Below are 72,089 nucleotides of genomic sequence, written 5' to 3'. Positions count from 1 at the left end.
AGCAGGAGCCCAGGGCGGCAAACAGAAATGCTAAAAACAGTTTAAAACATCAAAAAAAGACCTTAAAATACATTAAAACAAAATAATGTTAAAAATATTTTTTAAAAAGGGTTAAAAACATCTTTAAAAAGGGTTAAAACATATTATTAAAGAAAACATATTAAAAGCAATTTGAACACAGATGCAGACTGGGATAGGTCTCAACTTAAAAGGCTTGTTGTAAGAGGAAAGTCTTCATAAGGCACTGAAAAGATAGCAGAGATGGCGCCTGCCTAATATTTAAGGGGAGGGAATTCCACAGTGTAGGTGATGCCACACTAAAGGTCTGTTTCTTATATTGTGCAAATGAACCACCTAATAAGATGGTATCTGCAGGAGGCCCTCACCTGCAGAGGGCAATGATCGACTGGATATATAAGGGGTAAGACAGTCTTTCAGGTATCTTGGTCCTGAGCTGTATAGGGCTTTCTACACCAAAACTAAAACCTTGAACTTGGCCCGGTAGCAAATGGGCAGCCGGTGCAATTCTTTCAGCAGCAGGGTGACATGTTGGCAATACCCTGCCCCAGTGAGCAGTCTCGCCGCTGCATTTTTCATCAGCTGCAGCTTCTGGACCAACCTCAAGGGCAGCCCCACATACAGTGCATTACAGTAATCCAGCCTGAAGGTTACCAGTGCATGGACAACAGTGGTCAGACTAGCCCGGTCCAGAAATGGCCGCAGCTGTCTTAACAGCCAAAGCTGGTAAAAGGTATTCCTAGCCACGGAGGTCACCTGGGTCTCTAGCAACAAAGATGGATCCAGGAGCACCCCCAGACTACGGACCTGCTCTTTCAGAGGAAGCACGACCCCATCCAAAGCAGGCAACTGACCAATTATCCAAACTTGAGAACCACCAACCCACAGCGCCTCCGTCTTGCTAGGATTCAGACTCAGTTTATTGGCCCTCATCCAGCCCACCACCGAGTCTAGGCAGCGCTCCAGGGCTTGCACGGCCTCTCCAGATTCAGATGTTATGGAGAAATAGAGCTGGGTATCATCAGCATACTGCTGACACCTTGCTCCAAATCTCCTGATGACTGCTCCCAAGGGCTTCATATAGATGTTAAACAGCATAGGGGACGAGATGGTACCCTGCAGCACCCCACAACACAACTGCCAGGGGGGCAAAAGACAGTCACCCAATGCTATTCTCTGAGAGTGACCTTGGAGATAAGATAGGAACCACTGTAAAACAGTCCCTCCAATACCTATCTCACCAAGTCGGTCCAGAAGGATACCATGGTCAATGGTATCAAAAGCAGCTGAGAGATCAAGTAAGAATAACAGGGTCATACTCCCCCTGTCCTTTTCCCGATAAAGGTCATCCATCAGGGCGATCAAGGCCAATTCAGTCCCATGACCAGGCCTGAACCCAGACTGGAATGGGTCAAGATAATCTGTTTCATCCAAGGGTACTTGCAATTGCTGTGCCACAACCCTCTCAATCACCTTCCCTAAAAAGGGGGTATTTGCAATCAGTTGGTAGTTGTCACAAACCAATGGGTCCAGGGTGGGCTTTTTCAGGAGTGGTCGGGTCACTGCCTCTTTCAAGGCACCTGGAACCACTCCCTCCCACAATGATGCATTGACCACACTCTGGATCCACTCAGTCAAACCCCCTCAGCAAGCTTTAATAAGCCAAGAAAGGCAAGGCTCAAGAGGACACGTTGCTGGCCGCATCATCACAAGCACCTTGTCTAAGTCATCAGGCTGCATCAACTGAAACTGTTCCCAAGGAGTTGCAGCAGATGTTGCACAGGACACCTCATTGGGGACTACAGCAGATGTAGAGAGGGCATCAAGACTACTATGGAGGCAATCAACTCTACCTTCAAAGTGCCTTGCAAACAATTCACAGTGGGCCTCTGAAGGGTCTAAAACTCCATTTTCTGGAGTTGATGTCAACAGACTCCTGACAATACGGAAAAGCTCCACCAGACGGCTACTTAAGGATGCAATGGAGGTAGAGAAGTGGGCCTTCTTTGCCTCCCCCACCGCCACACAGTAGGCATGGTTATGATGTTTTACTCATGCCCAATCAGCCTCACAATATGTCTTTCACCAACAACACTCTAGCCATCATTCAGACTGTTTCATTGCTCTTTGTTCACTGGTGTACCAAGGTGCAGACTGGGTTCCACAATGCCGGAGAGGGCACTCAGGGGAAACCGTTTCAAGAGCCTGATGTGCCTCACTGTTCCACAGCATGACAAGGGCTTCAACAGGGTCACCTGCTCTATCTACTGGGAACTCCCCCAGGGCATTCAGGAATCCAGTGGATTCAATTAGGCTCTGGGGGCGGACCATCTTAATCTGTCCACCATCCATGCAGGGAAGAATCGGAGCCATAAGTCTAAACTTCACCAGGAAGTGGTCTGACCATGACAATGGGATGACATCTACCCCCCATCTCCAGACTACCCCTCCCTCCATCTAGAGCGAAAACCAAGTCGAGGGTGTGCCCTGCCCTATGCATCAGGCCAGTGACAACTTGAGACTACCCCATGGTAGTCATAGAGGCCATGAAGTCCTGAGCCAAAACACTAGAGGCAGTCTCAGCATGGACATTGAAATCACCCAGCACTATCGTACTAGCCTCCTCCAACACCACAGCTGAGACGGCCTCCGCCAGCTCAGTCAGAGAAGCTGCTGGGCAGTAGGGTGGACAGTACACCAGCAGCAACCCTAGTTTACTGTCTCCTTGGCCTGACACCAGGTGTAGGCCCTCACAGCCAGCTCCAAGACAGAGTGGTTTCCTGGTGACAGAGATGGAAGTTCTTAGACCACAGCAACTCTTCCCCCCCGTCCCTGCAGCCTGTGCTGGTGTTGCACCGAGTATCCAGGTGGGCAAAGCTGGGTCAGATCAAATCATGGATGACAGTGGTCTTATTATGTACCAATCTGGCATTAAAAAACAACACACACATTCCAGTGGGCACAGCAGATGAGCAACGAGGAACCCATCCATGAGACGAGTGGCAGCAAGGAACAAGGCACAGATGGCCTTGCCCTTGTCTTATATGGTAGTTCACCACATCCCCATGGCTATATTTTCCTTTAGCCATGATCACTGAAATTGGGGTGGCACCACCCATCTTCCTCTGTACTAAGACTCCTCCTAAACACCTAATATGGTCCCAACGCAAGCCCACCAACAAATTCTGTCAGAGCCAATTATTCCAGTAGGCCTCTCTGAGAATTGGAAACAGTCATACCCATTCAAACTTTTGCACACAGGGCCCATATACTCCCCCTCCTGTCTCACACCCAGGGAGGGCCAGCCTTCTGCCAATTACAGATTCTCACACTGAAGGCATCTGGCAACATTCTCCTGTCATTCAGTTCACTGCACAGGCTCTCACCCTGTGCAGGAACTACACATGCCCCACACACCCTACCCACCACCAATCTCCTCAAGATTGGTTTACCAGAAAATTAAAATAAACAAAAAAGAAAGGTAATAGAAGAGGTGTAGAGCCCACGCCCTCGGGACTCCCTAAGGGGCAACACCCTTTGGTGTCTCCCCTTTGGTGGTGACCCCGCCTGCGGCAGACCAGTCGCCCAAGGGCAGCTGGGCTTTTATGCCTCCTGATCCAGCTAGCAGCTGATGCAAGAGGCTGCAAGATTAACTGCAGCCTCTCTCTGGAGCCAGGGTCAGGCAGTGGATCCCAGTCCTTGGAGCACTTACCAGGGACTTCAGCTGTCTTGAGAGACAGCACCCCAAAGGAGCAAGCGCCCAGATGCTCAGATACTCACTCCCAGGGCAGGTCTTCTTCAGTCCTCTAGTGCTGCAGCTGTTCCCCATTATGAGGAAAACGGAGCAAAGAGACACCAAGTGGTGGCAACTTGATATGTCTTATAGTCTCTGCTTTCCTTCTGACATAGCACAGACAGTGTTATAAAATTTTGCTAGCCTTATCAAAACTTTTATGATGGCTCTCAACATTTTTTACATCTTTTGTCTGAGGAACCTCCAAATCTGGTTTGAATTTCACTTTGGATATAATGCAGTGACAACTTAGGAAGGAATCCCTGTATATTGTCCTGTGGGGAAATAGTGTCTCTCTACAGAGACACACATTTTCCCATCCCAATACCTTTTGGTAAGGGCCAGGTGGACCAGTGTCAGGGAGTCCTTATCACACCAGAGTCCCCACATGCAGTACTTTTCTCTCCATAGATATAAGTGACAACCATTCATTTCTATAGAAAAACGTGAAGGGGTGCACTTAGAGACGCTACTGGGGTGAGAATGATTCAAATGAGCCACAAAGATTTGAATGGGGGCCTCACATCTTCAAGTTTATCCACTGTGTTGTAAGAATCAAATTTACCCTTCAGGAATAAAGGGAGGTGTCAACAGTGTAGTAGAGCAATGTTCCTGCTCGGTTGTCACATTTACAAGATACTGTTTTTCACATACAGGGAGGCAGCTATCATTTTCTAAGCCAATGGCTGGTTGAAATTTATGCATGAGAGAGTGATTTATGCAATTTGCCTGGCTTCTGTAAACTGTGTTGCTGGTTTCCATTATACTTTTCAATACTGCTGGGGTGGAGAGCAAAAACAGTTTCTTCTGCAGTTTCATTTCCATCCCCATCCCCATTATTAAAGTTTTATAGAACTAGCAAATTTAGTGAGCTATAATTCCTGAGGATATGTAGAATTATTCACTAATAGGCAAAAAACCCTTGCAGTTTAAGAATGTACCTATAGCCCACAGATATTTCTATCAAACTTTAAAAAGCAGGGAAACTGGGCGGCTATAGTGAATGCACCAGGGGAGCAGGAGACCTGACTTCCTCTCTGAGATATTGGACTGCCCTACAAATTTGTGAAAATGCAAACACAATTTGGGTTGGTCTTTCACAGTCCAATACACTTTCTGTGTAGCTTGAAATAATTTGATAAGAAGTGCCCCTGAGCATATGAGTGGTGGCAACACCTGCCATCTCCAAAGATGGAGAAATACATTTTTGTATGTTTGTTGGTGTTCTTACTTTGCTTCTTCCTGGGTTACTACTGTTTCTATAGCTAATCTAACCTAGAAAATTTTATTTCCCTCATTATTCATCCCAGAAATCTGTGTCAAATTTGTTTTTATTAATTTCAAAGCCTTTTTATTGGTCAATGTCATATGACGGTGAAGATGTGTTACAAACTGGAGGTTATGTTCTATTTCTATTTTGTGTGCATTAACAGTTGAATCTGCAACTGCAGTCTGATGTAAAATTTGACTGATTACAATGTGTTTATACTTACTTTGTAAGGTTTTGTTTTGAAATGAGCTTATGGGAAGAATCAGAATGGCATGGGGGGTATTTTCAATTTAACATTGCGGAATGCGAGAAATCCATGTTGGCTATAGTATACAGCCACTCTTGTGGCTGTAAAATAATTGCACTTAAAAAGGTGACAACCTTGAGCTTAGTGCTCCTGTTCCAACATTGATGTTGCTGATTTCAGGTTTGTTACTGATTTTCTAGTAGACACATCCCGTGGTGTATAGAGTGGAAAACCCTGAAAATATATGAAAATATATATTTATCTTTCCCTTTAGGGTTGATCAAACCAAGGTTCAGGATTTAAGTCCCCTTGATTTAAAGCACATGTTTAACACTCCCTTAATCTCTCCCCCTCCCTCTGTCCGTTCCTCCCTCTCTGTCTCTCAGATAGCAGCAAGGCTTAAAAGGGCTCAGTGTTGGGTAGTTCATGTCCATTTAAGTCCTAGTATTAACGAGCCTTTTAACACAATCAGTATATCAGTTGGCCCAGGCCTCCCCCCCGGCTCACATAGTCTCCTTCCTCCTTCACCATGGAAGCAAGAAGCTGCTTGGAAGCTTTTGCTTCCTTTTTGTTTGATCACAGTTTAATGTGTGGTCCAAAAAACCTGGGGTTATTAGAAGCAACTGATCTTCAACCCATGGATTACGACATACAAAATAGCTTCAGGCCTGCATCTGAAAGATAGCTTCTGTCTCTGTGACCCATAATGATTTATTTATTTAATTACGCTTTTAAACCGCCCTATAGCAACAAGCTCTCAGGGCGGTGTACAGCAAAATAATGATATCTACAGTCAGCCAAGCATGGCCTCAATATGGTAGTATACTCTTTGTACTGAGTCTAAACAAGAAATCCACAAATCTTAGAACTCATTACCTCTGTATTATTATTGTTGTTATATTTTTAAAGGACACATTTTGTTGCAGGAATTGATCTGCTTATTCTTTTAGTGCAGGGTTGGAGAAACTACAGCCTTCCAAATGACGTTGAATTACAATTCCCAGCATTCCTGGCCATTGGCAATGCTGGATGGGGCTGATGAGATTATAGTCCAGCATCATCTGAAGGTCCATAGTTTCTGCAGCCCTATTTAAGAGATTATTTAAATCTACATTTTATTTATTTTATTTGTTTCATTTATAGACCGCCCATAGCGAGTGGCTCTCTGGGCGGTGTACAAAAAGGTTAAAATACAAAATATCAACAATAAAATCAGACAACAAACAATAAACACAAGCAGCAACTAAAGAAAAAAATAAAAAATAAAAAAATTAAATTACAACATAAACGCTTAAAATGCCTGGGAGCATAGCCAGGTCTTAACCTGGCGCCGAAAAGATAGAAGCGTAGGCACCAGGCGTACTTCTTCTCACACACACACACACTCGCACACGTATGCTGCTATACTTTGTAGATAGGGAGAACTAACATCCCCACCAAATAAATTAGAAAATAAGTGTCATCCTTCCTATGAATTTACAAGTTTGTTTTTGCTGTCTGCACTGTTGAGAGGGCTATTCTCAGCTGGCTAGTTTTCATTTTTCTCTGTCTCCTGTCTGACACTTGAAAGGAGCCCTAAATCTTTTGATTTGCTATAGTTAGAACTATATTCTCCCTGCTCCAAGTATGCTTGGATCTTTCCTAGGCTGCTGAATGAAATACTTCATTTCTGGACTTAGTGGTTTATGAGATGTTAGACTTCCCATCTATCACAAAATCCCCTTGTATGTCATGGACTGGCTGAGCTCCTTGGTCTGATTGAAAATCTGCAGGCAGAGAACTAAGGGGGCTGTGTCACTTTCAACTAATGGGGGCGGGGAAGAAATCTGTAGCAGCACCAAGTATTATGCTGTTTTTATACTTGCAGGAAATGTACATGGTAGGTTCTGCACTGTTTGGTATTCTGGGCCTTTCCTCTCCTGACGAAAATAAAACATTTTTTTTCACTGACCCTAGCATCTGAAATGTCAGCATAATGTGATCTTTAAAGTTGAGAATACACAGCTAGCTCAGAAATATCAAGCTAATAGTTCAGAACTCCAAAATTAGATCATAACAGAATGGTTGCAAAGAGCTTGTATGGTACCATGATCAGGCTACCGTTAACATCCGAACTCTAAATGAGAATGTCCTGTGGCATATATGTCAGAGACCAGAGCAGACCAAGCCCAATGTGACATATCAATATATTGAACTAAACTTAAACACATTGGTTCACCAAGAGGCTGAATTGCAAATGTTTTGTGTCCATATTGTAAAGAAAACTGTGTGTGTGTGTGTGTTTTACATAGACTGAACAAAAGTTTATCATGAAACTTGCATCAGCAGCTAGGGATGCATTAGAATTCTGTCTAATTCAGATTTGGTACCCGAATTTTTAATGGATTTTCTTGTTGTTGCAGTCCTTTTGGCACCAGGTTAAGATTTTTGTTCTTCTTTTTCGAGACCTTTTAAGATCTGGTTTTAATGTATGTCTTTGATGATGATTTAGTTCTGTGTTGAATATACTCTTTTATTGTGTGGATTTTCAGCTATACTCAGCTAGTCCCACTCACAATAGACCTATTTAAATAAATGACCATGACTTACTCACATCCATTAATTTCAATGAGTCTGCATTGAGTAGCATGAAGATGGGTTTCAACCCTTTCTATTTGGGTTTTTATTTTGGCTGTCTCTTCAGCTTGTTGTGTTTTAAATGTAGTATGGGTTTTTTGTTACATTTTTATTCTCTTTTCAAATGAACAATGCTTAGAGGATTTTATAATAAATAAAATGTATGTTTTGAATGTACCAGACTGCAGGTAAGGACTCACATACTGAATGCTCCTCCATACAAAACAGTTCCCTGAACACAGAAAACTAGTATTTCTTAGAAAGACTCTGCTTGACCCCATCTCCATAGCTGGAAGTACCTTAAAGACATGGTTCTCTGCTTTTTATCTGGCTCATTTACATCTGGCCTGGGTAAATGAGGCTCTGACTGACTAGGGTTAAAAAGGCTGTTGTTGACCAACAAGCTGCCATTCAGGGATTTCTTACATGACTGACACTGGGGTTTTTTTTGGTAGTTATAATTGGATGAATTATTCTGTTGTTGCATTGGTTTATATATTCATGTACTGTGAATTAATTGTTTGCACTATTACATTCTGTACTACCGTCAGTGGAGGCTAGTCCATTATGGCTACAGGGGCACAGTCCTCTCAAGGAAAATGCCAATCAATTTAAGCCCCCCCATCTCAAAGCTACACACTCTTTCCTACTGCCACATTTTATACTTACCCCCATTTTATACTTCTATTTTAACTCAGAGAAGCTCTGCAAACAGTTCTGTCAATCTACTGTCATCTGGACAATCAGGTCTCTGCAGCACTCAGCCAATCCAAATCCAAAACGATAGCTATGGAAAAGAGCAATGGTCCACTGGGGCTATAGGGGCACAGCCCTCCCAAGGAGAATATCAAGCAATCTCAAAGCTACATACTCTTTCCTACCTCCCCCCCAATATTTTATACTTCTACTTGAACTCAGAGAAGTGCTGCAAACATTTCTGTCAATCTACTGTTCTCTGGACAATCAGGTCTCTGAAGCACACAGCAAACCCAAATCCAAAATGATAGCTATGGTAAAGAGCAATGGTCCACTGGGGCTATAGGGGCACAGCCCTCCCAAGGAGAATATCAAGCAATCTCAAAGCTACATACTCTTTCCTACCTCTCCCCCACATTTTATACTTTTATTTGAACTCAGAGAAGCCCTGCTAACATTTCTGTCAACCTACTGTTCTCTGGACAGCACTCAACCAATCCTAATCCAAAAGTAATACAGTAATACCTTGCATTAACGTACTCAATGGGACCAGAGCGAGTATGTAAACCGAAAATGTCCTTAAAGTGAAGCACTACCTTTTAAAACTTTTTTTTACCTCTCCTTCATGCGGAGCCTCAAAGCCCTGCGCTAAAGCCTCCGCTGCTGCGCTGTCCCGCCTCTCAGCTGATCGCGATTGTGCCTCCCAGCTGATTTGCAGTGGTGCGATCATGTCTATTTCCACCCCACACGCTAAAGCCTCTGCTGCTGCGCTGCATTTCTGGAGAAATACAGGCATATGGAGCATGTACGTTACAGCGAGGCAATGTTAAGTGAAGTGATGTTAAGTGGGGTATGCCTGTAAATAGCTATGGTAAAGAGGTCCCTCCCATGTGTTTCTAGTAGGGATGGAAAGATCTGTCAATTTCAGTTTTTCATTTTTCCAATCTTAAATTTGGTTCACCACGTTCCTGCAGCAATTTGTGATTTTTTTAAAAAAAATTCCTCATGAAAATATTGTTATATATAGAAAAGAATGATAATTTTAATCAATATTTCCTTTCAAAATAACAAAATAATATTTCCTTTCAAAATATTGTTATTAATATCAATATTTTTGTGAGAAAAAATAGAATGGTAAAAGCAGTGGCTATTATTTATTCATTAAATTTATATTCCACTCTTCCTCCCAGTAGGAGCCCAGGGCGGCAAACAAAAACACTAAAAACGCTCTCAAGCATCATAAAAACAGACTTTAAAATATATTAAAATAAAACATCTTTAAAAATATATTAAAACAAAACATCTTTTTTAAAATCTTTAAAAACACATTTAAAAGCTATTCCAACGCAGATGCAGACTGGGATACAGTCTCTACTTAAAAGGCTTGCTGAAAGATTAAGGTCTTCAGTAGAAGCCGAAAAGATAACAGAGATGGTTCCTGCCTAATACTTAAGTGGAGGGAATTCCAATGGGTAGGTGCCACCACACTAAAGATCCTATAGCCGACAAAGAACAAACTCAAATTGATATTGGCCTGTTAGGTTGACAGAATCTTCAGACTGACACCAGCCAATGGATACCATCCCTAAGTAGCCCTTTAGAGGCTAGCAAGTATATTATTCCATAAATGTTCATGTACAAAACATGATTTTGTTAAATAGACTTTATCAAAAGCTGATACCATAATAAAGTTGTTGGTATTTAAGGTGCAAGTGCTCTTCTTTTTATTGTTTTGCTAAAATTGCACTATCTGCTTTTCAGGGCTGTTCTGAAGATAAAAAGACTATAAAATACTTTGGAAAACTTAAATGTTATTACAAAAAGTAGGATGCTGCAGTGGATAGTTCAGAGGAGAACTTTGTGTGTAGAGCCTTTATGTAGATCATGGGCTGCACCCTGCCTATACATCCTACCCAGGAAAGCTTGTCCTAGCAGACAACCACACATTGGATTTGCCAAGGATAGGGTTGTCAGAACTCCATATTTCACATGGAGACTCTTTATTTTTGTGTACTCTCTGGGTCTCCAGGCTAGTTACCCCAATCTCCGGACTTTCTTTCTTTCTTTCTTTCTTTCTTTCTTTCTTTCTTTCTTTCTTTCTTTCTTTCTTTCTTTCTTTCTTTCTTTCTTTCTTTCTTTCTTTCTTTCTTTCTTTCTTTCTTTAAAAAATAAGTTTCTAGGTGGTCTGGTTCAAGAGATATACACCAAAATGTCAGGCACCCCCTGCAATTTCTGTTAGAAGCCAGCTGCTCTAATCCCTGACCTTTCAGGTTTTTAGTGTTAATAATAAGTGAAGGTTGTGATTGACAAGAGATTTGCTGACCTCCAGGCAATAGCTAGAATCCATTGCAAACCCTGAAAACAGTTTTGTTTTCCTGTTTGTCTGCACATGAGAAGGTGAGTGTATAACTGTCAGCAGCAGCAATATTGCCTTTCTACAATAATATACCAGGAAATCTAAAATTGGAGATCACAGCAGGATCTTGGTAGGCATGCACACACAGTAAACAATTTCAATTATAATAAAAGTGTACATGCTGGGTTTTTTTAATTTAGCATATTATATATTTTATTTTTCAAATAATTTTTGAACAGAAATTAGAAAAAGTGTACATGCTGCAGCTCATGATGCCATTACATGATGCAATGTTACACTTTTCTAATTATAAGGACTCAAACAAGTTTAAATTTTACTGGGCTATTGAAGAGGGCAGTTTATTGGCCTACTTCATAGCCTGTTTTCAAAACCTTCCCAATATGCACCTTTAATCAGATACTCACTTTTCAGGGAGTAAATGCTAACCCTACATACTGGGAGTAAAACCCATTGAATTCAATAGGACTTACTTTTGAGTAGACATGGTTAGGATTGTGCTGTAAATCAATGCTCCATGAGCTAGAGGGAGCCCCAGCTGACGAAGCATCAAGGCCCCAGCTGACAAAGCGTCAAGGTGAGTTAAGCAGCAGAGCGAGTTTGGCAGCAGGGCAAAGAGGCCAGGTCCCCCCACTCTGCCCATCTGTTCCCTGACCTCAACTAAACCGCAGTTTCCAACCCATTGACGTAATAAACCTTAAACAAAACTATGCAGGTAAGAAGTCAGCAGGGGTGTGGGGGCTTTCCAGTGTTTTGCACTGCCTGCAGCATGTACGACTATTTGCCTGTTGGACAGAAGTCATGGGTGTGCTCTCAGTGCAATGAGCTCCTGGCTGTCCAGAAACGACTTCAGGAGGCTGACCTGGAAAAGCTGAGAGATGCAGAGAGGTGTGTGGAGGAGGCCTTCAGGGATGTTACAGCTGTGTCCCACTCCAACGATGATAGCTCTTCTGCTATCATGGAGAAAGATGGTCTTGGGAAAGGAAAGCATCCAGCCGAGGAAGAGGGAAACGATCCCTTAGAAGGGACCCATTCCTTGGGGGATGAGCAGCTATCCTCTCGTGCCGAGGATATAACTCCAGGGGGTGGAGGGATCCTTGTAGTGGGTGATTCGATCATTAGGAACATAGACAGTGGGGTGTGTGATGGGCGTGCAGACTGCAAGGTGTTTTGCCTGCCTCGTGCGAAGGTTGCGGATATCGCCCGTCATTTAGATAGTTTGGTAGACAGTGCTGGGGAGGAGTCAGTGGTCTTGGTGCATGTTGGCACCAACGACATGGGGAAATGCAGCCGTGAGGTCCTGGAAGCTAAATTTAGGTTGCTAGGTAGGATGCTGAAAGCCAGGACCTCCAAGGTGACTTTCTCTGAAATGCTACCGGTTCCATGCGCAGGACCAGCCAGACAGGCACAGCTTTGCAGTCTCAATGCGTGGATGAGACGATGGTGTCGGGTGGAAAGGTTTGGATTTGTTAGGCACTGGGGAACATTTTGGGACAAGCTGGGCCTGTACAAAAGGGATGGGCTCCACTTGAACCAGAATGGAACCAGACTGCTGGCACTTAAAATTAAAAAGGTAGCAGAGCAGCTTTTAAACTGACTGAGGGGGGAAACCCGACAGGAGCTGAGGAAGATCCGGTTTGGAATAAACCTCCCCCATGGGATAAAGACCAAAGAAATGATGAAATTTTAAAAGGGGTAGGCCTAGAAGTAGGCATTGTGAGAGCAGGGGCACAGGATATAAATTCAGAAGGGCAAAATTACCACAGGCCAAACCACAAGTGCCAAAGACAATTGAAGAGAGACACTGCTTACAAGTGCCTGTACGCTAATGCTAGAAGCCTCCAAACCAAGATGGGAGAACTGGAGTGCTTGGTCTTAGAGAAGAGCATTGATACAGTGAACATAACGGAGACCTGGTGGAATGGAGAAAACCAGTGGGATACAGTTATCACTGGATATAAACTATATCAGAAGGACAGGGAAGGACATATTGGTGGCGGAGTCGCTCTATACGTGAAAGAAGGCATTGAATCCAGCAAGCTCAAAACCCCAAAAGAGGCGGACTCCTCCACAGAATCGTTGTGGGTGGTGATACCATGCCCCAGGAGGGATTTAATACTGGGAACGATCTATCATCTCCCTGATCAAAATGCTCAGGGAGACCTGGAGATTAGATATGAAATTGAGGAAGCATCCAAACTGGGAAATGTGGTAGTAATGGGTAACTTCAACTACCCAGACATAGACTGGCCGCATATGCATTCCAGTCATGACAAAGAAGCAAAATGTCTAGATATTCTAAATGACTATTCCCTAGACCAGTTGGTCATGGAACCGACCAGAGGGATGGCAACCCTGGACTTAATCCTCAATGGGGACTGGGACCTGGTGCAAGATGTAAGTGTTGTTGAACCGATTGGGAGCAGTGACCACAGTGCTATTAAATTAAACTTACATGTAAATGGCCAATTGCCAAGAAAATCCAACACGGTCACATTTGAGTTCAAAAATGAGGGGATTGGTAAAAAGAAAGCTGAAAAACAAAGTCCAGGGGATCATATCACTCGAAAATGCTTGGAAGTTGTTTAAAAACACTATATTAGAAGCTCAACTAGAGTGCATACCGCAGATCAGAAAAGGTACCGCCAGGGTCAAGAAGATGCCAGCATGGTTAACGAGCAAAGTCAAGGAAGCTCTTAGAGGCAAAAAGTCTTCCTTCAGAAAATGGAAGTCTTGTCCGAATGAAGAAAATAAAAAAGAACACAAACTCTGGCAAAAGAAATGCAAGAAGACAATAAGGGATGCTAAAAAAGAATTTGAGGAGCACATTGCTAAGAACATAAAAACCAACAACAAAAAATTCTATAAATACATTCAAAGCAGGAAACCATCTAGGGAGGCGAATGGACCCTTGGATGATAAGGGAGTCACAGGTGTACTAAAGAACGATAAGGAGATTGCAGAGAAGCTGAATGAATTCCTTGCATCTGTCTTCACAGTGGAAGATATAGGGCAGATCCCTGAACCTGAACTAACATTTGCAGGAAGGGATTCTGAGGAACTGAGACAAATAGTGGTAACGAGAGAGGAAGTTCTAGGCTTAATGGACAATATAAAAACTGACAAATCACCAGGCCTGGATGGCATCCACCCGAGAGTTCTCAAAGAACTCGAATGTGAAATTGCTGATCTGCTAACTAAAATATGTAACTTGTCCTTCAGGTCCTCCTCTGTGCCTGAGGACTGGAAAGTGGCAAATGTAACGCCAATATTCAAAAAGGGATCCAGAGGGGATCCTGGAAATTACAGGCCAGTTAGCTTAACTTCTGTCCCTGGAAAACTGGTAGAAAGTATTATTAAAGCTAGATTAACTAAGCACATAGAAGAACAAGCTTTGCTGAAGCAGAGCCAGCATGGCTTCTGCAAGGGAAAGTCCTGTCTCAGTAACCTATTAGAATTCTTTGAGAGTGTCAACAAGCATATAGATAGAGGTGATCCAGTGGACATAGTGTACTTAGACTTTCAAAAAGTGTTTGACAAGGTACCTCACCAAAGGCTTCTGAGGAAGCTAGCAGTCATGGAATAAGAGGAGAGGTCCTTTTGTGGATAAGGAATTGGTTAAGAAGCAGAAAGCAGAGAGTAGGAATCAACGGACAGTTCTCCCAATGGAGGGCTGTAGAAAGTGGAGTCCCTCAAGGATCGGTATTGGGACCTGTACTTTTCAACTTGTTCATTAATGACCTAGAATTAGGAGTGAGCAGTGAAGTGGCCAAGTTTGCTGATGACACTAAATTGTTCAGGGTTGTTAAAACAAAAAGGGATTGCGAAGAGCTCCAAAAAGACCTCTCCAAACTGAGTGAATGGGCAGAAAAATGGCAAATGCAATTCAATATAAACAAGTGTAAAATTATGCATATTGGAGCAAAACATCTGAATTTCACATATACGCTCATGGGGTCTGAACTGGCGGTGACCGACCAGGAGAGAGACCTCAGGGTTGTAGTAAACAGCACAATGAAAATGTCGACCCAGTGTGTGGCAGCTGTGAAAAAGGCAAATTCCATGCTAGCAATAATTAGGAAAGGTATTGAAAATCAAACAGCCGATATCGTAATGCTGTTGTATAAATCTATGGTGCAGCCGCATTTGGAATACTGTGTACAGTTCTGGTCGCCTCATCTCAGAAAGGATATTCTAGAGTTGGAAAAGGTTCAGAAGAGGGCAACCAGAATGATCAAGGGGATGGAGCGACTCCCTTATGAGGAAAGGTTGCAGTATTTGGGGCTTTTTAGTTTAGAGAAAAGGCGGGTCAGAGGAGACATGATAGAAGTTTATAAAATTATGCATGGCATTGAGAAAGTGGATAGAGAAAAGTTCTTCTCCCTCTCTCATAATACTAGAACTTGTGGACATTCAAAGAAGCTGAATGTTGGAAGATTCAGGACAGACAAAAGGAAGTACTTCTTTACTCAGCGCATAGTTGAACCATGGAATTTGCTCCCACAAGATGCAGTAATGGCCACCAGCTTGGATGGCTTTAAAAGAAGATTAGACAAATTCATGGAGGACAGGGATATCAATGGCTACTGGCCATAATGGCTGTGCTCTGCCACCCTAGTCAGAGGCAGCATGCTTCTGAAAACCAGTTGCCGGAAGCCTCAGGAGGGGAGAGTGTTCTTGCACTCGGGTCCTGTGTGCAGGCTTCCCCAGGCACCTGGTTGGCCACTGTGAGAACAGGATGCTGGACTAGATGGGCCACTGGCCTGATCCTGCAGGCTCTTCTTATGTTCTTAATGGGACTTTTGAGTGAACATAGCAAAGGATTTTGTTGTAAATCTTTCTCCTTCCAAACCTTTTTTAAAAATTATAATTTATTACCTGCCCTTCACCCAAAGGTCAATGCTTTTATTTGGTAGGAAACTAATACTATTTTTTTTTAAAAAAAATCTGCAATGACCAACTGGTTTTGACAATAAACTATTATATAGGGTGCATGTATTTTTACATCTCCAGTGTGCATGTATATGGAATATTTCCAACAATCCTTTGAGGTAGGGTTGGAATCCAAGGCGGCTCACAACAAGAAATAAATCCACTTAAAATCCAATTAGCATAAAACAAATATAAAACAGTTGCAAAACAGCTTAAAGTGGCATGATTCTGAATTTTGGGTTGAGTGAGTGAAGTTCCTTATCATTTGAGGTGGCAGTCCTGTACACACTTCCCTGTGAGTAAGCCCCATTGAATAAAATGGGACTTGCTTCTAAGGAAACATACATAGGATTGCACCATAAATATCTTTACAGTTTGTGTAAATAATAAACATCTTTGACAGTCATGCTTATATAAATATTTCTTCATACTATGTCTTGATATGTATCTGTTTTCACACTATGGTTGTACATTATTATTTCCTCTACATTTTAAGTGTGCCCTTCTTGCTTGGGGTGGTCATGGTCCCTGTCTATTGTTTTCACCCTGAGGGGCAGATTAGGCTGAGAGATGGTGAGTAGCCCATGGTTACCCAGTAATCCTTGTTGCTGATTTCCATTTTTTAAAAATAATTAAAATGATTTATATGCAGTCAAAGTTTATGTAGTAATGCGGATCCACATATTACATTTAAAGCACATCCAACTCACATTTAAAGTGCATGACATCGCCTAAAGAATCCTGGAAAGTGTATTTCCCCCCTCATAGTTATAGTTCTGACCACTCTTAACAAACTACAGTTCCCATGATTCTGTGGTGGGATTCATGTGTTTCAAATGTGTGTTGAATGTGCTTTAAACGCGTGGTGTGGATCTACCCTATGTTCTGCATTTATTAATGAATTGTAAAGATACTTTTAAAATATAATTTTTAAACAGGGGAAGGGCTGTAGCTCAGTGGTAGGGTACATGTTTCTATGCAAAGGTCCAAAATCTAATTTCTGGAAGAGACTATTGCCTGGAAGCCTGGCGAGCCAATGCTAGTCAATGTCATCAGTACTGAGTTAGATGGTATCAAATGGCCTGAGCCGGTATAAGGCAGATTCCTTTGTTTCAAAAAGAGGAAAGAGAGCCAAGGGCCACAGTGACTCTGAAATTTATTTATACATTTTACTTACAACATTTATATACCACTTTATTGTAAAACTCAAAGCGGTTTACAGAAGGAATTAAAACAATAAAATTATTGGCAAAAACAGTTAAAAACAGGCATTCAAAAACATTCAAAATAATAAAACCAACAATGAGTTAAAACAAATAAAAAGCATAATAGGTTCTACATGCCTGGGTAGGCTTGCCTAAACAAAAAATGTTTTTAGCAGGTGTCAAAAAGAGTACAATGAAGGTGCCTGCCTAATATCAATAAGCAGGGAGTTCCAAAGTGTAGGTGCTGCCACACTAAAGAACTGATTTCTTGTAAGAGCAGAACAAATACTGTGTGGCACCCATAGCACAGAAAATACAGCTTGAACTTGGCCTGGCAGCAAATCAACAACCAGTGCAGATTTCAGAGCAGAGGTTATGTGCTGACAGGGTCTCACTCATGTCAGCAGTTGTGCTGCAGCATTCTGCGCTAACTACAACCCCTGGGTCAGGTTGTGCTGCTTGGAGATTTCTGTGACCTTGGCTGACTGGATGCCAGGATTTTTTAGTTTTGATTTTTCGTTAGGAATCCTGTCTGGTTGTGGGATGCTGAGTTTTTAGTCTTACTCATAGAAATCTTGTTGTGGTTGGTATAGTATTGCATTTAGGAAATCATTACTTTCTTTTGTTTTTTGTTTTCTATTTGCACTTCATTTACTTCTAACTTTACTCCCTTACATTTCTAAAAGCAATAACAGTGGTTCCATATGCTCAGTTCTCCCCCCTTAAACCTACTGATGATGCACCTTGTTTTCATGATGGTTTGTTTCTTGTCCAATAGTGGTAAAAGAGAATTCATTCTGGGAAGTGTGGCTTCAATTGCTTTTGTTCCCAAGCTACTGCCTGTGAAGGTAGACCAAACCATGTGTGTTTTCTCTCCTTCAATTAATACTCACTGGAATTGGATTGGCTGTCAACGTGAGTTTATAGCAGCCCACAGGTTAGGCAGGACTCTTACTTATTTTTCAAACTTCTCTCTGCAGTGCAGAGCAAGTCTGTAAATAGGTTAGGAGCAGCCACATTAAAAGGCAGGCAGGGCATTACAGACTGAAAGTTGCCAACCCTGCTTGGATATGGATACTTTTGCAGAAGACCCCTAGCCAAGCCTTACCAGCAGTACAGTCCTAACCATATCTACTCAGAAGTAAGTCCTGTTGGGTTCTATGGGGCTTATTAAGGGACTAAGTGTGTTTAGAATTACAGCCGTCAGGGGCATCCATCTTTACTCCTGAGTGCTCCCATCTAACATCTCCCCAACACTAGGCTCCCTTCTTCCAATAATGGCCTTCTGGTGACTGGCCTGACCTGAGGGCACTTAAACCCTTCTTGCCAGAAGCAAGTAGGCTAGATTAAATATTCCCTACCCAGGCTCCCTAAGCAGGTAAGAAGAAATGATTCCATTACTTCAGCTGGGCCTGGGAACACCCTCATTTAGCTAAGATTTCTATTTTAATGTCCAAACAGAGATTTTCTTTTTAGTGGTATGCTCCAAGCAACTGTGGTTGATGCTTAACATATCATGCTTAATTACATCACTAGGGCCCCACCCTATGACATTACTAGGTCCTGCCCCTGAAATCTCAGGGTTTGGGATGCTTCTGACTTGGCAATCCTAGCCAAGGACCTACAACAACCAATGTATGCAGGCCTGAATACCCTGGTTGTGTTCCAGATTCTATTTTCTTTGATTTTTAGGTTAATCTTTTTTTCTTGATTCCAAACCTGGGTTCCCTCCTCCAATTCAAAATCTGGAGGCTGGAGAGAAACTGATTTTGTTAATTCCTTATTTATCAGTATTATGTTTATATCCATTTCACCTTTCTTCTAAGTAGCTCAAGGTGACATCCATGGGTCTCTTTTTCCCCATGTTATCCTCAGAGCAACCCTGTGAGGTAGGTTAAGGTCAGAGACAATGACTGCCGAAAAAGCACACACTGAGATTGATGGCTGATTTTAACCCCTGATCTACCAGACCCTAGGCCATTTAACATCCCTCTAACCTTATTCCACATTCTGGGGGAAAATGTAGATGTTAATAATCTGTGGGAAGGGAATAATCTTTTCCCAAAGGCCTGGGAATTTATGGGGGCTCTTATTAACAGTCCTGTGTGCCACCTTTATGATTAACCAGTTCAGGCTGCAATTCTGTTCATACTTATCAGGGAGCAACCCTCGTGGAATTCAGTGGGGCTTACTTCTGAATAATATAGTTTATTTGACATGAATCCACACTAGAAATTATGACAGCAGGGACTCCTTCTGAGCTAATATAAGATACTTCAGTGCTAAATATTAATAAAACTGCAATGTTTAAGTGCCCACTATTTCTTTACAAAGGAGGGAGATAGGGAGAGAACCAGAACAACTTGGCCATGCCCTGGTGACTTACTAGCAGCTTTAGCAGGTCTAATCAGCACCAGCTACCACTGACTACCATTATATTTTGTCAACTCTGTTGTAAACCACCTTGAATATTATGTAGAAAGGCAATAGCTAAACAAAATTAAGACTGAACTGGATCCAGAGTGAGGAAGTTGCTTTAGTTCCCATTGATAGCAATTGGAAATGTAAGTCATGACTAAGTGAAGTCACACTGATTTCAACAGCATGACTATAGACTATAGTTCTACCCACTCCTATAGTTCTACCCACTCTTACCTGGGAGTAAGTCCTACTGAAGGCAATCGGACTTACTTCTGAATATACATAGGATTTAACTGTAAGTTTGGATGCAGTATTAATCCATTGACAATGCCATTCTCCCTGATACTTACTTTTCTTTGTGGAGGAATTCTTATTTTTTATTTTATTTTTTTGTATGAAGCAATAAGTAAAATCTTCAGAATATCAACAGGCTGTAACCACGTTGAGCACATAAGAAGAGCTTGCTGGATCAGGCAAGTGGTCCATCAAGTCCAGCATCCTCTTCTCACCATGGCCAACCAGATGCCTATGGGGAGCCTGAAAGCAAAATTCAGCACCCTCCCCACTTGCGATTCCTATAACTGGTATTCAGAGGCATACTGCCTCTAATGGTGGAGGCAGAGCGTAGCCATTGTGGCTATTACCCTATGATGGTCTTATCCTCCATGGATTTGTCTAATCCTCTTTTAAAACCATCCAAGTTGGTGGCCATCACTACTTCTTGTGAGAGCAAATTCCATCATTTAACTATGAACTCTGTACCTTTGTCTGTCCTAAATCTTCCAGCATTCAGGTTCATTGGATGTTCCCCAAGTTATGATGAGAGAAACTTTTCTCCATTCACTTTCTCCATACCATACCTACTTTGATACATTTAACAATGCTTTTTCACAGCTCCTTGATTCATGATCAGTTTATGAGGACCAAACCAACAGGGTTTAATGCAAATAACCTTTCCAGATGTAACAATCTTTAATAACGGTGGTACTTGCACCACTTTTACAAGCACAAGCACAAGAATGTATCATATTGGTTTTTTATGGAAAGAGCAACATACTCTGTTTATCTTATCCAGATCTGTGTGGCTCACCTCACCTTAAATGCCTTAAAACATTGGCAAACTGATCTGGTAATTTCCACATCAGAAGGAATTTATGCATTCAAAGAGTAAACTATCAATCAACCTTTACTTCATTTAAGTAAACTGGCTCATTTTATGTGAGTTCTCTGCATTTTAAGCAGTGCCAAAAGAGAGTGCTTTCATACCACATTTTCATCAGTACCAAACTATTTTATTAACAGCTGTGCACTTCAACTTGGCATAATTCTAGTTGCTTTTCTCTTTTCATATACAAAAAAAATATTGTTTCATGTCAAACAGAACTATTTACTAACCAACCTTTTAAGCCTTCATTTAATTTTCCTTTATCTTAAGCCACAAAATTTCTCATTAAACATGCAGGATTTAATATGACTAATTCATATAATATCTGATGGTTTTTCCCTTCTAATATTTTTACCATATTAATTAGCTAATTACCGTAAGGTTGCCAGTAGTAATAAAGTAGAAGCAATACTGTAGCTACTATTGTTGGCAAAACTTGTTTTGCTTACAGCTGAAATGTATATGGAATATAAAGATGAGGCAGGCAACTTATCTAACCCCGAAGCAAGTCCTCTGAGGGTACTGTAAACTCCTACATTTAAAAACAACAACAACAGAGAGGCACTGAATCTGATACTGTGCTTCATCCAAAACACAATAAGCAATTCTAGTGATGCTGGTGAAGGTTGCAGCAACAATGTGTAGTTTGCTAAAGATATAGTATTCTAGACTAGGCCCTCACAATGACCAACACACCAAACCTAGCCAGCCAGACACATATGGGGCTCATAAACCTCCTGGTTTTGCTGTATTTTAGTGGCTGCAGAAAAGAAGAGTAGACAAGCAGTTGGTAGATTCTCAATATATGACTGGTGGCCTGTGCTGTAGAAGCCAGCCTGACACACCTGATCTGGCAATGTCTTCTGGGAGATGTGGCAAGGCACAGTGACTGCAAGCTGGGTGGAGGCTTGTAGTTCTCATCGTTGTTGTTTAAACTGGACAAATCGGCAGCACTATGACCTGTAGCTTTGAAAGCTTTAGAGGGGGTTTAGAAAAATGTGGAACAGATTAGTCTGTAAGTAGAGCAATGTAGAGCAATAATGGCATAGAGCTATTGCTTTCATGTCCTGCTTGTGGTCATACCAGAAGCATGGCCACTGAGGCATCGGTTTGGCCACTGTGGGAAACAGGCTGTTGAGTTAGATGGACCATTAGGTGGTTTGGTTCCATCTAATATACACTTGAGCAAAACTTCACTCATACTTGGATGGAGTCTAAATTGCCTGCAATGTAGTTAGAGAGGGAGATCATCAGGGCAAGGGCCATGTCAGTGGCAGAGCTTCTGTTTTGCATGCAGAAGGTCCCAGTTTCAATCTTGAGCATCTCCAGCCAGGAAGGGCTGGGAGAGATCCCTGTCCAAAACCCTGGAAAGCTATTGCCAGTCAGTGTAGACAATACTGAGTTAGATGGACCAATGGTTTGTCTCAGAATAAGGCATCTTCCTATGCTCCTATGTAATGCTTGCTGAAAATTTCAGTTCATTTCAGCTGTAGCAAAACAGTAGAAGATATACTGTTGGGAATGATTAGGACAGGGCTTATGAATAGAACTGAAAGTATCACAGTGTATAAAATACTGTATATATTACGGTTAGGATCCTAGCTTCCTTTCAGGAACTGAACCTCCGCATTTCCTCTATACCCTCCCAGCACTTCCACACAAATATCAATTGCTGGGGGTTGGAGGAGCTTCTCGTTGGTGTAGGAAGGGGAGGAGGACTTCCGTCCCGGGGCCCAAAAAGTGATCCTCCAGTCTTCTCTATCTGGCCCTTGGAGCTCTCCCAGGCCACATCTCCTCTTCATAGGCCACACACCTCACTGGCCTTGTTTCACATCCCAAGTGTTTTTGCGTAGCTGGAATGGGTCCATGAACTCTGGTGATACCTCTTGATTATCTAGCTGGAGGATACAGAGGAGTGTGTGAGTGTGTCTAGTAACTCGCCACCTGTACAAAGGTGCAATTTATATTCTTTGTTCTAACCATATTTGCCTGTGGCCCTGCCTGCCACTAGCATGTGGCCCTACAAAGCATGTCCAGTAAGGGATGTGGCCCTCAGACTGAAAAAGGTTCCCCACCCCTGGTGTATGATATGGTGGAGGGCTGCATATGAAGGGGAAAGTTGACATAAATCACCCCTGCCCTTCTATGTCAACAGAGGAGCAACTTGGGATCTAAGAAAATGTCCTCACATTTATATTGGTATAAATGGTTAAGCCTGGAGACAGTGGGGGGTGCAACTGACACCAAATTAATTTTTTTCTGTTGTCAGTTTCATTTCTTCTATACAAAGTCCTTTTTGTGAAGAAGGAATGAAATGTTTATAGTGCACAGTGTGTATATTTTTCTGTTTGTCTGTGTGTGTGCACACAACCTCTTTGTGAACAAGACCTTAGTTGCAACAGGGCTTCTGCAGGAGCTTTCCCTGGGCTGTGTCCCGGCTGGAAAGTGTTAGATGAGGGGTCGGGTCAATCCCCTCTCCTTCCCCTCCAGAAAACCAAGCAGGGCTGCCTGGCACATCCCACAGCAAATCCTGCTGTTTGGGCTGTATCTCTTCATCCTCCTTGGGCTTTCATGCTGACAGTAGGAAAGGCAGCCTTCGCTGGCCAGCAGGACTGCTTGCTGCTGCCGCCACCACCACCTCAAAGGGGAGGGGAGGAGAGGCTGCTCACCAACCTGCACCCCAAGCACCGGCCCTAAATTCCCGCCTGGTCTCTTCCCCACAAACTGGCACTGAGCAAAGCGGCTCCTCCTCCTCCTCCCCCCCAACAAAGAGAGACGCAGGGGAGAGTGGCAGCACAGTGCCCCTTCTCTTCCCTCACTGCCCCCGCCCAGCTCGTAAAGCAAAATAGCAAGTAAACGGAGTGCATAGCTGGTTTAATGGACAGAGGGAGGGAACTTGCTGGGGGGAAAGGGGGGGAAAGAAAGGCTAGAGTGACCAGAAGTTTGTTCATCAGCGGCAGGAAACAATGATGTCCATAGACAGTGTAGGGGGGCGGAGAAAGGGAGGTGAACAACCCATGCAGCAGAAAACAGGAGAGGAAAAAAACACACAGCAGATTGGCACCGAGGTGAGGATTTTCAAACCAACTTTGGATTTTTATCACATTGATTTAATCAGGATTTAAAGGCAATAGCAGCTGAATGCACTCGCATTGGCATGACTGGAACACATATGTGGCCAGTCTATGTCTGGGTAGTTGAAGTCACCCATTACTACCACATTTCCTAGTTTGGATACTTCCTCAATTTCATATCTCATCTCAAGGTCTCCCTGAGCATTTTGATCAGGGGGACGATAGATCGTTCCCAGTATCAAATCCCTCCTGGGGCATGGTATCACCACCCACAATGATTCTGTGGAGGAGTCTGCCTCTTTTGGGGTTTCAAGCTTGCTGGATTCAATGCCTTCTTTCACATATAGAGAGACTCCGCCACCAATATGTCCTTCCCTGTCCTTCTGATATAGTTTATATCCAGGGATAACCGTATCCCACTGGTTTTCTCCATTCCACCAGGTCTCCGTTATGCTCACTATATTAATGCTCTCCTCTAAGACCAAGCACTCCAGTTCTCCCATCTTGGTTTGGAGGCTTCTAGCATTAGCGTACAGGCACTTGTAAGCAGTGTCTCTCTTCAATTGTCTTTGGCACTTGTGGTTTGGCCTGTGGTAATTTTGCCCTTCTGAATTTATATCCTGTGCCCCTGCTGTCACAATGCCTACTCTTGTTGGTGTGTGTGGAAATTGCGTGTCCGGCTCTTTACAGGTGAAAAGCAAGACGTTCAAGGAATCCAAACACAGGCAGAGAACTTGATTAAGAGTCCTTTACTTGGACATTAAAGGCAGCAACATAAACAGTACAGCTAGCAAGACTTTCGCTTTCCCTCACGGCCTCAATAGCACACTTGCAAGATCACTGGAACTGCTTTCCTCACAGAGCTTCTTCCCCCCACAGCTTCTCCTTTTCCCCCACACTAGGCTGGCAGAGCTGTCCAGCCTATATCTCTCTCGGTTGCCTTGGAAGCACCAGGTGCTGGCCTTGACAGCCGTGCCAAGGCTCTGCAAGGCTCTGCGAGCAGTTTAACCCCTGCTCTGCTCTTCCTTGCTTTTAAGACTTGATGGAAAACTCCAGGCAGTCATGCCTATGGGTCAACACTTCTAGGCCTACCCCTTTTAAAATTTCATCATTTCTTTGGTCTTTATCCCAGGGGGGAGGTTTATTCCGAAGTGGACCTTCCTCAGCTCCTGTTCTTTCTTTCTTTCTTTCTTTCTTTCTTTCTTTCTTTCTTTCTTTCTTTCTTTCTTTCTTTCTTTCTTTCTTTCTTTCTTTCTTTCTTTCATGGATTGAATGTTAGAACAGTAGATCTAGGTTCAAATCCCTGCCCCTCATGAAGCTGATGATGTGTTCTAGAGTAGCCCACTCTTCCTTCATGTAAAATATATTACAGGGTTGTCCTGAAGATAAATGGGTTCCTACTGGGAGGATGGGCAAGATAATAATAATAATAATAATAATAATAATAATAATAATAATAATAATAATAATAATAATAATAATAATAATAATAATAATAATAATCAAAATGAAAAATACTGCCTGAGTTTTTGGGATACATTGGGGGAAAAGCTAACTAATTTTGTAAAATCCCTATCCATTGTATTTGAATACATATTTTTGTTATTATTTTAATCATCATGTTATTGTTATCGTTACCATCATCATACCATTAGTATCACTATTATTCTTATAATTGTTGCTATGCTGTAAATGGACATAGGGTTTCACAAAGTCATTTGAAGAAACAGGTAACCTTGTCCTGAGGGATCTGCTACCACTACTACTTATCCCACCCATCATCAGATGGTCTCAGGGCTGGTTCCAAAAATATCACAACTTTAAAACAAAAGACATTATCATTACAAGCACAAAATTAAATCCACAAGCCAACCAATACAAATATTAAAGGGACATCATAATAGATAATGACAGTAACAAAAAATATTCTTCCAAATAAACTGGATAAACATTTTACAAAAAACAAAAATTAAAACTTCCTCAACTTCTCCCACAGGCTCAAGTTGACTTAATACAGACTTCATTTTATGTTCATGACTTATAGTTTGTATCCAATGTTAGCCATACTCAGAATAGACCCATTCATATAATGTACATGGCTAATTTAAGTTCAGTGGTTCTGCTCTAAGTAGAATTTAGATGGCTACAACCCTAAGGCAGGCTTGCACAACTTGTGACCCACCAAGCTCCATGCAGGATGCTAACAGTATATGGGGGTCAACCAGGTGATCAATAAACATTTCCTATATCCCCTGCCTACCTGAGGTTGCAGAAACTGTGAGACTGCCACAATATATAACTGGTGGGTTGTAATTGTTGGTAGGCCAAATGTTGTTCAGGCCAGACCTAAATTAATCATGGTTTCCACATTAGAATAAATGGATTCTTGAATACTGGGTTTTAGCAGCCACATTGTTTATGTGCAGATAGTGACGAGATGAGAAATATGCAAGGCCTGCATTTATTTACAAGGATGCTATTAAAAATCAACAAAAAAAAACACCTTAGGATCCACTAAGGTAGATGGCACTAAAGTTAGATAAGCTCAGCGCTTCCAGAAGTAACAATGTAATCAATAGATCTTGGGCAGGGGTGAATGGGGGGGGGTCCATTCCAACTAAAGATAATAGGCCTGTTGGTTTCAGGATAGTTCTTAGAGGGCGAATGTCTTGAACTATCGTAGAATCCTGCATCCATCTTATCTATTAACAGCTGAGGGAGACCATTTTCAGAATGCAAAAGTTAAGGACTGTAGTTCACTTCTCAGGGTTTCAGTTTTTAATGGACTGGCTGTCACTGATAAGAAAATGATGGAGAGGCACAATGTTCCTGCAATCTCATTAGCTGGATGTATTGTGTGATGTTAAGTTACCGACCGGCAGCATACTAACACATGCCAGAAGCAAAGGACGGAAGAGAGAAAGCAATTTAAAGTTCTGCAGGAACTTTTATACCTCTACTGTAGACGGAGGGGGGGGGAGAGACTTATTTGGATGCTTTATATACATTTTCATAATTTCTTTTGTGTTCTGCAAAGTTCAACCCACTGTTGTTGGGGTTTTTTGGGGGGGAGGGGTGTTATTACATTTCCTATTGGTATTTTCCTTTAACAAAGATTTTTCAAAAGATATGAACTCTCCCATCTCCTCAAAACCACCACAACTACTCTGCCAGATGTTTCAGTAGGGAAAGAAAATGCAGAATTGGCTCACTGCCACTGCTTTCCCTGTATAGTTATTTCAGTGTAAATGTGACATTTACAATTTATTTTCCTAGGGAAATTCTAACTAGTGACCTTTAGTCATTTACCAAACTGCAATAAGAGCTGGTTATTGATATTTTATAATTGCCTGCCATACAGTGTTTAAGAAAATAACTTTTAAAAATAAAGTCGCTCAGTTTTAATCCAAACACTAAGTGTTCATGAAAAATTCCATCCTTAATCTTCCCTCTAGCAAGTGATTTGCATCTTCAAGAGAAAACAGTGAAATCTCTCTCAGAATTCAGAACTTTATTATTTATTTATTTATTTATTATTTGATTTATATCCCGCCCTTCCTCCCAGCAGGAGCCCAGGGCGGCAACTTGAGAAATGTCATGTCTTTTCTACTAAGTGGGAAAACAAACAATCCTGTACCGTGACTAAAGAAAGCTGAACATTTTTGAGGATAAGAGCTGCATCAGTCCTGGAATTACTTAACCCTGAATTACTGTATACTTTAATTTGGATTCCTGCATTGAGCAAGGGGTTGGACTCAATGGCCTTATAGGCCGCTTCCAACTCTATGATTCTGTGATTCTAACCCTCATGCAGACCTGGCAAAAAAAAATCACACCAGGTGACTTTGGGGTACATTTGGACCCTAATGAGATTTCCAATGGAAGTATGGAGTCGCTGCATATCCCAGATACATTTTGCAGGGTCATCAAGTGTGCTTGACACTACCAAACTACCTTGAGCCAAAAAACACTTAGAGGAGTCAGATTTTTTTCTGAGAAGTATACATTGCCTATTGATTAAACTGGGGTATTTTTCATCCCCAGTGGTTTTGTTTTGTCTTGTCTCCAGAATGAAAATGGTAAGTGGTGACTGGCTGAAATTTGGAGATATTATACTGGTGATAGTTTGTGACAATGTCCTAGAATGACAATCCTGTAGGTCTACTCATGTATAAATTACACAGTAATAAGGCAGTCAGGGTCCCATCAGCACAAAGATTACCACTAATGCACAGTGTATTAGTGGTAATCCTTGTGCTGATGGAACCCTAACTTAGTGCTACATTGGACATGATCTTCCTTTCTTTTGTTTTCCTGCTTTCATCAACACACTTAACAGGCAGCTGTCTTAAGATACCATGACCATGAAAATGGCACTCATTGCAACTGCTAACAGAAGGAGTAAAAAACAGATTTTTTTATCAATTTCCCTCTCCCTACCTCCCTACGATTAGCCTCCATACCTGAGGACTGGAAAGTGCTAATGTAACACCATTAAAAAAAAAAAAGATCCAGAAGGATCTGGGAAATTATAGGCTGGATAGTTTAATGTTTTTTTCTGGGAAAACTGGTGGAAAGCATTATTAATGATGCTCTTCTTTATGCTTTGCAATACTAAGTCTTGTTGAAGCAGAACCAGTATGGCTTCTGCAAGGGTATGTACTATCTCACGAACCATTTAGAGGTCTTTGAGAGTGTCAGTAAGCACATAGACAGAGATGAACCAGTTGGCATTGTGTACTTTTATAAAAAAAGCTTTTAATAGAGTCCTTTGCCAAAAACAACTGAATGAATTTAATAGACATGGGATAAGAGGAGAGGTCCTCTTATGGATCAGTAACTGGTTAAACAACAGGAAAGAAGCAGACAGTAAGAATAAACAGACAGTTCTCTCAATGGAGTAATGCAGAAAGGGGAGTCTCTCAAGGATCATCGTTGGGGTGTATGCTTTGTAATGTGTTCATAAACAAACTAGAGTTATTTATTATGTATCTATTTATTACATTTATATTTCACCATTTCCCCAAAGAGTTCAAGGTGACATACACAGTTCTCCCCCTCCCCATTATCCTCATCACAGCCCTGTGAGGTGGGTTAGGCTAGGAGCCTGTGATTGGCCCAAGGTCACTCAGTGAGCTTCATGGCCGAGTGGGGATTTCAACCCTGGTTTCCTAGGTCCTACTCTGATACTCTAACTGCTATACCACACTGGTTCTCAGTTAGATTTAGAGTTGAGAAGTGAGGTTGCCAAGTTTGTTGGTGATATCTAAATGTTTAGGGTGGTTAAAATAAAAAGATTGTGAGGAACTCAAAAAGTAAATAATAATAATAATAATAATAATAATAATAATAATAATAATAATAATAATAATAATAATAATAATAAATTTAATTTCTTCGTCGCCTATCTGGCCAATGGCCACTCTAGGCGACTTACAAAATTGTTAAAATACAATTGATAAAATACAGTAATACAATATAAAAACAATACATCTGCAGCAACAATATTAAAATTGGGCAGGAGGCATTACAGTTATAACAATTAACCCTCCCCGGATACCCCGAAGGCCTGCTGAAAGAGCCAGGTCTTTAAGGCTTTCCGAAACACATTTAGGGAAGAGGCGTGCTGGAGATCTTGTGGGAGGGAGTTCCAAAGAGTGGGGGCCGCCACTGAGAATGCCCTTTCTCTTGTACCCGCAAATCTGGCTGTTTTTGTTGGCAGGATTGAGAGAAGGCCCTGTGTGGCCGATCTTGTCAGGCGGCATAATTGGTGGCGTTGAAGGTGCTCCGTGAGATAAACTGGGCCGGAACCGTGTAGGGATTTAAAGGTCAATGCCAACACCTTGAATTGGGCTCGGAAAGCAACTGGTAGCCAGTGTAGGTCGAACAACACTGGTGTGATGTGATCTCGGCGGCAACTATTCGTAAGTAGTCGAGCCTCCGCATTTTGTATCAGTTGTAATTTCCGGACCTTTTTCAAGGGTAACCCCACGTAGAATGCATTACAGTAGTCCAAACGAGAGGTGACCAGGGCGTGTACCACTAGTGGGAGCTGGTGAACAGGAAGGTAGGGTTGCAGCCTTCGTATGAGGTGTAGTTGGTACCAGGCTGCCTGGCTCACTGCCGAAATCTGAGCCTCCATGGACAGCCTGGAATCAAACACAACCCCAAGGCTGCGGACCTGCTCCTTTAGGGGTAGACTCACCCCGTTGAACTTCAGGTCAATGTCACCCAACCTTCTCTTGTCCCCCACAAGTAGTACCTCGGTCTTATCAGGGTTCAACTTCAGCTTGTTCCTTCCCATCCATCCACTCACGGATTCCAGGCACTTGGACAAGGTCTCCACAGCCAACTCTGGTGAAGATTTAAACGAGAGATAGAGCTGAGTGTCATCCGCATATTGATGACACTGCAGCCCAAATCTCCTGATGATTGCCCCCAGCGGCTTCATATAGATGTTAAATAGCATGGGAGAAAGGATAGAGCCCTGTGGCACACCACAATTGAGAACTCAAGGGTCTGACACCTCCTCCCCCAACGCTACCTGTTGGTACCTGTCGGAGAGAAAGGAATGGAACCACTGTAATACAGTGCCTCCAATTCCCAATCCCTCCAGGCGAAGCAGAAGGATACTGTGGTCGACAGTATCAAAAGCCGCTGAGAGATCGAGGAGGACAAGAAAGGTGGATTCTCCCCTATCTAATGCCCTCCTCAAATCATCTACCAGAGTGACCAAGGCTGTTTCAGTTCCGTGACCAGTCCTGAAACCCGATTGGTATGGATCCAAATAATCCGTTTCATCCAAGTGTGCTGACAACTGGTTGGCCACCACTCGCTCAATGACCTTGCCCAGAAATGGTAGATTCGAAATTGGGCAGAAGTTATCGAATACTTGGGGATCCAAGGAGGGCTTCTTTAACATGGGCTTTACAATTGCCTCCTTGAAGGCTGATGGCATCACACCCTCTTTCAAGGATGCGTTTACCACCGCTTTGATCCCCTCGCCCAATTTCTCTCTGCAGCTCACAAGGAGCCACGAAGGGCAAGGATCAGTAAGACAAGTGGTTGGCTTCACAGATGAAAGCACCTTGTCCACTTCCTCAGAAGGGAGAAGCCGAAACCGATCCCAATTTACCGGCATGCAACTGGCCAACTCTGGTTCATCCACTGTGTCCACGGCGCACGGGATCGAGCTCCGTAAGTGTTCGATTTTATCGGCGAAGTGTTTTGCTAATAAGTCACAGGAGGCCTTTGACTGTTCCAAGGGTTCCTGAGCAACTGGACCGACCAGGCTTTGGACCACCTGGAACAGCCTCCTGGGACAGCACTCCGCAGACGCAATAGAGGCAGCAAAGAAAGCCTTCTTTCCTACCTTTATTGCCACTTGGCAATATTTGAATAATAATAATAATAATAATAATAATAATAATACCTCTCCAAACTAGGCAGTGAAATGGCAAATGCAGTTCAATGTAAGCAAGTGTAAAGTAATGCACATTGGGGTAAAAATCTAAATCTAATGGAGTCTGAACTGGTGGTGACTAACCAGGAATGAGACCTTGGGGTCATACTGAAGATGAAGATGTCAATCCAGTGTGTAGCAGCCGTGAAATGGGAATGCCATGTTAAGGATAATTAGGAAAGGGATTGAAAATAAAGCTGCCGATATCATAATGTCATTATATAAATCTATGGTGCATCCACATTTGCAACACTGTGTACAATTCTGGTTGCATCACCATAAAAAGGATGTTGTAGAGCTGGAAAATGTTCAGAAAAGGCAACTCAAATGATCAAGGGATAGATCAACTCACCTGTCAGGAAAGGTTACATTTGGGACTTTTTAGTTTTTTAAAAAATTGTGAGTAACTGGGCATGATGAAGTTGTATAAAATTATTCATGATGCTGAGAAAATGGACATACATAATTTTTTCTCCCTCTTTCATTATACTAGAACCCGGGATGATCCAATGAACCTGAATGTTGGAAGATGCAAGACAGACAAAAGAAGTTACTTATTTACACAATACATAGTCAAATAAGATGTAGAAATGGTAGCTTTAAAAGAGGATAAGTCAAAATTGGTGGCTGTGCCGTGTTCCAGTCCTCCTCACACCCACAGGATTGCTGGTATTCTTATCAGCCAACCCTCGGATCTCCAGTTGCTGCTTCTTAATGCCAGATCGGTAAATAATAAAACCTCCCTCATCCATGACCTAATTGTGGATGAGGCGGCCGATCTGGCATGTATTACCGAAACCTGGGTGAGCGATCTGGGAGGTATTAATCTCTCCCAGTTGTGCCCACCTGGATATTCAGTCCAGCATCTGGGTAGATCCGAGGGTCGGGGAGGGGGAATCGCTGTGGTCTATAAAAGTTCCATTCCTCTCGTTAGGCACCCTATCCAGGTGGCTAATGGCCTGGAGTGTCTGCACATTGCATTGGGTCAGCGAGACAGACTGGGAATACTGCTGGTGTACCATCCACCCTGCTGCCCAGCAGCTTTCCTAACTGAGCTGGCGGAGGTGGTCTCGGATTTGGTGTTGCGATGCCCCAAACTTCTGGTATTGGGGGATCTCAACATTCATGCCGAGGCCGCTTTGTCTGGAGCGGCTCAGGACTTCATGACCTCCATGACAGCCATGGGGCTGTCTCAATTTGTTACTGGCCCTACGCATGTGTCGGGACATACTCTAGACTTGATTTTTGCCACTGGGCTAGGGGATGGTGATCTGGGAGTGAGGAATTTTACATCTATTCCTTTGTCATGGACAGATCACCGCCTATTGAGATTTAGACTTACATTGAGATTTAGACTTACCTCCCAGATCGCTCACCCAGGTTTTGGTAATACATGCCAGATCGGCCGCCTCATCCACAATTAAATCATGGATGAGGGAGGTTTTATTATTTACCGATCTGGCATTAAGAAGCAGCAACTGGAGATCCGAGGGTTGGCTGATAAGACTACCAGCAATTAAAATGGTCCGTCCCCGGAGACTAATGAATCCTGAGGGATTTCAAAGGGCTCTAGGGAATTTTCCGGCTGATAAAACTGACGATTCTGTCGAAACCCTGGTCACTCTGTAGAATACGGAAATGACCCGGGCAGTTGACACAATCGCCCCGGTGCGCCCTCTCCGCTGCAGAGCTCAATTGGCTCCTTGGTTTACCTCGGAGCTAAGAGTGATGAAACAAGAAAGGAGACGGCTTGAGTGCAAATGGAGGTGAACTCCCGACGGCTGTAATTATGCACTTGTGAAGGCCTCTTCCAAACGTTATGTGAAGGCGGTGAGGGCAGCAAAGAAGCAGTACTTTGCTGCCTCCATTCAGTCATCTTGTAACCGCCCAGCGGAACTTTATAAAGTTGTCCAGGGACTTCTACACTCTGGTCCTCCGGATGCAATACAACCATCAATAGCCCACTGTAATGAGTTTGCAAGGCACTTCCAAGATAAGATCACGAACATCCGCCGGGACCTTGACTCCAATATTGTAGCAGTCGATCCTAATGAGGTGTCCAGAACACAGTCCTGTCCAGTTTTATTGGATGAGTTTCAGTTGGTACAGCTCGAGGATGTGGACAAGGTGCTTGGACAGGTGCGGGCGACCACTTCTGCTCTAGAACCTTGCCCCTCATGGCTAATAAAAGCTAGCAGGAATGGAACAGCCGGTTGGGCCAAGGAGGTGATTAATGCCTCTTTACGAGAGGGAGTGGTCCCACTCTGCCTGAAACAGGCAGTGGTGAGACCGCTTCTAAAAAAGCCCTCCTTGGACCCCGATAATTTCAACAACTATAGACCGGTAGCAAATGTTCCATTTCTGGGCAAGGTTCTAGAGTGTGTGGTCGCTCACCAACTCCAGGTTCTCTTGGATGAAACTGATTATCTGGATCCATTTCAATCGGGCTTTCGGCCGGGGTTTGGTACAGAAACGGCCTTGGTCGCCCTGTATGATGACCTCTGTCGGGAGAAAGACAGAGGGAGTGTAACTCTGTTGGTTCTTCTTGATCTCACAGCGGCTTTTGATACCATCGACCATGGTATCCTTCTGGAGCGACTCACGAATTTAGGACTTGGAGGCACTTCTTGGCAGTGGCTGCGCTCCTATCATGGGAGTCGTCTCCAGAAGGTGATGCTTGGGGAGCACTACTCGAGTCCCTGGGTACTCCAATATGGGGTCCCGCAGGGTTCAGTTCTGTCCCCCATGCTCTTTAATATGTATATGAAGCTGCTGGGTGAGGTCATCAGGAGTTTTGGAGTGCGTTTTCAGCAATATGCTGATGATACTCAACTCTGCTTCTCCTTTTCATCTTCTTCAGGTGAGGCTGTCAATGTACTGAACCGCTGCCTGGCCGCGATAATGGACTGGATGAGAGCTAATAAACTGAAACTCAATCCTGACAAGACTGAGATGCTGTTGGTGGGGGGGCACTCTGCCCAGATGGTTGATGTCAGACCTGCCCTGGATGGGGTTACACTCCCCTTAAAGGAGCAGGTCCATAGTTTGGGGGTCTTATTAGATCCACTCCTGTCACTGGAGGCTCAGGTAGCCTCGGTGTCACGGAATGCGTTCTACCACCTTCGGCTGGTAGCCCAACTACGACCCTATCTGGACAGGGAAAACCTCGCCTCAGTTATTCACGCTCTGGTAACCTCTAGATTGGATTACTGTAATGCACTCTACGTAGGGTTACCTTGAAGACGATTCGGAAACTTCAGCTAGTGCAGAATGCTGCAGCCAGAGTTCTTACTGGGACGAAGAAATTCGACCATATAACACATATTCTGGCCCAACTGCACTGGCTACCAATATGTTTCCGGGCCAGATTCAAAGTGTTGGTTCTTACCTATAAAGCCCTTAACAGCATCGGACCTCAATATCTGATGGAACGCCTCTCTCGCTATGTACCTACCCATTCACTGCGCTCGACATCTAAGGCCCTTCTCCGGGTCCCAACTCATAGGGAGGCTCGGAGAACAGCAACTACATCTAGGGCCTTTTCAGTGGTGGCCCCCGAATTATGGAATGCCCTCCCAGATGAGATATGCCTGGCGCCTTCTTTGTTATCTTTTCGGCGCCAGGTAAAAACCTACCTCTTTGCCCAGGCATTTTAAGCTTAAATTTAATTTTAATTTTAAACTTAATTGTAATTGTAATTTTTATTTTAATTTGTATTTTAATTCTGTTCTTAAATATGTTTTATAATCCACACTTGTTCATATTTTAATTGTGGTTTTATCTTGTGTACACCGCCCTGAGAGCTTGTTGCTATCGGGCAGTTTAAAAATGTAATAAATAAATAAATAAATAATAAATAAAATAATGGAGGATGAATATAGCAATGGTCTATAGCCATGATGGCTATCTTCTATCTCTGCTGTTGAAGGTAGTATGCCTCTATACCAGTTGCTGAGAATCACAAGTGTAGATGCTGTACCACCTAGATCTATCTTGTGATCTTCCCATAGGTACTGATTTGGCTTCTGTGAGAACAGGATGCTGGACAGATGGGACTTTTTGGTCTGAACCAGCAGGCCACTGTATACTTAGAAGCCATAGAACACTAAATGAACAGAATGGGGGGAATCCTCTAATCCCAAAGAGAAATTGCCGGGTGAATTTAGAGAGCCCTCCTAGGAGAAATATCCAAGGAATTTAAAAGGAAGACAATAGTGAAATGTGGAGCCAATCCTTTATTGTACATTGACCACAGACCTTTACATATTATTGAACTCATTTAAAATACTAAAAGAAAGAAACATAAGATTTAAAACAGGTCACAAAATCAGCATTGAATATCCTACTTAATTGCATCATTATAACTGTTGAAATAATCATATTAGTTAGAAGTCCTAAACTTTTCAAGTAACAAGAACACAACCTCTTTGCTGCTAGAGCAAACTGGGCCACTTTATATGTGATATACACATTTTTGTCCTCTAATTTAAAAAGTACAACATTCTATGGGGATTGAACTGAAAATAGCTGCATAATGGGAGACAGGAACTTCCCTCTGGTGTCCTCAACAAGTGGGCAGAACAGCAAGTAATGTATGATTCCTCAATCTGGCTGCATCCATAAACACATCTCCGTTCCTCATGTGGGATCCCTTGATATCCCCCATCAATATAAGCTGAGAGCATCAGCTAAACCTAAGTTCAGTAAAAGCCCTGCGGAGATTAGAGCATGTCAGGATCTCGAGATAGTTTGACCTTAAGTGATTTAACTTAAACTTAGGAAACCATATGGAAAATTGAGCACCAACCATCATTGCCCTCTCCTGATTTGCATCATGAGCTGAGGAATAAAAACCTGTTCATAGTAAAGTTATACCATTCAAGCATTGCCTGGCACTGCTGTGCTCAACCCCTGAGTCTCAGTTGCTCAAACCAGCAAAGCTTAGCCAGAGATTGGTCTTCCATCCCATTTAATCTGTGCCAGTATCTAAAATAGGATAGATCAATTCTGGCTGCGATCAAAGGAAGTCCTAACTCAGCTCTCAGATGGACTGATGGTGTTCCAGAGGGAAGTCCCAAGACCTGTTTCATAAATTTAATTTGGAGAACCTCCAACATAGATTTGAGGCATTCCCCCCAGATTTCAGCCCCATATAACATTTGGGCAATAAGTTTAGCTGTAAAGATCTTCAGAGGAGGATTCACCAACTGACCTCCCCTAGAAAAGAAAAGAACTTCCTGAGACCAATAGACCTAGAACTCGCTAATTTAACTGCAGCTAAATGGTGCTTCCATGATAAATACTTATTAAAATTAAGTCCTAAATATTTAAATAATTGAACCTGTTCAATGTTATGACCGTCAAGGGACCATTTATACACTGGAGCCCTTTCCCCCAAAAAGCATAATTTTGGATTTGAAATAGTTGCCCTTCAAATGTTCCTCTTTACAAAGCTGACCAAATTTACCTAACATTCTTTGGAGTCCTATTTTGTTTAGGAAAACCAAGACCAAATCATCAGCATAAAACAATATTGATACTTTCCGATTATCAATTGAAGGAGGAAAGAAGGACAGGGAGGCCATGCCAGGAATTAAATCATTCATATACAGGTTGAACAGAAAGAGGGCCAAGATACAGCCTTGTTTCACTCCTTAGTTGATAGAGATTGGTTCTGTTAAAACACCTTGGAGACCAACTTTTACCTGCATTTTAGGTTATCCTGGTGTAGTAATTGGATACACCAAAGTAACCTTTTGTTGATGGTGGTCATGGCCAGTTTTTGCCATAATTGCTTCCTGTCTGTCAAATCAAAATCAATAAAAGTGGCAAAAATGATGGAGTACATATGCCTGATGCATTGTACTCCTGCCCTTCCTGAAGCCTGCTTGCTTTTCATAAATAAAGGAGTGGTCATTATCCCATTTCTGGAGTTTAAGCAAAAGATACCTTGCATAAAGTTTGGATACCACATTTAAAAGGCTGATAGGTCTATAGTTATTAGGGTCCAAAGGATCACCTTTTAAATAAACTGGCACAACCATGCTGGTCCACCAACCTCCTGGATGGTTGCCAGTATAGTTAATATATGTAAACAATTTCACTAAAATTGGTACCCACCAATTGGCATCTACAATAAAAACCTCTGGGGGGATCATGTCCTCCCCAGGTGGTTTTCCAGATCACAAGGCTGCAATTAATTCTATAATTTCAAAAGGGGAGACGGGGGCAATCAGAAAGGTTGGGAGCTGGGCTATTGCAGATAGCACTAAAATGGGAAAACCATATTTGGAGTGTGATTTGCGACACATCTTTATACATGCCATAAGAGGAATCACCCTGTATCAATGTCCAAAACTTTGGTTCATCCCCCTCAATAAGGGCAAGGCCTAAGGATTTCCAATTATTTTCACAAAACACACTTTTTTTCTTCTGAGCAAATTTTTATAATCATTTCAGTGTTTCTGGTAAAGTATGATAGCTTCTTCTAAGCGACAGTGTCTTATCAACCTTGCAAATCTGTTTAGTTCCTTTTCCTTAGATTTGCATTCCCTGTCAAACCATGATCATACTGCTGGGGAAGACTTAACTGAGGAGATGATAGTCAAGTAAAGTCTAAGTGTAGTGATAATGTCCTGGAATATTTCACAAATATTTCAAGATCCTTCTATGCCAAACTGATATAGTTCTTGTAATTCAGCACTTCCCAGTATCTCCCTAATATTAATATCCATTTGAAGAGACCATTTAATCCATTTCTTACCCTGTGGATTACCAACTATATTGTGATCGAGATTTTCCCCCCTGCAGATACAGTGTTAGTTTCAGAGGGAAATGATCACTTTTGGATCTGTCCTCAATTTCCATGGACTGAACAAAGGGGATCAACAAGGGAGATCTAACAATGTAATCAACCACACTAGCCCCCTTATCTGTTAAATATGTATAGTAACCATTTGAACAATCTAGGTGGATCCCATTTAGACAAATAAATTGGTGTTTGAAAATTACTGCAAAGAGGGCTTGGCCATCTCTACTAATAGTCTTATCACATGAAGTACGAGGTATATTTATTGTTATTCCTAAATCTAAACCAAGTGCTCTTTCTACTGAGGAGTAATCTGCACCCATCCTAACATTAAAATCACAGATCAATAGATAATAATTAGGATAATCTGTGATGAGTCTATTTAGCAGGTCTTCCAGCATTGTCCATATCTCTTCATGACAGCTAGTAGATCTGGGAGGTATGTACATGTTAACACATATCAGGTGACCTGAATTGTATGCCTAGAACCTGAAAACAGTTAGAAACTGGCCCTCAACCTCAATCCCCTCTAAATCTAGGGTGGTTGAAATTGTAGTAGCTAACTCCCCACTTCCTTGACCTGTTGAAGAGACAGCCAGTGTGGTGTAGTGGTTAAGGTGTTGGACTATGACCTGGGAGACCAGGGTTCGAATCCCCACACAGCCATGAAGCTCACTGGGTGACCTTGGGCCAGTCACTGCCTCTCAGCCTCATGAAAACCCTATTCATAGGGTCGCCAAGTCGGAATCGACTTGAAAGCAGTACATTGTTTGCTGGCTGTTCCCGAATCTTAAATCTTTGGATGCTTAAGGAATTTTCCTCCTGTAGCTAAGTCTCCATTTGCTAGCAAGCAAATTATATCAAAAGTCTGAAGATATTGTGTAACTTCTCTGTCAACTGATTTATTCCTCCAGCCTGTGATATTCCAAGATAGAAATCTTGTATATGCAGGTTGGTTCCTATCTACTAAGAGTCAGTCCTCTGGACAAGCTGCCAGGGGAGTGAATCTATTACCTTGGGTCCACACATTTGTGTTTTCAAACTGAAAGGTCTTATTTCTTAATCATCTTTGTTGAATAGTCTGGGGGTTAAGTTTATGGATGAGAGTCTGAGGGTGCTTCAATATAATATTAGTAGGATATGTTATAAATGGGGGGAAATTTTCTGTAAATTTGGTACCAATGGGATACCGATTGTATGAGCTATGCTGTTGAGATTGGGTTGTTGAGTACCCTTTGGAGGACTATCTTGACTGGGATAAAAGCCAAGTTCAAGGAGGGAACTATACACATGAGCATGCAAATTGCCTGAGTGGAATCCCAGATCCACTCTACCTTTGTTCCCTTCTCCTGGGGCTATTCCCAGTATTTCCACCTCATCCCATTCTAAATTGATTTGAATCAGGTGAATTGATTCTGATAAAATAGCCTTTTCCCTTAAAAATGATCCTGCTCCATTTCTTATAGTCCAATTGCAGAGAGTCATTTTTTTAAAAAAAATTATAGGCAAGGAAATATCTAGGATTTCTGGAAAGGGGATTTGTGAAATCACTTGTTCCTCATTGCAGGAGAGTCTTACTTGATTTCCTATATAATCTATTTATACATTTCCTGTACTTCAGGAGACTCACCTCTATGTTTAAATCCCAGCTTATTGTACTGTAACCTTGATGTACTTTGAATACAGGAATTCATTTATATCTGAAATTATCATGGGTAGAATATGTGCCCCATTTGAATGAACTTTATCTTTAAATTTGTATAGGAGATTCCAAAAATGAAGAGCTTGTCCATTGTTAGTAAATGTCAGGTTCACTCTACCTCTCTTTATCTTGTTTTTTTTTTTACGCAAAAGCATTTTATGCATATTGTGGAATCCCAGTCATTGCCCAAAATATCCAGTATGTCCTGCAACACCTCTAGGTTAGACACCCAAGCACTATCTGGCTAAGAGACCAAGTAAAAATAGTTATACTATATGCCACCTTAGTAGAGACAAGTCCTCCTGCAAAGTCAAATCGATACCAGATATTTGCTGTCCCAAACATCTCATCTCCCTGCAAATTTCTTTCTCGTGGTGCTGGTTCTGGTTTGGATTGTTGGCTGGATTCTCTCTGGAGGTTGTCATACCATTCATCCAGGAAAATTAGATCTGGGTTTAATAGAGTCAAATTACAGTCCTCAGTGATATTTCCAACAACATCTTCTGTAGCTGAGTTGGCTGTTCTAGTCTCTGCATTTGTAGCCCAATCCAGCATTATCTCTTCCAAATGCCAAGAAGAAGGTTGACCTTTAAAAGAGGAGGAATCAGTGGAAGCTCTTCTGGCACCCCAAAATTAAAATCAGCAGCTTGAAGATCAGCTGGGCTGTCATCTGAAAAAGCATTGGGCAGAGTCTCTCATATTATTCCCAATTCTATCAGCGCAGCTATTGATTGAAATATAGCTTTCAGACCAGAAATGTCTTGTTTAATGGAAGATAAATTGTTGAAAATATTTTGGTTAGTTTGAGCAGAAAGGAAACACTGGTCTCTTAAATATTTGAATATATTCTCTACCTGTTCACAATTTAGCTTGCCTGGGTCCTTTGTATGTTTTTCTTGAGGGCTTGTGATATACCTGGATGGAATAAAGTTTAAATTTTCTTGCTGCGTGCCTCCTAAGTACTTTTCCAGAAAATCTGGGTCCAGTGACAAACTACCTATCTCCTGCGGATCCTCCTTGGAATCCCAAGGCATGTTGTTCAATAAAATACTTTCACTACCTTCATCCGGATTAACAGGATTGTTGGGAGAGCCCAGAGCCCAAGACTCATTGTTCAGAAAGATCCTTTCATTGCCTTCACCCATGATATAGGGGTACTGGGATAACCCAAAGCCCAATCACTGGTCTGCCATTGTATGGAGCACCTGGGGCTTAATTGCTGAAGATCTTGAGCTGGGACGCAGTAATCCATATTTGATTTCAGTCCCTGTCCCTTTAATGCTGAATTAGCAAAAGCCCAAGCTTTTTGTGCATGAGTACGAACCATTGTAACAAACTTATCAAGCTCAGCACCCCCTAGCTAATTAAACACAGAAGATAATAAAAGCTTTATAGAAGTTCATACAAGATTATACAAGACCTGCAGCCAAAATTCTTCCAAAGCCTGCTGTGTTCTGAAAATTTAAACAGCCCAGTCAGCATCATTCAGTCTGGGACCACCATAATTACTCTGTAGTCATCCCCTGGAAAGCAAATAGCAGATATCTATTCCAATAAAAAAACAAGCAGCCTTGAAGAAAAGCAGGGGGAAATCCCCAAAAACTTGTAGCTGGAATTTCAACTAATTAAAACATCAAAAACTATAAGCGTAGGGGAATTAAAACAAAGCTCAGGACTCAGGGCTTAGAAAACAATTACTGCTCTGTTCACCATCTTTGGTTGGTTTGATAGTGAAATGTGAAGAAATTCTTGACGGAACAAGAAAGAAGCTTCTACCTCCTCTATTTTTTAATTTATCTTCCTCATACACAGAATTTCTTTACAATAATTTTTATTCAAATTTTCATAAAACATAGAAAACAAAATCATAAAACATTCAAAGACAAAAAACAAAACAAAACAAAAATGATTAAACAAAAAATAAAAATAAAATGTTGACTTCCCATTTGTCACATATCAAATCAGTTATAGGTCTACAATATATAACAATCCTGTCTCTTAAATCATATTATAAAATCACTTTCCTCCAGTAGTTATCTTATCATCAAATCTCATAAACATTACTTTATTCTTTCCACAAAAAGTCAAAGAGAGGTTTCAATTCTTTAAGAAATATATCTATCAATTTTTCTCCAAATAAACATGTCAATTAATCCATCTCGTTAATAATTATAATAATCTTATTGTCATAACCATAGTCCAAATAAACATTTCGATTAATCCATCTCATCAGAATCTGTTAGGTCCAATAATTTCAATAGCCATTATTCCATTATCCCTATTAGTTCCATCTTCCATCTTCAATAGTCCTGTTAAGTCCAGTAATTTCAGTGTCCAATCTTCCATTATCAGTATTCCATAATAATCTTGCTGTTGTAGCCATAGTCATATAATAAGAGTCTGATGGGAATTTCCTCTATCCCAAATATTTTCTTGCCATCCATTCTGAATAAGTTGCTGAAATACTGTTGTAAAGTCATATCTGTGTTCTTCTTTTTTACAAAATGCACTGGCTCATCTCTTAAGAGTTTTTCCATTGTCACATGGCTGCAGTTAATTCCATAGATTTTCTCTATATCAAGCTCCATCACATCATTCCAGTCCAGAAGATTACCCAAGCCATAATTAATAAACATATTTGATAGTCATGTTTATATAAATATTTCTTCATACTGCGTCCCAATAAGTATTTGATTTCACACTATGGTTGTAGATTATTTTTACTCTACATTTTAAGTGTGCCCTTCTTCCTTGGGATGGTCATGGTACTCTGTTGTTTTGATCTTGAAGGGAGGATAGACTGAGAGATGGTGAGTAGCACATGGTCACCTAGTATACTTTATAGATCATTTCCATTTTGAAAAATTAATTAAAATGATTTACATGCAGGCAAAGTTGATTAAGTAGATCAACACATTTAAAGCACATCCAATTCACATTTAAAGCCCATGACTTCGCCTAAAGAATCCTGGGAAGTGTAGTTTCCCCCTCACAGTTATAGTTCTCACCAACCTTAACAAATGAAAATTCCCATGATTCTATGGAGGGATTCATGTGCTTCAAATGGGTGTTAAATGTGCTATAAATAAATGTTGTAGGTATAATGTGCATTGAAGAGTGAATTGCAAAGAAAATTATTAAAATATACATTTTTAAACAGGGGGAGGGTTGTAGCTCATCGTTAGGGCATATGCTTTGCATACAAGGTCCAAAGTTCAATTCCTGGAAAAGACTATTGCCTGGACTTCTGGAGAGCCAATGTTAGTCCATGTCATGAGTACTGAGTTAGATGGTACAAAATGGCCTGAGTCAGTATAAGGCAGATTCCTTGGTTCCTAAAAGTGGGGAGAGACTAAAGGGCCACAGTGACTCCAACATTTACAACATTTATATGCCGCTTCAGTGTAAAAAATCTCAAAGGTGTTTACAGAAAGACTTAAAACAATAAAATTATTGGCAAAAGCGTTGACAGATATTTTAAAAAGTTCAAAATAATAAAACCAACAATGAGTTAAAAACAGATTTAAAAACACAATAGCTTCTACGTGCCTGGAGAGGCTTGCCTCAAGAAAACTGATTTTAGCAGGTGCTGAAAAGAGGCATCTGCCTAATGACAATAGGCAGGGAGTTCCAAAGCACAGGTGCTGCCACTTTACAGGACTGATTTCTTACAAGGGCAGAACAAGTGCTATGGGGCACCCATAACATGGAAAGCAAAGCTTGAACTTGGCCTGGTAGCAAATCAGCAACCAATGCTGATTTCAGAGCAGAGGTGTAATGTGCTGATAGGATCTCACTCATGTCAGCAATCGTGCTGCAGCATTCTGCGTTAACTGAAGTCCCCAGGTCAGGTTGTGCTGCATGGGGATTTCTGTGACCTTGACTGACTGGCTGCTAGGATTTTTTTAGTTTTGGTTTTTGGTTATGAATCCTGCCTGGTTGTGGGATGCGGAATTTTCTACCTTATTCATAGGAATCTTGTTGTGGTTGGTATGGTATTGCATTTAGGAAAGTGTTACTGGCTTTTGTGTTGTTGTTTTTTCTATTTGCATTTCACTTATCTTTAACCTCACTCTGTTACAGCCATAGAAGCAACAGCAGTGGTTCCATGTGCTCAGGACAACCCCCTTAAACCCACTGGTGATGCACCTTGTTGGTTGCATGACAGTTTGCCCAATAGCGGTAAAAGAGAATTCATATATTTGGAAGTGTGGCTGCAACTGTTGTTCCCAAACTGCTGCTTATGAAAGTAGACCAAACCATGTGTGTTTTCTCTCTGTCCATTATTGCTCACTGGAACTGGGCTGGCTGTCAAAGTGAGTTTATAGCAGTCCACGGGGTAGACAGAAAGGGTAGAGAACCTTCCTACTCTTACTCATTTCTCAGACCTCTTTCTGAAGGGTCAAATCTGTTAAGAATTTTGGAGCAGCCATGTTAAAAGATATGGGCAGGGCACTGCAGGCAGGGGGTTGCCAACCCTGTTTGGATATGGATGTCTTTGCAGAGGATCCATAGTCAAGGTTTACCAACATCACAATCCATACTATATCTACTCAGAAGTAAGTCTTGTTGAGTTCTGTGGTGCTTAGTCCATTAGTAAGTGTGTTTAGAATTGCTGTCTTTGGGGACATCCATCTTTACTCCTGAGTGTTCCCATCTAACATCTCCACAACACTAGGCTCCTTTCTTCCTACAATGGCCTTCTGGTGACTGGCCTGGGGGCACTTAAACCCTTCTTGCTGAAAGCAAATGGGCTAGATTAAATGTTCCCTACCCAGGCTTCATATTTTAGCTAAGATTTCTGTCTTAATTTCCAATCAGAAAAATGTTTTTTTTTTCATTGTATGCTCTACACAACTGTGATTGATGCTTAATGTATCATGCTTAATGGCAGCATTAGGGGCCATCCCTGTGACATCACTCAGGCGCACCCCCTGACATCACTCAGGAGTACCTCCTCTGTCCCACCCCTGAAATTTCAGGGTTTGGGATGTTTCTGACCTGGCAACCCTAATTCCCGCCTTCCATTGTTCTTAGCCAATGAGAGACACCACAGTTGTCCTGGAAAAATGAAGAATTTTAGTCTGCTTGCGTGCTGCATCTGCAGAATATAGCAGGTTAGAAAACTGCACATGCCCACTTGATCAACACATGCAGCTGCTCCACCCCTTACCCATACACTTTCTGGTTGCGTCAGCAAGGAGAAGCAGCTTTCATCTCAGTTGCCAGTTTCTCAGGATATGTGTCTTAAGTGGTGAATGCAAAGGGAGGGTCTGCCTGTCATCATTGAGGATGGAATAAAAGGGTTTGATTCCACTAAACACTCCCTCCCGTGAACAGATACAAGATATAAAAGCAAACCTCTCTGTAGAAAAGGCAGTGATACTAGCATTTGCATTTTTCAGCCGTGTTAAATGGTGGTTACTCCTAGGTAAAGTTGTATTGGAATGCAGCCTCACTCACCCTGTTGCGTGACAGAGCCTCTGTCCAGCAATTCAGAAAAGGCTAAAAAGTATTTTTTGATGCATACCCTTCTTCAAAATGACTGGAAGGCATCTCTCCACCAAAGATCACCCTACTTCCATCTCCCCAGGGATGGATGTGTGTGTGTGTGCATGTATACCTACACACACGTGTATATATATATATATATATATATATATATATATATATATATATACATATGCACAGAGGCGCTCCCTCTCTCTATGCATATATTCAATGCAGTGGGGGGTGTAACCTTCCCCCCCTTAAGGAATGGAACAGCTACGCTGTCTAATGCTACCAGAGCTTGCCAGGTCTCTAGAATTCACTGCATTTTTATTTTCTTTTTTAAAAAAGGTGCCATCACCCAGGTCTCCATCATGTTGTAGCCTTTATCATAGAAGGCTCCATTTCCCCTCTCTCTGATCGGATATGTGAGAATCGGTGTACTAAAGACACTTCTTACATGCTCAGACATGCTCCCTTTAGATAAGATGATTGACAGAGCTGATAATATTGAAATCTTTATTTCTATTTGCGTTAAAAGTTGTATGATTTTTATAGTGCTGCATTGACTTGTTTTATGTTTGTTATGTTTTTATTGTTTTTACATTGATTGTGCATTTTTATTGTTTTTATGTTTGTAAGCTGCCCTGAACTCCGTTTTTAACAGTGGAAAGGCAGGATATAAATCCTCTTAATAAATAAATGTTCCATAATAGGCATTTAAGGTTGAAAATGAAGGATTTTTTTAAATCTTCAAATCCTCCCCCAGTTTTTGGTGGTAATTGCTAGGCACAAAACAAAACTGGACAATGCAACTTTTAATATGATTAATTTGCCTAATCAGGACATTATTTGCATACTTTGCAAATTATGCAACTAATTTATAATTTGCATAATATGCAAATCAACCTGCCCGGATTTGTGGAATTGAAATAAGCAGCCTTACATGTGACTCACACTGGCCATCTGGTCAGAGTTGCTCTTCCCCCGTGCTCTGTGTAAGGAGGCACGAGGGAGGAAATGGACAGCCAGACAGTTAGGAGAGAGAGAAAGAGAAAAATGGATGGTGGAGGGAGAAAGGCACAGGGCAAGGATGACGGAGAAGGCAGCAGCAGAATGGAGGTGAGTGACGGTGATGTGTGTGTGTGTTCCCACCCCTGCTGTCTCCCACAGCCTGCTGTTTCTGCTGGCTCAATCACCTTGCCACCCCCACCCCTATCCTTAAATGGGTTTATAAATGACAAAAGCTCGAATACTTTTTGTTTGCAGTGTGTGTGGCTGTTTGACCTGTGCTCATAACATTGTTGTCATTATTTTGAGATTGTATGAGACTCTTTGTAACACTTTAATCCTGAATTTAGCTCTTGGATCTTAAATCTCTCTCTCTCTCTCTCTCTCTCTCTCTCACTCTCTCTCACTCTCTCTCACTCTCTCTCACTCTCTCTCACTCTCTCTCACTCACTCACACTCACTCACACTCACTCACACTCACTCACACTCACTCACACTCACTCACTCACTCACTCACTCACTCACTCACTCACTCACTCACTCACTCACTCACTCACTCACACTCACTCACACTCACTCACACTCACTCACACTCACTCACTCACTCACTCACTCACTCACACTCACTCACACTCACTCACACTCACTCACACTCACTCACACTCACTCACACTCACACTCACACTCACACTCACTCACACTCACACTCACACTCACACTCACACTCACACTCACACACTCACACACTCACACACTCACACACTCACACACTCACACACCATTAGTATATGCATAGTGGAGCAGTGGGGAGGGGTGGATATAGTGCTGGAGAATGCATAGGTTGGGTTAGGTTTTATTATTATTGTTGAGATTTTTAATGTTTTAATGTATTTGTATGTTTTTATTTTGTACATTGTCCAGAGTAGCTGGACAGACAGCCAGATGGGTGAAATAAATTTAATAAATAAATAAATAAATAAGTTACAGCAGCCATGTTACAGCAACCCTGCAAAGTAGCCTAGTATGGCTGTACAGATATTGGAGGGGGCTGAGAGGGAGTTGTGTATGACAACCCTGAAGTGTAGTCCAGTGTTGTTCAGTCTCTTGGTTTTGTGTTTTTTCTTTTTTTTGAAAAGAACTTTTAAATTGATTGTAGCAGCAGATTTATTTCTTTAATTTATTAAATTTATATCCCACCATTCCTCCTAGAAGGAGCCCAGGGCAGCAATGGGTGGAGGAATCATTGCTTTTCCACTCCTGGGAGAAAAGTAGAGGCTTCTTGTGTTTGGGTTGATGCTGGTGGTATAAATCCTTAAATGGGTTTATAAATGACAAACGCTCAAATGCTTTTTGTTTGAAGTGTGTGTGGCTGTTTGACCTGTGCTCATAACATTGCTGTAGTTATTTTGAGATTTGATGCGACTCTTTGTTTTTCAACACTTTAATCTTGAATTTAGCTCTTGGTTGTTTAATCTTAAATCTCTTTCACTCACTCACTATCTGAAATTAGTCCTGTGTTGAAGCCCCCATCTGAAATTAGTGCTGCGTTGGCTGCTGTGTTGGCCACTACTTTCCACTTTTGTGAAAGCCTTTGCTGTATAGGGAAGAGGCATTTTCCTTTTCATCTTTTGCAGAGAACAGAACATAAGAACATAAGAAGAGCCTGCTGGAGCAGGCCAGTGGCCCATCTAGTCCAGCATCCTGTTCTCACAGTGGCCAACCCAAATGATGTTTGCATTTTGACAAATTTGTAGGGCAGTAGAATATCTCAGAGAGGAGTTCAGATCTCCTGCTCCCCTGGTGCATTCACTATAGCTGCCCAATTTGCCAGCTTTTTAAAGTTTGATAGAAATAGCTGTGGGGTATAGGTACATTCTTAAACCGCAAGGTTTTTTGCCTATTAGTGAATTGTACTAAAGTTGCTGACTGTGGCTGCATTCAGACTGCAGTTTGTTCTATTTTCCTGACATTTCCTTATCTGATATTTCCACATTTTATTTGCTCTTTCACACAATGTAAAAGCCACTTCTGGAAATCTAGCAGAATCTAGTGGAAGTTTAATGCTCATTTCCATGTTAATTGCTTCCAGGAAAAAAAAACCATATGCAACTCCATTAACTTAGAAAATCATGGGAATAAAGTGAAGAAATTTGGGGCGATATACCAGCATACTGGTCTTTCCTGCCGTTTTCACGGGGAACAGAAGTGCACATGTGCTGAAAGGGTGGGGGAGTAGTGGCATGTCCAATGATGCTCACTGTTGTGTCACACCACACACGCTGGTGTGAATGAATTTAGCATGACATTGGAGTGTATTGGTAAAAAGGCACAGTTCATAATGCAACAGGCACTGCAGTGTCAAAGGAATGGTAGAAATTGAGACAGAAGTGCTACCATTGTAATCAGTAAAACTAATGCAATAAACCCCATGTCTGAATGCAGCCTGTATGATCATGGTAGAAATTCCCTCAGACATGTAGGCGAATCACCTCCAGCCCCCAGCCATGCCCATCTCTGCCATTTTTTGCACAATTTGAGGCATGCTATAAAGCTGCATTCTGATGGCGGCCTTTGTTGGTACATTAACCTTATCCACCAAACTCCAATCCCTGTCTTGCACTAGCATGATATCCCGGGTTCCAATTTGGCTTAGACAATGACAGATTGAGACATTATGCTGTTATGATGTTTGGTACTACCCATCCACAGCTTGTCTTTGCTAGAACTAACTTTAACTCCTTTTGCCAGTTGATGATTTTCCTCTTTTATAAGACCAATTAAAGAAGAACATTACCCCCCCCCCCAAAAATCTAGCCTAATTCAAATCCAGATGAGTCTTTAATTGGTACACTGCTCACATTTCAAGGTATGTAGCCACACTTCCCAACAATGCCTAAGGCTTTATTGACTTGATTTTAAAAGTTAGCTGGAGCTTTAGTTGTGCATGCATGCATGTGCCTGTGGTATGTGCCTAAAAAGCAAATTCTCAGAGCCTCACTCTTAAAGAAGGGATGAACCAAACAATATTGGTGGCTATTAGGCATAATTAGCAATAGCATTTTATTGTTTATTTATGACTGACACTCAGAGCGGTATCTATGTCTATCTATAATATATATGGCAACTGGCTACCCAGAGATGAGCCAACATCCATGGAGTGGGACAAGTTAGGAAGCACTGACAATGAACCAGTTGGGGGGGTGCTAAGGAGGTGAAGAAGCTTCAGCTAGATGCTTTGCAGGCTGCAACTACAAGCCTTGAGAGAGAGAAGCAGCACTAGTTGCTTTCTTTCTGAAGTATTTTTCTTTTCCTGCCTTTGGAAGACCAGGAGATCAAGAAGGGATTCACAGAATACTGTTCTCGGGTGGTCTCCCATCTCAGGGTTTCAGTACAGATTACAGGTGAGAATTTCACATCCACAAAGTGAAGTTCCACTTCCACCAAGGATGTCATGGTAAGTTCTGCATGCCCACTGCTTGCAAAGCTTCCTCTCCTACCTTCTGCTGTTGCATTACCTTTCTATACTGGGAAAGGGCAAAAGGAAGTAGAAGTGGACGAATGAGAAGCAGAAGCAACCTACGGTGACAGGAGTTGCCTTTCAAGTTCTTCCCTCCCTGCACTTTTGCAGGAAAAATGGAAACCATCTTCCACATCAGGAGAATTTGTTATGATGTCTCGCTTGCTGCCTCTATTTATTTTATTTATTTATTAGAAAACATTACGACCATGGGAAGCTGATGTATACCAAGCTCAGCATTAAGCTACACTATCAACTGTCTACACTGACTGGCAGTGGCTCTCCAGGGGTTCAGATAGAGGCCTTTCCCAGGTTTACCTGGGGATTGAGTCTGGGCCTTCTGCATGCCAAGCATATGTTCTGTTGCCAAGCAACAACCTCTCCCCAATCCTGATTCTCACCTTTTGGGCAAAAACTCAAGGCCCTTGACACCCCCAAACCATCTCAAAGTGTGGTAAGGCAGCAAACATCTTTGCATATATTCGTACCCAAAGCTGTTGCAATGCATGTCATTGCATTAGCTTGAAAAATAACTGATGCAGTTGCATAAAATTGCCATCGATCATGGCAGCTGCATGAAGAGCCCCCATGTGGAGATGCTGATCCATGAAAATGGTGCCATTGCATGAAAATCTCTCCGACATAAGCATGGCAAAGGACACCTGTGTATGTGGCTTATTGCCTAATTTTACCTGGCCATGGGACATCCCAACATTTTCCTTCTATCAATGGCTCTTGAGTTTCCTTAGTGATAGATGAAGCAGGATTTCCAGTACATGACACTTTCACATCTATTCACTCATCATTCCATCCTGTCCCACTTTGTTTTTTTAATTGTGAGACACAAACACAAGCATTCACATTTAAATATGTATTTCTAAACATATTTTCTCTCTCTCAAAATATGTGTATTTCTAAAATATTTTCAAACTGAGAACTGCACCAAAATATTCAGAAAGTGCAAAAGCTGGTGGATAACTAAGTTCTGATCTGCACATTAGCCTGAGAGCTGCATTAGTTCAGGTGAGCTTGTATCTAGACTTGATTTTTGCCACTGGAATGGGGGAAGGTGATCTGGGAGTGAGGAATCTTACATCTATTCCTTTGTCATGGACAGATCATCGCCTCTTGAAATTTAGACTCACATCGTCTTCTCCACTCTGCAAGGGTGGAGGATCAATTAAGATGGTCCGTCCCCAGAGACTAATGAATCCTGAAGGATTTCAGAGGGCTCTGGGGCATTTTCCGGCTGATAAAACTGACGATCCTGTTGAAACCCTGGTCACTCTGTGGAATACGGAAATGACCCGGGCAGTTGACACAATCGCCCCGGTGCGCCCTCTCCATTGCAGAGCTCAATTGGCTCCTTGGTTTACCAAGGAGCTAAGAGTGATGAAGCAAGAAAGGAGACGGCTGGAGGGTAAATGGAGACAAACTCCTGACAGCTGTAATTATGCACTTGTGAAGGCCTCCACGAAACGCTATGTGAAGGCGGTGAGGATGGCGAAGAAGCAATACTTCGCTACCTCCATTCAGTCATCTTGTAACCGCCCAGCGGAACTTTATAAGGTTGTCCGGAGACTTTTACACTCTGGTTCTCCGGACGCAATATTACCATCAATGGCCTGCTGTAATGAGTTTGCGAGGCATTTTCAAGACAAGATCATAAACATCCGTCGGGACCTTGACTCCAATATTGTAACAGTTGAATCTAATGAGGTGTCCAGAACACAGTCCTGTCCTGTTTTATTGGATGAGTTTCAGTTGGTACAGCTCGAGGATGTGGACAAGATGCTTGGACAGATATGGGCGACCACTTCCGCTCTGGACCCTTGCCCCTCGTGGCTAATAAAAGCTAGCAGAAATGGAATGGCCGGCTGGGCCAAGGAGGTGAGTAATGCCTCGTTACGAGAGGGAGTGGTCCCACCTTGCCTGAAACAGGCGGTAGTGAGACCGCTTCTAAAAAAGCCCTCATTGGACCCTGATAACTTTAACAACTATAGGCCGGTAGCAAATGTTCCATTTCTGGGCAAGGTTCTAGACCGCGTGGTCGCTCGCCAACTCCAGGCTCTCTTGGATGAAACTGATTATCTGGATCCATTTCAATCCGGCTTTCGCCCGGGGTTTGGTACAGCCTTGGTCGCCCTGTATGATGACCTCTGTCGGGAGAAAGACAGAGGGAGTGTAACTCTGTTGGTTCTCCTTGATCTCTCTGCGGCTTTTGATACCATCGACCATTGTATCCTTCTGGGGCGACTCGCGGATTTAGGAGTTGGAGGCACTGCTTGGCGGTGGCTGTGCTCCTATCTTGGGAATCGTCTCCAGAAGGTGATGCTTGGGGAACATTACTCGAGTCCCTGGGTGCTCCAGTATGGGGTCCCGCAGGGCTCAGTTCTGTCCCCCATGCTTTTTAATATCTATATGAAGCCGCTGGGTGAGGTCATCAGGAGTTATGGTGTGCGTTTCCAGCAATATGCTGATGATACGCAGCTCTATTTCTCCTTTTCATCTTCTTCAGGTGAGGCTGTTGCTGTACTGAACCGCTGCCTGGCTGCGATAATGGACTGGATGAGAGCGAACAAACTAAAACTCAATCCTGACAAGACTGAGATGCTGTTAGTTGGAGGGCCCTCTGCTCAGATGGTTGATGTCAGACCTGTCCTAGATGGGGTTACACTCCCCCTAAAGGAACAGGTCCATAGTTTGGGGATCTTATTAGATCCGCTTCTGTCACTTGAGGCTCAGGTAGCCTCGGTGGCACGAAATGCGTTTTACCAGCTTCGGCTGGTAGCCCAACTACGACCCTATCTGGACAGGGAGAACCTAGCCTCAGTTATTCATGCTCTGGTAACCTCTAGATTGGATTACTGTAATGCTCTCTACGTAGGGTTACCTTTGAAAATGATTCGGAAACTTCACCTAGTGCAGAATGCTGCGGCCAGAGTTCTTACTGGGACGAAGAAATTCGACCACATAACACCTATTCTGGCCCAACTGCACTGGCTTCCAATATGTTTCCGGGCCAGATTCAAAGTGTTGGTCCTTACCTATAAAGCCCTTAATGGCACTGGACCACAATATCTGATGGAACGCCTCTCTCGCTATGTTCCTACCCGTTCACTCCGCTCGACATCTAAGGCCCTTCTCCGGGTCCCAACCCATACAGAGGCCTGGAGAACAGTAACAAGATCTAGGGCCTTTTCGGTGGTGGCCCCCGAATTATGGAATGCCCTCCCAGATGAGATACGCCTGGCGCCTTCTCTGTCATCTTTCCGGCGCCAGGTAAAAACCCACCTCTTCACCCAGGCATTTTAATGTATTTTATGCTTTTAATCTTACTTATTTTATTTCTAGTTTCTTTTACTTTATTTATATAATGTTTTATATTGTTTGCGCAATACACACTTGCTGTATTTTAAATATTGTGGTTTTAGCATGTTGTACACCGCCCTGGGAGCTGCTAGCTATAGGGCGGTTTAGAAATGCAACTAAATAAATAAATAAATAAATAAGTATCAGAATTGTCAAAAGATGAAATTCCTCAAGCATTCCTAAGCTTCTATTATAATTCAAGCAGTACAGATCAGTGGGTTCCCAAACTGTGGTCCATGGACCAGCAATGGTCTATGAACTTCATCTTGGTGGTCCATGGGATGTTCATATTAAGTGTTCATATTGATTTTTAATTGTCACAGTTGTAATGTGCTGTGCTAGATGCCACATGATTTTCAAATGTGTTTTTACTCCTTTTATTTTATTGTATTACAATTTGAATTCTATGGAACAGCAGGCAGAAAAATCATTAAGTGGTCTGCCAAGACCATCAACAGCTTTCAAGTGGTTCATGGGGATAAATGTTTGGGTTCCACTGATATAGATTAATAGGATAGCATTACATATATATGTATAAATTCACATATTTTTCTTTTCTTTTTTTAAAAAAACCTTTAGACATAGTTGGTCCCAGATTCTCACCTTCATCACTTATTATTTATGGATGTAGAAATCAACTGGATTTCTGCTGGCATAAACCCAGCTGGTATGAAAGATTTAGGCCCTGCAAAAATGCAATTGGGGCTATGGAAATATCCATAGCAGTCTTTATAAAATTACTTTAACTGTGGCATTTTGTAGTGGGAAGGAAAATTCAATAAGCAAAGGCCAGCTCATTGCAACAGTTCATAAATTTGGATCTGTTTTCTCTCCATCTAGAGGAAGCTGTTTATTTTTATGTGCATTCGGCGACTATAAAAGAAGAAAACAGGAAAATATAAAAGAAGTTATATCCACATAATTTATATTTTGCTGGCTTATTGATTCCTCATCACCACAACTGCCACATGAATACACACACACTTTGGCACTTTGTTTGGATAGCTGGTATCATTAATTTTTAGTGAGCAATATTTTACCTAATCAATTCCATTTACTTAAAGGGAGACATCAACAAGAGCAGGCAGGAAAATCCTTGGCCTCTGTCAGATGCTCATCAGGATCCCACACTCACCATGTTTTCAAGGAAAGTTCCCATTATTTATTTTCATTTGAATGTGTCAGAATGAAATCAGTCATCTTGGTAACTAATCTGAATTTATTTATTTATTAAAAATATTTTTAGAACTGTAATCATTTGTGTGAGAGGCAGCATGATTATTATTATTTATCATTGCCTATATTGTACTAAACACTGTACAAAGAATAATAAAAAGATAGATTCTAAGCTTGCAGACAGGGCTTAACAAAATTAGAGTCTAGAAATCAACAATAGTAATAACAGTAGACAGGACACACACGAATAAAGGGATAGGGAATGAACAGTAAAATAAGCACACACAGACACTGATTCTTTAAGTTACATAAGCCCTGTTTAGGCATGCTACTCAAATGCAATACAGGAATAAACACACTAAGTTCCACCACTGTCACTGCTGCTCTCCATGACTTGGAGGATGAACTTCTGAAGCAGACAGCCTCCTGCATTTATGGAGACTCCCCATGTGATTTAGACTCCATATATGCTAATAATACCCAACTCTTTCTGTTCCATTTGTGTCAAGACAGAAAGTCCAAGTCTTGATTCTGTGTCTAGAGGTGTGCTGCGTACACACTAGAGCTTGGAAAAGTTACTTTTTTAAACTACAACTCCCATCAGCCCCAGCCAGCATGTCTACTGAATTGGACTGATGGGAGCTATAGTTCAAAAAAGTAACTTTTCCAAGCTCTGGTACACACACCATACATTTAAAGCTCATTCCCATCCCACAATCAACTGTAGTTTGTTAAGGGTGCTGGGAATTGTAGCTCTATGTGGGCTAAACTACAGGATTCTTTGGGGTGGGAGGAATGTGCTTTAAATGTATGCATGTACACAGCCGAGGAGATAGTCTGGATGTGCTATTAGATTGAAAGTCTGAGACAGTGGTGGCTGGTGTCTCCGTATCAATGGGACAGTGGAATCTACTCTTGGTTTACTCCAAGCTTTCAATGAACTGTCCAAGGTGCTCCTTGAAAGTTTGGGTTAAAATCAGGAGCAGATTCCTCTGCCCCACTAACATGGAGTCATCAGCCGCCGCTGGTCTGAGTGTAGTGTCTGTCTTACTACTGACAAAGGTCCCTGTCCTCTGGCTTACAATCTGAAAGACATATGAAGAGCCACATCAGCTCCTTTGGGGAGGAAGGGAAGGATAATTTAAAATAAATAAAAAAATAAATAAATAGAAATGAATGGGGAGGGAGGAAGGAAAAGGCAAGCTCAGGCACCATCAATTTATTTAGGAGTAAGCCCTATTGTCATGATTTTTTGTTTGAGTACCTTGCCATTGGCTGGAAACTCCTCAGTACACTCCATTTTATAGGAGTTCCTAAAAGCTGTGGCATATGACAGACAATGGAGTGATGGAAGAAAAAGAAAAAAACACTGTGTTGGTGATGGTAATGATGAGTAATATCAACCATCTCAGAGCCACCATTTTTTATCACACTGCTCCACCACAGCTACATCCAGCCTTAAAAATGTTTTAGAAATTCTTATATGGTGATTTGACCCAAAGTGCTTGGATAGCCAGGTCTGTCTCAGAATCAGAATAGCCTGGCCACTGTCATCCATGCATTGGTAACCTCCAAACTGGATTGCTACAATGTGCTCTATGTGGGACTGCCCTTGAGGCTGACCCAGAAGCTATGGCTACAGCAATATGTAGCAGTTTGACTGCTCATTGGGGCAGAATATCAGCTTCGTATTACATTGCTGCTGAAATGCCTCATAGGAAGAAACTAGTCAATAAGTACACTGGATATTAGAAAGCAGAAATAGAACCCCCAAAAGCAATTGTGCAAATAGCTATCAAAACTAACCTCCAGAAAGCATCTATGATGATTTCCATTAAGTAAACATCTGGACTCTATTTTTAATGCATTCAAAGCTACACTGTTGAGGACTTGGAAGTAAGCACATGCAACACAGCATTGCCAATTCAAGTCATATCTGTGTGTCCAAAGATGGTAAAAATAATGCAAGCGGCTTGCTTTGTGTAATACAATCAGAAGCACTAAGGCCATTGAGCCAAAATGCTGCTGTCTTCTGAGCCTGCTGTGACTGATGAAGAAGCTTGCTGTGAAAGACCTACATAATTCACTCCTGTGGCTTTGAAGGGCATATTTTGCCTTAGCAAAGTCTATGATATCCTCTCATCCTTGTCGGATCATGTGATGCTAATATGGCAGAATATGTTCTCCCTGGAAACAGTCTTTTTCTGCTGCTAATATCGTTTGATTTGAAGAGTTTAAGGAATGAAGCATTCCCTCACTCCCCAGACTGGCAGGATTGCCACATATATTTTGTGATAACTTGGCATTATTGTCTTTCTTCACACTAAATTACTCAAAGTTATTAATAATTCTGTTACGGATATATTGCTGTTCACAAATAAGCAAAAAAAAAAAACCCTTGCAGTTTAAGAAAGTACCTACAGCTAACAAATATTTCTATCAAACTTTAAAAAGCAGGGAAATGGGGCAGCTATAATGAATGCACCAGGGGAGCAGGAGACCTGACCTCCTCTCTGAAATATTGTACTGCCCTACACATTTGTAAAAATGCAAACACAATTTGTGTTGGTCTTTCGCAGTCCAATCCACTTCCTGTGTAGCTTGGAAGAATTTGGTTGACATGTGCCTCTGAGCTATGGTTAGGGGTGGCAACACCTGCAATCAGTCCAAATAACAGAAACAAGACGTGCGCTGTGCTGATTTTGTTTAGGAGGGAGGAAGCAACATTATTCAAACAGTTGATATAGTTCAGATAATCACTTTAAATATGTTTGATTTACTTCACAATTTTAGTAACGTTTCCTATAGGAAATCATTTTCTTTTGCTTCTGTTTCTGTGAATATGTGAACTACAGCAACACTTTGCAACACTAAAAAAAAGCTCCAAAACAATTGTGGAATAATGGCACTGACTGTTCTGCAGAATAGTTTCAAATGGAAGTGAGGAGTGTCTCAGTTTGCACAAGATAAAACAGTGGGAGGTGAAATATATTCTAGCAAAATTCTAGGTATGCTCTATCTTTTTAATTGACCATGCTCACCTTTCCTTAAATTGATTAGTTTAAGCATAGCAGGCTGAAAACATGCATCTTGGGCAGGCTAAGTTAGTTTTTTTCCAACAGCTAGAGTCATTGCTTAAGTAGCAACATATTATAATCAGTCTGATTTTATGTCAAACTGCAATTTCAGATTCAACTGTTAATGCACCCAAAATAGAAATCAAGCATAAACTCCAGCCTGAAACACAAAAGGCTGTCTTCTTCATCATATGACACTGATCAATAAACAGATTTTGAAATTAATAACAATAATTTTGACACAGATTTCTAGGATGAGAGAAATATAATTTTCTAGCTTAGAGTCTCTGTAGAAATAGTAGTAACACAGGAAACAAGCAAATTAAGAACAGCAACAAACATACAAAAATATAATTCTCCATCCTTGGAGATGGCAGGTGTTGCAACCACTCTCCATATGCTCATGGGCACATGTTACCAAATTCTTCCAAGCTACACAGGAAGTGGATTGGACTGTGAAAGACCAACTTAAATTGTGTTTGCATTTTTACAAATTTGTAAGGCAGTACAACATCTCAGATCTACAAAATCAAGTATGTAACTTCTGCATGAGTAGGTCTTCCAAATGGTTAATTTATATCCAAGCACAAATATGCAGCCTTCCTCTTTCAGAATGCTGTTTGATTTCTTACAATTTTATTTCCTGTTGATTCACATTTAAATTCTTGGCGGTTTCCTATTTTGCCTAGTTTAGTATTGCTTATCATTATTCCCGGACAAAGTGTTGAGTGGTTTGCTCTTCTGCTGTGCGACTACAACTCCCATCATCCCTGACCATTGGGGCGGATGCGAATTTGAGTAGTCCACCAACATGTGGTAGGCACCACATTGGCTGATCCCCAGTGCAATGTAATGTTATTTCTGGAAAGACACCTGTATTGCAAACCATTTCTTGTTTTGAGCAATTGGCAATAGTGAAACACATCAACACTTTTTCACACCACTATGATAACTGTTCAGAAACCTGTTGTGATATTTAGGAGCTTTGTCCATAGTTCAGGATATGTTCTTTTAGCTCCCAATACAACACATGGTTCATTAGACCTGGGGCACCATATCATTCCTCATGCACATTATTACCTTTGAACTCTGACTCCCCTCCAAGGAGCGCAAGGCAGCATGTTAGAGGACTGTCCTATGTTATCTTCACAACAGCCCAGTAAAGGAAGTTTGCTTTAAGGATGGTGACTTGTAATGGTGATTTGGATCTCTCCATTGCAGGTTTAATGCTCTCAACATCACATGCTGGGTCAATAACAAGTCACCACCATGGAAAGGCTTTGCTCTTCCATCCCTTGCTTGTAAATAAATAAATAAATAAAAATCCATGTTCATGTTGCAATCAGGGACAGGAAGCTGACTGGAAATGAAATTGATCAGATTAGTCTGCAATAGCCAGAGGGCAAACATTGTTGTGGCAAGTTTGACGCACATACAAACCTCCTTCACTATTGGTCTATGTTAATAAGAGGGAGGGATGCATTTCTCTATGCATTTTTTCTGTGCATATGGCTTGTGGAGCTGGGGAAAACACTATGGGGAAAATCACTGACAATCCTGCTCTCTGTTTGTGGCACATCTAGGTTGAACTGGCTGATCTTTCATTGTTTCTAGCCCCTATGATTCTGTAGAAGCATTCCCAGGAGACAAGGACAACAGATGCTGTTCAAAACCAGAAGCAGACATTTCATAAATTCTATAGAGCAAGCCAAGGTTCTTTTGAAAACATGGCAAAGTTTTACACAACCAGAATTCCAAATATTAATATTTATGTCAAAAGGCTAGTTCTTCAATGTATCATTACTAATTATTGCTTGTCATGGTAATTATTATTTTAACCTGAAAAGATGGTCCCATCAGATGGAGAGCTGTCTCCTCATTTAGAGGTCTTTCATGCAATATTAGCATCCCCTAGTTTACATGAGTAATTGCAACATCATCTTTTTTACAGGATTATATTTCTTCCATCCTTCTTTTACAAGGCCATACATTAAAAGAGAGAAAAAAGTGTCAGAAAAGATGAAGAACCTTTTCAAAGATTTATTGTGTTATATATGTTAATGGAAAATATCAATTCTATAAAAAGACATTAACATTGATTTGTTATATCCAGCAGCTTATGAAATTGGAAGGGGGATTAACGATATCAAGCAAGCAACAAATAATTTAATTTTCTGCCATTTTACCACTGATGCTTCATTCTCTGGACTTTTGGTATGATTTAATGAACCCAGGAACAGGAAATCCAGTCTGTTGGGATTAGTAAAATTCAGTTTCATCCTATTTATACTTTTAAATAAGACACATGGAAATGAGATAAAACACCACCTAGGAGGCATTGTTTTTCTTCTCGAATAAAGATGCAAAAATCTATTACTTCTTTGTTTCAAGTTGATGTTGTCATCTACCATCTTACATGGCAATGGAAATCTCCAGAGTGGCAGATCAGTTTGTCATTTTCTTACTTACTCCATGACACACATATGTACCCCTTCCCAGCTTGGCTTCTGACATGGGGCCTTTCAGCACTTACCATTTCTAGTGGTATAGTTGCTGTTTGATATGACATTTTAAAAAGTGTACACATGCCACACTGACTTGTGAGAAGCCTTTCTCATTTCCAGCAAAGGGTTCTTTTAGATAATTCCAAATAAGCAATAATAATTGACACCATTTGTAGCTGATTGTTTGCACCTTTGGTCACATGTCACTGTTATTAGAGAGTGAGTGCAAGGTTTTCCTTTCCACACTAATGGTGGGTTATGCCTGAATTGAGAAAAGTTCTGTGGTTGTAGTCACACCCCTTACTTACCCTTGTGTTCCTGTAGCCAGTAAATTGTGGAGTTATGAGGATGTGCAGCCCTTTCATGTTATTGTGGTTGTTGCTCAATGCCTAGTTTCCTGGAAACAACAGTAATATAATGGCTTGTATTCTGGAATTCTAATATTGTGGGAATATATTAGAAGTTAGACAAAAGGAACTATGAAACCCCACAGCCACAATGGCTCTTCTTGACCTCCCTTTGCTATCTCTCATACCTCTCTTTTGGGTGGAGCTTGCAAAGTGACAGCTAGCACTAGTCAAAGGGAAATGGCACAAAAAGGTATCTCCAAAACAATGTTCACCAGCACTTAACCCCTCCACAAAGAAACCGGGACATTGCTCGTACACATGCCGCACTGTCTTGCCATTTGCCTTTCTAATTTCTGGCAAGGGGTTCTTTTAGATAATTCCAAATAAGCAATAAGGTTTGACACCAGTTGTGTTAATGAAGTGGGTTTATCAATTACTTAGCAAGATAATCAAAGTAACTATACACAACATAAGGGTAATTCTACAGAATAGATAACACACAACCCGAGTAAGCTACCTCCTGATGTCATCTCTTAACAGTGGTCCACACAGTCTCTCACAATGGTGTAATTCTACAGAACAGATAACATACGACCTGAGTAAGCTACCTCCTGCTGTGATCTCTTAACAGTGATCCACAGTCTCTCCCAATGGGATGACTTCTAGCTTCATTGGTACATGGAGTCTTTCTTATACCCAGTGAGCTATGCCACCTTCCAGGGACTGACACCTTGTGCATGTGCCAACTTTGTGAGAGGCAGCTGGTTGCATGAGTCAATAGTACTGACTGTCTTTCATCATGTTACATGATCCATTCTTACACAGAATACAGCTCTAAGCTTCTATTTTCTATGATGTCATATAAAAGCATATTATTAAGCAGTATCAGACCCCTATTTAGGGCAGTAGATAGAGCATTAAAGGTACAATTGCTGGATTCCATATATCTAGAAATGATATGACATTACACACAGAGATCAAAATATTGAGCATCCATTACAGATTTTTCACAGTAGATTCATTTTGCAGAGGAGAAAAGGCAGACTTTTGAGTACATTATTACAGAATAATAACTAAATAACAACAATGCTGTGTGGCAGCATGCCAAAAAATGGGGGGGGGCATCCAGCAACTATACCACTTTAAATAGTTGCTGCCCTGGGCTCCTACTGAGAGGAAGGGTGGGATATAAATCAAATAATAAATAAAATAAATAAATGGTGTGAAAAAGTCCTGAGCTGTGCTCAAATGTATTGAGATTTCATAGGAACAGTCGCTGGTAGATTCCACTTTGTGTCTCATGGTTACGTTATTGTAATCTGTCCCATACCCATGAAGGGTCTTAATTAACCTAAACCCTGTTGGAAGCTACTTCTTGCCTTCTCTCTGGGATCTTGTGCAGAGGCAGAGGCAGAGGTGCTAGGCCCAAGTGTTTGGCCCAGAAATGTTGATGGATTTTGATGCATTGGGGGATCTCACCAAGGTTCAAGTGACACCTTGGCTGCTATCAGCAACCCAGCTGCATACCTGGGAGAGAATAGGAACAGCATCTTCAGAAGCATTCTTGGGATGGTGGTGGTGGGAGAGATGATGATGATGATGATAATGATTACATTCATATCTCACCTTTCCCCCAAGGAGCTCAAGGTGATGTGAGGATATACACATAGGTGGTGTATATCCTCACAATAACCCTGAGAGGTAGGTTAGGCTTACAGACAGTAAATGGCCCAAAGTCATCCAGTGAGCTTCATGGCCAAGTGGGAATTTGAACCCTGGTCTCCCAAGTCCTAGTCCAACACACTAACCACTACACCACAGTGGGACTCATTGGCTACATTAGCCTCAATCAGCAGTACAAATTCTTAGTTTGTTAAAAGAAAGAAAGAAAAAACAAACCCTCAGCCAGCTTGTCAAGTCAAGGCAACCATCACCAAAATTTGTCCACCCTCTCAATGCCCCTTACAGAGCAATCCTAATGATAAGAAGCCAGCATAACATAAGCCGGTGAATTTGTCTCAGTGATTATTGTTTAAAACCTGAAAAGGTGTAAGTCTCTCCTTGACCCATACTACCCCCGCCATGCCATGCCATACTCCTGGAACACCCCTTTGGGGGGTCTTACACCACTGCAAGTTATGCTGCCTTAATTTATACTGGCTCTGCCCCAGCTGAGCCAGAAGAGTCCTGGCTGAGCCAGGGCAAGGGACTTAGCCCTGCATCTCTACAGCTCAGCTGGGGTGAAAGACTTTTCTGGGGCTCAGCCAGGAAAACCCAATTATTATTATTATTGTTATTGTTATTGTTGTTGTTATTTTTATTATTATTATTATTATTATTATTATTATCCCGCCTTCCTCCCTGTAGGAGCCCAAATCCAATTTCTCTCATCTCAGCATTAAGGAAAGATGGTCCCTAGTTGCTGCTGCTGCTTCCAAAACTACATAAACAGCCAGTGGCACTGAGAAAGTGAGAAGGGTATTTTATGAGAATTTTCCAACCAAGCCCCCTGGTTTGAGTACAAAAAAAAAAAAATCTACAAAGAACTTTCAGCTGAGTCCTAAAATATTTTCTTGAAGACCTAAGCTGAGAGGCCCTTGCCTAGGTCGCTGCTTCCTCTCTTCACTCTGCTTTGCCCAGTATATCTGCAAATTACAAAAGCCTGAAAGAGTTCAGACTGATGTCTCCGTTGATCTAATGTGATTTTTCTCATTAAAGACTGTTGTTGTTTGATCAGTGCTTCAAAAAATAGCCCTGAAATAATTGGTTAAGAAGAGGCCTGAATAAGATAAGTGATGCATAGGGGTCAGCGTGATATAATAGGCAAGAGCACTGCAAGCTGGACTCAGGAGACCTGCATACAAATCCCTGTTGCACCATAAACCTCACTAGTTGAATAAATAGTCAGCAGTCACTGTCTCGCAGCCTACACTACCTCACAGTAGGGAAGGCCACGTCTGTCAGTTTCAGTTTCCTCCCAGTTTCTCATTTTCCCCCAAACATCTCTACATTTCCACATCAATGTGCTTTTTTTTTTACCAAAAAACCCTCATGAAAATTCAATGTTTTTTGATGTTATTTTTACTAGTATATGTATTTTGATGCGAACTTTACCCTAGTATATGCATTTTTGTACACTGTACTTCGCTGAAGAACTGCACTGCAAAATGTGGAGAAGTGCATATATCAAAGGATGGCTGTGTTTTGCTTTGTGCATCCATTAGGAAAGTGCAAATGAACTGTGAACTGAATTGCATGTCTTCCCCATCACTCCCTCCAGGTGCTTTTGTGAGGATAACATCACAAACTAGGGCTGTGTTGTGTAATTATTCAATTGATTAAACCAGAGGTTCCCAAACTATGGTCCGTGGACCACTAGAAGTCTATAAGCTTCATTTAGGTGGTCCATGGCATGTCTGTATAGTGGTGTTTAATGGCAGCATAAATGGTACATCAATTGCATGCAGTAATGATATTGAATTTTAATTGTATTTTAATTACTTGCCTTATTTTGTATGCTGTATTTTTGTAGTGCTATTTCAATTCTATGGAAGAAATAAAAGAAGCAATACAAATACAATTAAAAGCCATATGACATCTAGCACAGCACATTACAATTGCTACAGCAGACAGACAAATCATGAAGTGGTCTGCCAAGACCATCAGCTATTTTCAAATGGTCAGTGGGGGAAAGAAGTTGGGGAACCACAGGATTAAACTAACTTTTAATTGACTGAAAAAATGTCCACAATTCATTGGGCAGCAGATTTTTTAAAACATGATTTTTTTAAATGCAGATGGTAGTAGTAGTAGTGGTGGTGGTGGTGGTGTGTCAAATACCTTTCCCTTCTCATGATAATCCAGGACAGTTAAAAATTAAAACTTCAGATGACCAGCACCATTTTTAAAAAGAAATTTCCCCTTCCTCTCCCACACATAGGGAGGATGGCTCAGATACAAATGTAATACAAACCAACCACATTTGTATTGTTTTCATATGTGCAGTGAATCTACTGGTTTCTCCGGTATCACTGATCAACTATATATATTACTCCAGGTGCCCGCCCACCCCTGAGAGAGTAAGGAGGGACATTTCTTGACTGGAGGGAGAAGAGAAGGAGGAGAAGCTGAGGAACTGTCACCATCCAGCTGCCATAGTGGCCCCTCTCTCTTTCTCCATCTGTCACCACAGGGGCATCTGCAGTAGAACCATCTTGACCTGAGGGGAGAGGAGAAGAAGCAGTAACAGATTCTTCTTAAACAAGCTGCCTTTTCCATTTTGTTGTAACTTGAAAAAAACCACATTACTTATTGTTGCAATAATCTTATGTAAACTGCTTTGTGGGGCCCTCCTGAAAAGTGGTATAAAATGCCTTATATGGCTCCCACAGCTTAGATAGAATGGTTTGTGGGCACCAGAGCCTTGCAGTAGTGCCAGGAGGCATTTCATAATGAGAGTAAAAGTGGAAAAAACCCTCAAAAACATTATTTCAACAGTAGTGAGAATCAAAGTGGAAGAGAGGATTCCATAGGTTCCCCCTCTCCGGCTCTAATTCAAATGGGCTAGAAATCTCTGCAAGTACATCAGGACTGAGGCTGTCAAGAAACATACATTTCCCTGCAAGAAAGCGAGTCTCCCTCCTGAGTTTCTGACAAGCAAGTTTTTCATTTACTGGATGAAGTAGTGCATGATTGAAATGGGTGAAAAGTTGCAACACCTTTTGCCATTAATATAAATGTTATCAGATGTCTGCTGCGTTCCAATCATTCTTTTATTTTCTTGCAAAAAAATTCCCCAAAACAAAAACAAAATATAAGCAAGAGCTTTCCTCAGTATATAGCATTTGGGCTGAACAATATTATATTCCTCTTATACTTTAAGGCTCACATGGCAGAAAGAAAAGAAAGATGCTACCGTTGACTGAGACAATTCTGCTTCCTTATTGTAGTATGTAAGGAGGGCAGGTTGTGGAGTGCCTCCCCATAGAAGTGGCAAATCCCTTTCTGGATTTTTGCTGCCAGGGTAGTAATGCTTGAGGAAGTTGCTTTTTGTGAATTCCATTGTGAAGTGACCTGATCCATACTTTCCAGACTAATGTGTGGATTGCAACGTAGTCATCCTTCAAATTTTGCATTTCTCTGAATTTTGCAATATTGTCCTTACATCAAAATTGCATCAAAATGCATTTTAAAAGTTATATTTTATGATAATATGAATTTACTGTAGAAATGCATATATTGCACGTGGTATATGCATAGCCAATGTGATGTAGTGGTTACAATGTTGAACTAGGACCTGGGTGACTAAGCTTCAAATCCCACTCAGCCATGACACTTGCTGAGTAACCTTGGGGCAGTAACTGTCTCTCAGCCTAACCTACATCACAGGATTGCTGTGTGGATAAAAAGGGGAGGGGAGAACGATGCATGCCACCTTGAGCTCCTTGGAGGAAAGAAGGAATGTGTATGTAATAATACATAAATAAATACATGGAGATAAAATTGTGTATTTAGATTTGCATTTTTAGATTAAATATAATTACAAATTTAAAATGAATGGTTATGTGGATTTTTTTTTAAAAAAAATAGTGGATTAATGTGGAAATGGGATGGAACAGACTGCTGAATGAACACATGCAAAACTGAAACAGACTGGAAATAGACTGATCCATCCTTCTACCAGGCAAGCTACAGCTGTTCCTGCAAGCCCATCACAGCCAGGCACTCTTATTTACAGTATTTTAAATATTCATACCCCACCTTACATGATTCAGGGTGGCTTACAAGAATAATAAAATGATCATATACAAGAAAAAATAATAATAAATAATTTTTATTAATGACTTGGATGAGGAGATGCAGGGAATGCTTATCAAATTTGCAGATGAAACAACATTGGGAGGGACAGCTAATACCCTGGAAGACAGAAACAAACTTCAAAGGGATCTTGATAGGCTGGAGCATTGGGCTGAAAACAACAGAATGAAATTTAACAGGGATAAATGCAAAGCTACACCTAGGAAAAAGAAACCAAATGCTCAGTTATAAGATGAGGAATACTTGGCTCAGCAATACTACATATGAGAAGGATCTTGGCATTGTTGATCACAAGCTGAATATGAGCCAACAGTGTGATATGGCTGCAAAAAAGGCTGCATTAAGAGAAGGCTGGTTTCCAAATTGCGTGAAGTACTAGTTCCCTTTGGTTCGGCACTAGTTAGGCCTCATCTTGTGTACTGCGCCTAGTTCTGGACACCGCACTAAGAAGGATGCAGACAAACTGGAACGGATTCAGAGGCGGGCAACAAGGATGATAAGGGGACTGGAAACAAAGCCCTATGATCAGAGACTGAAAGAACTGGGCATGTTTAGCCTTGAGAAGACTGAGGGGAGATATGATAGCACTTTTCAAGTACTTGAAAGGTTGTCACACAGAAGAGGGCCAGGTTCTCTTCTCGATTGTCCTCAAGAGCAGGATACACAATAATGGGTTCAAGTTACAGGAAGCCAGATTTTGACTGAACATCAGGAAAACCTTCCTAACCAATAGAGCAGTACAACAGTGGAACCAATTACCTTGGGAGGTGATGGGCTCTCCAACACTGGAGGCAGCTGAACAGCCACCTGTCAGGTATGCTTTCAGTTGGATTCCTGCACTGAGCAGCGGATTGGACTAGATGGCCTTATAGCTCCCTTCCATGTTTACTGTTCTATGATTCCATTACTACTACTACTACTACTACTACTAATAATAATAATAATAATATGCAAAACAATAAAATTCAGCAATAAATCAACTAAAAACAGCTGCAGTAGGAAACATTATAAAACATAATAAAAAGGCAAAGGACTTTAAAGAAAATTAAAACAGTAAAAAACCATATATAATTCTGTTAGGCAAGCAATAAAATCCAGTGTCTAGAAGCTACAGCAGAAGGCCAACAAGAAAGGGGCAAAACAAACCTCCTTAGGTAAGGAGTTCCAAAGTTTGTCCCAACCAAACATGGGTTTGGAACTGATAAGAAGATCTCTGTAAATGATTTTCATAAGCAGGCAGGCTCATAAGGGAGAAAGGGGGCTGTCAGATATGGTGCTCCAGTGTCTTGGTTTGGATTGGTTCTCTGGTGCAGTAGCAGCAGGGAAAAGGAGGGTTCTGCTTGGCTTCTAGGGGGCATCACTCTGTAGTCTGTTCTTCAGATTCTGGGCTGACCTGAAATGCATCCATTTCAGGAAGTTCCTTCCCAGAACATTCCCAACTTCCCTTGCCCATAGTGACTTTAGGGAGGGTTGAAGGAGAGCTTCAAGAGGTAGTAGGAACTCCAGATGCTGCTGTTCAGTGAACATGTGGAGCAGCATCTGGGGCCTCTGGAAACCAGTAGAAATGTAGTTCCAATGGTTCTCAACATCCCTGGATGCTGCTGCAAACATCTTAGTTGTAACAGAGCACTTACTGCAAGGAACTTTCACATCTCCTTTGTGAAGACAGGTGGGATGCAAATTTAATATATCATCATCTTAATCTTCTCTTCAAATTTTGAGATGCAGTTCTTCAACCAAACCAATGCGTGCAAAAGTGCATGTTAAGGGTAAGCGTGCATTAAAATGTATGTATTAGTGAAAACAACATACAAAAAGGTGTTACACTGTTTGAAATTGCTTGTTAAAATGTGTATATTAGGCAAAATTGCATACCAAAATGCTGATGAATTTTCATGAGGATTTTTTTTAAAAGAAATGCAAACTGAAGTGAACTGAACTTAAGGGGGGGATGAGAAACCAAGAGAACCTGAAACTTGCAAATTTATCCAGAGAGTGAGTGTGTTTGGGTGCTGGGGGGAGTGTCAGAATGGCTTGGTGATTGTAGTGGGGGGGGGCAGGAGAGAAAGGATGAAGGCTAACACCTTCCAGGTGCTTGGTCTGGCTTGGAACTTTTCCAGGATTCTCTGGGGGTTTTTTTGGGGAGGGGGAGTTCAGAGGAAAAATGAGCCAAACCGAGCAAAGCCTCAAGGCATTCACCTATCCCTACACCAGACCCAAATCACAGCTGAGGTTATTTTTCTCAATGTTTGGGGCATTCAGCAACGTAACCCAGCTCCCACAAACAAAGTGCCTGCAATATCTCACCAAAAGTCAAAATGGGGCACTGATTTATTAGGGAGAATTTCTAGAAAGTAAGGTTTGTATCACATTTGATGAACAGGAACATGTGTGTGTGAGATTCATATTGTATAAATGTGTATGCACAACTTTCTAAGTAATAAAGAAATGCTATTTGACAATATAATCCCATCATCAACAAGGAGCCTGATGTCACCATCAGACTGTCTTTAGCAACATTGCTAACATACCACCAAATCCTCCCAGCTGGCTTGGTGACCATTGCTAACTAATGAAATGCAAGAAATTGAAACAGAACTAAAATGAAGGTGCTCCATGTGAGGCGTCCTTCCCTGGCTCTCCCTGTCAGGTTCCTACCTGCTTGTGGTTACTGCCTGTCTCTAGGCACCACCAGGGACTCCACCAGTCCGGACCGCTCTCTCTTATGATTTCTCTCCCCGCTCTAGCACAGATCTCAACAGATCCCCCTGCTAGGCAACCACCAGTAACGTCCCAATACTAGTATTCCCAGAGACTCTGAATACTGGTATTGTTATTCTCTTCACTGCTGCCACCATTTGTTACAGTTCCCCTTCAGCCTTGGTCATTACCTTACCCTCCCTTCTGGTCTGTGAAACCCCAGCCAAGGATCAGGCCTTTGGTAAACCAAAGTAAGTATTTATTAAAGATAACAAAGCTAACAAGATTAACAAGATTTCTTCTTAAGGCACATAAGCATATGGTTTTACTCAATACTAATCCGAACTCCACCTCCCTCCTTCTTCACTCTCTCCTGGCAAACCACTCTCTCAAACCCCACCAAGCAATTCACTCTTTCTCTTCTCCCCCCCAGATTCCACAATTCACCACCTCACATTCCCCCAGATTTACCTGTCATCCTTTCATTTATACTGTCAGCCATTTTAAACATTCAGCCAATCATCAAGCATTCTATTGCCCATTCACTCCCCCTCCTCTTTCACTACTTACCATGTATACTCTAAACAACCAGCACTTACCATATATACACTAATATATAGGAACATCACATTCCCCCCCCCCCTTAAACAACTGCAGAGTATTATTCCTGTTCCAGGATTTATACGTCACGTTAACAAATAAAAGTCTCTATGGGGAAAATGTCTTTCTTTGTTCCTCTGCCTGGTCACGTCACTGCAGTCCCAGCCACTTGCCTGGAAAGTCCATCGGCCAGTACATTGTCCTTGCCTTTGATGAACTGGAAGTCCACTTGATAGTCCTGTAGGGCCCAGGACCACCTCTGCAGCATAGTGTTATGGTTTTTCATAGTCTGCAACCATAACAAGGCCCGATGATCCATAGTCACTGTGAATCTTCGTCCCCACACGTATGGGCGCAACTTGTTCAGTCCCCACACGACCGCTAGGCACTCCTTCTGGACCGACGAATAGTTTTTCTCCCTCGGCGTCAGCTTGCGACTCAGGTACGCCACTGGATGTCTGGTGCCTTCTCTCTCCTGTAGCAAGACAACTCCCAGCACCAGGTCCGACGCATCTGTAGCCACGATGAATGGTTTCTCATAGTCTGGTGCTATTAATATGGGTCCTTGGCACAAGGCTTGCTTCAGTAGATCAAAAGCCTTCTGACATTCATCCGTCCATACCACACGCTCAGAACACTTCTTCTTTGTTAATTCATGCAAGGGGGTTGCTATTTCCCCAAAATTTCTCACAAACTTCCTATAAATTCAGCCACACCCAGAAATGCCCTTACTTGTTTTTTGGTTAAGGGGATCGGCCACGCTTGTATTGCCTCCACCTTGCTCCATAAGGGGGTGATTTTCCCACTCCCCACCTTATGTCCTAAATAGATTACTTCCTTTAGTCCAAACTGGCATTTCTTAGCTTTTATTGTGAGGCCTGCTTTTCTTAAGACCTCCAATACTGTTGTCAGGTGTTGGACATGCTCAGGCACCGACTTGCTAAAAATGGCCACGTCATCGATATAGGCCACTGCAAAATCTGACATGCCTCGCAACACAGTATTGATTAGCCTCTGAAATGAACTTGGTGAGTTCCTTAGTCCCATGGGTAAGGTCACAAACTCATATAACCCATCTGGTGTACTGAAGGCAGTTTTGGCTCTGGATTGCTCGTCTAGTTCCATTTGCCAAAATCCTTTACAGAGATCTAGTGTAGAGATAATGGTTGCTGCCCCCAATAACTCTAACATAGCATCTACCCTAGGCATAGGATACACATCTGGGGCAGTAATTTTATTGATTAGCTGATAATCAATGCAAAACCTTGTCGTTCCATCTTTTTTCGGAACCAGGACAATACTTGAGGCCCAGGGACTGATGGATTCCCTGATCACTCCTAATTCCAGCATATCTTCCACCTCCTTTTTGATCTCATTCAAAACTTTCCCATTCACACGGTACGGAACAGATCTGATTGGGGCATGATCTCCAGTATCAATGGAATGTATAACTATACTGGTTCGGCCAGGTTTGTTGCTAAAGAGATTCCTGTAGGTTTTCAAAACTCTCAGAATCTCTTCTTTTACTTCCTCCTTCACCTCCTCTGACCATTCCACTTGATTTACCCCTCCTTTGTCTTTGCTTTCCTGTACCAAATCTGGAAGTTCAGGCCCACTTCCCTCAGGGAATAAGGTAACTTGCAACACCTGTGCATCCCTGGTATGGTAAGGCTTTAACATATTTACATGAACCACTTTGCTTTTGTTTAATTGGTCTGTGGTAATTACATACGTCACTGTGTCAAGCCTTTCTCTGATGGTATATGGTCCTTCCCAGTTAGCCTGTAATTTGTCATGTTTCCTGGGTATGAACGCCATAACCATATCTACCACATCATACACACGTTCTCTGGCTGTTCTGTCATACCAGTAACTTTGCTTCTGCTGAGCTTGACTCAAATTCTCTTTCACCACTTCCATCATTTGTTTCACTGGTTCACATTCACCCCCTCTCTCAGCAGGCATCCACAGTCCACATAAAATCCCATTCTCACACACAACTTGACTCCTCAGCTTGTCAGCGAAAGGAATCTGTTGGGTCAGAGCTTGTTCCTTTATCTGCTTCAAACTTATATCTTTATGCAGCTCTTCCCTGAATTGATCTGCTTCTTCCCCAGAGACCACTTGATACAGTTTGTCTTCTTCAGCAGGCCTGCTAGTGGTTGCTATGGTGACCTGAGGCTAGTTAACAGATTCCACCCTGTTTGTTTCAGCCCCCCTTAATATGGCTTCTTTTTCTCTGCCAATTTGCTGTCTGGTCACTACATAGATCTTTCCTTGGGCGCCCATTACATCCCTTCCCAGTATTACTGGTTCTTGTTGCTGGTCATTAATGCCTACTTTATATCGGCCCTCTCGGCCTCTCCAAGTCATATCCACCAGGGCCACAGGCAAACTTTCTGGTTTACCTCTCACTCCTTGGATAGTCACAGTTTCCTGAGGTAATATTACCTCAGATTTTATTAAATCTGGCCTCAGTAATGTCTGAGCGGCACCAGTATCAAGCAATGCCCAATAATTTGCCCCTTGTACACTCACTTCCTCTCTCAGACTTGAATCAAGGTCTGTTACTTCTGTCCAGTTTATCTGGCAGAACTGAACCTTTTTCGCTGTTTCTAAAGCCTTGGGCTCTGTTTTCACTGCCCTTGTCTGAGCAGGATTACTACTGGGGTTGGCAACCTCACATTGAAAA

Source organism: Rhineura floridana, chromosome 1, assembly GCF_030035675.1.
Source record: "Rhineura floridana isolate rRhiFlo1 chromosome 1, rRhiFlo1.hap2, whole genome shotgun sequence".
In the NCBI taxonomy this organism is placed as follows: domain Eukaryota; kingdom Metazoa; phylum Chordata; class Lepidosauria; order Squamata; family Rhineuridae; genus Rhineura; species Rhineura floridana.
Note: the sequence above shows the minus strand (reverse complement) of the source record.